Below are 72,089 nucleotides of genomic sequence, written 5' to 3'. Positions count from 1 at the left end.
ATCAATTTCCTCTTGAAGCTTGTCCTTGCCTTTTTGCTTGTAGTCTTGTGGTGGAAGATCATCTTGAGCTTGTGTCCCCTTGAAAGAAGTATCATAATTCTCTTGTTGAGGAACAAACTTTGTCTTGGGGTATTGATCTTCTTCCCACTCAACTCCATTGGCATTGAACTTTCGTTCAAAACCAACACCTTGATTCTTCCGGTGCATTCCTTGCTTTCCTCGAATTGCTTACTCCCGGCAAGGCTTTTGTACACTCCTTTCTCTATAATTCCCTTCAATAAGCTATTTTCTTGCTCAAGTGTAACTTGGCTAAGAGAATCATTAGTGGAATCAAGAGAACTACTAGAAGCAACAATATTGGATTTAGCATGATCATTGTTACTACTAGAGGAAGAATATTTCTTGTTCTTGTTATTAGACTTGACTTGAGGCATGTAAGTGGATAAGAGTAAACGCTTGGCAATGTGAGAAGAACTTTTCTTGCGGAGATCATCATTGATTGCTTTTAAGAACTCATGCTCTTGCTCAAGATTGAGCTTTTCAAAGCATAATTTCTCATGAGCTCTTAAAAGTTCTCGATGATCTTTGAAGATAGTTTCATGAGCTAACTTAAGAGTGTTTAGTTCTTTAGTTAGAGCCTCAATCTTCTCCTTATCATTGTCATTCGTTTTATCTTGATTAGCATGATTAATTGACGTTTCATCATAGTATTCATCACTAGAGTTGTCAACAAGCAAATCATCACCTAACAAGTCATCTTCATCACTATAGAAATCAACATACTCGGGGTGTGTTACCTTAGGACCTTTGGCCATGAAGCATCTTCCAATTCCTTCATTTGGTGAGTCAAATATGTCGTAGGAGTTGGTTGACACAAGTGCTAGACCGGCAACACCTTCATCTTGAGTATCTTCGGAGTCGGAGTGATAACTTCTCTCGGAGTGGCTGTCGGAGTCGGAGCCGGATACCCATTCACCAACATGAGCTTGATGTCTTCGTCTTGTGTAGCTCCTTGATGATTTTTCCTTCCTTTCCGAATCCTTGCTTCTCCGTGAGTATCTTCGTTCATAACGATCATCTCTACTCCTTCTCTCTCTTGGTGGTGATTCTTTGCTTCTTCTTTTTGGAGAATCTTCTCTTCTCTTGTAGGGAGCCTTACACTCATTGGAATAGTGTCCGGGTCTTCCACAACTGTAGCAGTTTCGCTCTCGACTAGAAGATCTTTTGTCATTGTAGGACCTTGACTTGAAGCTTCTATCTTTGCTTCTACTCTTGTAGAACTTGTTGAAGTTTTTCACCATTAAGCTCAAATCTTCATTGAAGTTTTGTTTCTCACTTGATGATGTAGGGGCTTCACATGAGGCTTTATAGGCACCACTTGATTTGTTCTGAAGTTCCTCTTTATCCTTAAGTGACATCTCGTGAGCAACAATTCTTCCAATCACTTCCGTTGGCTTGAGATCTTTGTAATTGGGCATCATTTGGATCAATGTGCACACGGTATCATATTTTCCATCCAAGGCTCTTAGAATCTTCTTGATGATGAATCTATCGGTCATCTCTTCACTTCCTAAGCCGACAATCTCATTTGTGATGAGAGCAAGCCTAGAGTACATTTCAGCGACACCTTCACCATCCTTCATTTTGAACTTTTCAAGTTGACTTTGAAGCACATCCAACTTGGATTCCTTGACGGAGTCGGTACCTTCATGCATATCAATCAAAGTGTCCCAAATTTCCTTTGCATTCTCAAGACGGCTGATTTTGTTGAATTCTTCGGGGCACAATCCGTTGAAGAGAATATCACAAGCTTGAGCATTGTATTGCAACATCTTCAACTCATCCGCGGTAGCTTCATGGTTTGGTTCTTTCCCATCAAAGAAGTCACCTTGTAAACCAACACACACAATAGCCCAAACAGCGGGGTTATGTCCAAGAATATGCATTTTCATTTTATGATTCCAACTAGCAAAATTAGTACCATCAAAGTAAGGACCTCTACGGTGATAATTTCCCTCGCTAGACGCCATACTCTCCTAGGTTGTGAAACCAAGGCTATGACCACCAAAAGCTATGGAGATCAAAGCAAATGGAGACCAAAGCTCTGATACCACTTGTAGGATCGAAAGTATGTCTAGAGGGGGAGTGATTAGACTACTTGACCAAATAAAAACTTAACCTTTTCCCAATTTTAGTTCTTGGCAGATTTTAGCTATTATAGGACAAGTCAAGCAATCATCACACAATTCAAGCAAGCATGCAAAGAGTATATTGGCAGCGGAAAGTAAAGCATGCAACTTGCAAGAATGTAAAGGGAAGGGTTTGGAGAATTCAAACGCAATTGGAGACATGGATGTTTTTCCCATGGTTCGGATAGGTGGTGCTATCCTACATCCATGTTGATGGAGACTTCAACCCACGAAGGGTAACAGTTGCGCGAGTCCACGGAGGGCTCCACCCACAAAGGGTAACGGTTGCGTGAGTCCACGATGGGCTCCACCCACGAAGGGTCCATGAAGAAGCAACCACCCACAAAGGGTCCACGAAGAAGCAACCTTGTCTATCCCACCATGGCCATCGCCCACACAGGACTTGCCTCACTAGCGGTAGATCTTCACGAAGTAGGCGATCTCCTTGCCCTTACAAACTCCTTGGTTCAACTCCACAATCTTGTCGGAGGCTCCCAAGTGACACCTAGCCAATCTAGGAGACACCACTCTCCAAGAAGTAACAAATGGTGTGTAGGTAATGAACTCCTTGCTCTTGTGCTTCAAATGATAGTCTCCCCAACACTCAACTCTCTCTCATAGGATTTGGATTTGGTGGAAAGAAGATTTGAGTGGAAAGCAACTTGGGAAGGCTAGAGATCAAGATTCATATGGTAGGAATGGAATGTCTTGATCTCAACACATGAGTAGGTGGTTCTCTCTCAGAACATATGAGTTGGAATTGTGTATGTGTTCTGATGGCTCTCTCTCCAAATGAAGAGGAGGTGGAGGGGTATATATAGCCTCCACACAAAATCCAACCGTTACACACAGTTTTCCAATCTCGGTGGGACCGAATCAACAAACTCGGTCGGACCGAAAATGTAAACCTAGTGACCGTTAGAGATTTTCGGTGGGACTGACATGCAACTCGGTAGGACCGATATGGTTAGGGTTTGGGCATAACGTAATCTCGGTGAGATCGATTACACAAACTCGGTGGGACCGAATTTGGTAATTAGCTAACCAGAGAGTTGGTCAGGCAAACTCGGTGGGACCGATTTGCTCTTTCGGTGAGACCGAAAAGTTACAAAAAGGAAACACTGAATTTACATTGCAATCTCGGTGGGACCGATTCACTCTTTCGGTGAGACCGAAAAGTTACGAAAGGGAAACAGAGAGTTTGCAATCCCATCTCGGTGAGACCGAGATCCCTATCGGTAAAACCGATTTGCTAGGGTTTGGCAGTGGCTTATGACAAATGAAACTCGGTGGCGCCGGATAGAAAGAATCGGTATGACCGAGTTTGGCTTAGGGTTTAGGTCATATGTGGAAGTGGGAAAGTAGCTGAGGATTTTGGAGCATATCACTAAGCACATGAAGCAAGAGGCTCATTAAGCAACACCTCATCCCTTCTTGATAGTATTGGCTTTTCCTATGGACTCAATGTGATCTTGGATCACTAAAATGTAAAATGAAGAGTCTTGAGCTTTTGAGCTTGAGCCAATCCTTTGTCCTTAGCATTTTGAGGGTTCCACTTTCACATCCATGCCATGCCAATCATTGAGCTTTCCTGAAATAATCATCTTGGAATAGCATTAGCTCAATGAGCTATATGTTGTTATGAATTACCAAAACCACCTCGGGATAGTTGCACTTTCACAGTTTCACCGCAAAACTGGATACCATGCCCATCAATATGATCAGACAAGATCTCTTTAACAATAGCAATATTAGGTTCAACTTTAACTTGCTCAGGAGGTGTATATGTTTTAATACTGCTTTTACGACCTACAGTTGAAGCTTTAGCATGATCCTTTATCCTAACAGGGAAAGGTGGTTTCTCAACATAAGAAGTAGGAACAATAGGATCATTATAAGTGACAGTCATTTCTTCAACTTTAATAGGTGCAACTACTTTTACTTCTATGGGAGGATGATATTTAAACCACTTCTCATTAGGGAGATGAACAGAAGTAGCAAAAGATTCACAGAAAGAAGCTACTATCTCCGAATCAAGTCCATATTTAGTGCTAAAACTTACGGAAAACATCGGTATCCATGAAAGATTTAACACAACCAAACTTAGGTGTCATACCTGACTCCTTACCATTATCGAGGTCCCAATCTTCAGAGTTGCGTTTAATTCTATCCAATAAATCCCAATTGAATTCAATATTCTACATTATAAAAGAGCCAGCACAAGAAGTATCAAGCAGAGGCCGTGGAATTCTTGGCTGGAAAGGGAGCAAATATTAGAGACCTATTTTGCACAACTCCAAAAGTCCTGAAACTCCACGGAATACCTTATAATAAATAATGAAAAATCCTAGCCAAAGATGAAGACCAGGGAGCCCACACCCTTTCCACGAGGGTGGGGGGCGCCCCCCTTAGGGCGCGCCCCTACCTCGTGGGCCCCCTGGTGGCTCTCCGATGACCATCTTCTGCTATATGAAGTCTTTCGTTGAGAAAAAAACGAGAAGCAACCTTTCGGGACGAAACTCCGCCGCCACGAGGCGGAACCTTGGCGGAACCAATCTAGGGCTTCGGCAGAGCTGTTCTGCCAGGGAAACTTCCCTCCCGGAGGGGGAAATCATCGCCATCGTCATCACCAACGCTCCTCTCATCGGGAGAGGGCAATCTCGATCAACATCTTCATCAGCACCATCTCATCTCAAAACCCTAGTTCATCTCTTGTATCCAATTCTTTTCTCCAAGTCCATGATTGGTGCTAGTAGGTTGCTAGTAGTGTTAATTACTCCTTGTAGTTGATGCTAGTTGGTTTAATTGGTGGAAGATCATATGTTCAGATCCTTTATGCATATTATTACCCCTCTGATTATGAACATGAATATGCTTTGTGAGTAGTTACGCTCGTTCTTGAGGACAAGGGAGAAGTCTTGCTATTAGTAGTCATGTGAAGTTGGTATTTGTTCGATATTTTGATGAGATGTATGTTGTCTAGCCTCTAGTGGTGTTATGTGAACGTCGACTACATAACACTTCACCATTATTTGGGCCTAGAGGAAGGCATTGGGAAGTAATAAGTAGATGATGGGTTGCTAGAGTGACAGAAGCTTAAACCCTAGTTTATGCGTTGCTTCGTAAGGGGCTGATTTGGATCCATATGTTTCATGCTATGGTTAGGTTTACCTTAATACTTTTGTTGTAGTTGCGGATGCTTGCAATAGAGGTTAATCATAAGCGGGATGCTTGTTCAAGTAAGAACAGCACCCAAGCACCGGTCCACCCACATGTCAAATTATCAAAGTACCAAACGCGAATCATATGAACGTGATGAAAACTAGCTTGACGATATTCCCATATGTCCTCGGGAGCGCTTTACCTTATATAAGAGTTTGTCCAGGCTTGTCCTTTGCTACAAAAAGGATTGGGCCACCTTGCTGCACTTTATTTACTTTTGTTACTTGTTGCTCGTTACAAATTATCTTATCACAAAACTATTTTTTACCACATTTCAGTACTTGCAGAGAATACCTTGCTGAAAACCGCTTATCATTTCCTTCTGCTCCTCGTTGGGTTCGACACTCTTACTTATCGAAAGGACTACGATAGATCCCCTATACTTGTGGGTCATCAAGACTCTTTTTTGGCGCCGTTGCCGGGGAGTGAAGCGCCTTTGGTAGGTGGAATTTGGTAAGGAAAATTTTATATAGTGTGCTGAAATTTACTGTCACTTGTTACTATGGAAAGTAATCCTCTGAGGGGCTTGTTGTTGGGAAATGTAGTAATTTCAAAAAAAATCCTACGCACACGCAAGATCATGGTGATGCATAGCAACGAGAGGGGAGAGTGTTGTCTATGTACCCTCGTAGACCGATAGCGGAAGCGTTATGACAACGCGGTTGATGTAGTCGTACGTCTTCACGGCCCGACTGATCAAGCACCGAAACTACGGCACCTTCGAGTTTTAGCACACGTTCAGCTCGATGACGATCCCCGGACTCCGATCCAGCAAAGTGTCGGGGAAGAGTTCCGTCAGCACGACGGCGTGGTGACGATCTTGATGTTCTATCGTCGCAGGGCTTTGCCTAAGCACCGCTACAATATTATCGAGGAGTATGGTGGAAGGGGGCACCGCACACAGCTTAGAAAACGATCACGAGGATCAACTTGTGTGTCTAGAGGTGCCCCCTTGCCCCCGTATGTAAAGGAGCAAGGGGGGGTGCGGCCGGCCCTAGGAGGAGACCCTACGGGTTCGAGAACAATGTAGACATGACCGAGACATGTCTCCGGTCAATAACCAATAGCGGAACCTGGATGCTCATATTGGCTCCCACATATTCTACGAAGATCTTTTATCGGTCAGATCGCATAACAACATACTTTGTTCCCTTTGTCATCGGTATGTTACTTGCCCGAGATTCGATCGTCGGTATCTCAATACCTAGTTCAATCTCGTTACCGGCAAGTCTCTTTACTCGTTTTGTAATACATCATCTCGCAACTAACTCATTAGTTGCAATGCTTGCAAGGCTTATGTGATGTGCATTACCGAGAGGGCCCAGAGATACCTCTCCAACAATCGGAGTGACAAATCCTAATCTTGAAATACGCCAACCCAACATGTACCTTTGGAGACACCTGTAGAGCTCCTTTATAATCATCCAGTTACATTGTGACGTTTGGTAGCACACAAAGTGTTCCTCCGGCAAACGGGAGTTGCATAATCTCATAGTCATAGGAACATGTATAAGTCATGAAGAAAGCAATAGCAACATACTAAACGATCGGGTGCTAAGCTAATGGAATGGGTCATGTCAATCACATCATTCTCCTAATGATGTGATCCCGTTAATCAAATGACAACACATGTCTATGGTTAGGAAACATAACCATCTTTGATTAACGAGCTAGTCAAGTAGAGGCACACTAGTGACGTTTAGTTTGTCTATGTATTCACACAAGTATTATGTTTCCGGATAATACAATTCTAGCATGAATAATAAACATTTATCATGATATAAGGAAATAAAATAATAACTTTATTATTGCCTCTAGGGCATATTTCCTTCTGTCTCCCACTTGCACTAGAGTCAATAATCTAGATTACACAGTAATGATTCTAACACCCATGGAGCTTTGGTGCTGATCATGTTTTGCTCGTGGAAGAGGCTTAGTCAACGGGTCTGCTACATTCAGATCCGTATGTATCTTGCAAATCTCTATGTCTCCCACCTGGACTAGATCCCGGATGGAATTGAAGCGTCTCTTGATGTGCTTGGTTCTCTTGTGAAATCTGGATTCCTTTGCCAAGGAAATTGCACCAGTATTGTCACAAAAGATTTTCATTGGACCCGATGCACTAGGTATGACACCTAGATCGGATATGAACTCTTTCATCCAGACTCCTTCGTTTGCTGCTTCCGAAGCAGCTATGTACTCCGCTTCACATTTAGATCTCGCCACAACGCTTTGTTTAGAACTGCACCAACTGACAGCTCCATCATTTAATGTAAACACGTATCCGGTTTGCGATTTAGAATCGTCCGGATCAGTGTCAAAGCTCGCATCAACGTAACCATTTACGATGAGCTCTTTGTCACCTCCATATACGAGAAACATATCCTTAGTCCTTTTCAGGTATTTCAGGATGTTCTTGACCGTTGTCCAGTGATCCACTCCTGTATTACTTTGGTACCTCCCTGCTAGACTTATAGCAAGACACACATTAGGTCTGGTACACATCATTGCATACATGATAGAGCCTATGGCTGAAACATAGGGGACATCTTTCATTTTCTCTCTATCTTCTGCAATGGTCGGGCATTGAGTCTTACTCAATTTCACACCTTGTAACATAGGCAAGAATCCTTTCTTTGCTTGATCCATTTTGAACTTCAAAATTTTGTCAAGGTATGTGCTTTGTGAAAGTCCAATTAAGCGTCTTGATCTATCTCTATAGATCTTAATGCCCAATGTGTAAGCAGCTTCACCGAGGTCTTTCATTGAAAAACTCTTATTCAAGTATCCCTTTATGCTATCCAGAAATTCTATATCATTTCATCTACATACAATATCAGAAATGCTATAGAGCTCCCACTCACTTTCTTGTAAATACAGGCTTCTCCAAAAGTCTGTACAAAACCAAATGCTTTGATCACACTATCAAAGCGTTTATTCCAACTCCAAGAGGCTTGCACCAGTCCATAAATGGATCGCTGGAGCTTGTACACTTTGTTAGCTCCCTTTGGATCGACAAAACCTTCTGGCTGCATCATATACAACTCTTCTTCCAGAAATCCATTCAGGAATGCAGTTTTGACATCCATCTGCCAAATTTCATAATCATAAAATGCGGCAATTGCTAACATGATTCGGACAGACTTAAGCATCGCTACGGGTGAGAAGGTCTCATCGTAGTCAATCCCTTGAACTTGTCGAAAACCTTTTGCGACAAGTCGAGCTTTGTAGACAGTAACATTACCGTCAGCGTCAGTCTTCTTCTTGAAGATCCATTTATTCTCAATTGCTTGCCGATCATTGGGCAAGTCAACCAAAGTCCACACTTTGTTCTCATACATGGATCCCATCTCAGATTTCATGGCTTCAAACCATTTTGCGGAATCTGGGCTCACCATCGCTTCTTCATAGTTCGTAGGTTCATCATGATCTAGTAGCATGACTTCCAGAACAGGATTACCGTACCACTCTGGTGCGGATCTTACTCTGGTTGATCTACGAGGTTCAGTAGTATCTTGTTCTGAAGTTTCATGATCATTATCATTAGCTTCCTCACTAATTGGTGTAGGTGTCACAGAAACCGGTTTCTTTGATGTACTACTTTCCAATAAGGGAGCAGGTACAGTTACCTCATCAAGTTCTACTTTCCTCCCACTCACTTCTTTCGAGAGAAACTCCTTCTCTAGAAAGTTTCCGAATTTAGCAACAAAAGTCTTGCCTTTGGATCTATGATAGAAGGTGTATCCAATAGTTTCCTTTGGATATCCTATGAAGACACATTTCTCCGATTGGGTTCGAGCTTATCAGGTTGAAGCTTTTTCACATAAGCATCGCAGCCCCAAACTTTCAAAAACGACAACTTTGGTTTCTTGCCAAACCACAGTTCATAAGGCATCGTCTCAACGGATTTTGATGGTGCCCTATTTAACGTGAATGCGGCCGTCTCTAAAGCATAACCCCAAAACGATAGCGGTAAATCAGTAAGAGACATCATAGATCGCACCATATCTAGTAAAGTACGATTACGACGTTCGGACACACCATTACGCTATGGTGTTCCGGGTGGCGTGAGTTGCGAAACTATTCCGCATTGTTTCAAATGTACACCAAACTCGTAACTCAAATATTCTCCTCCACGATCAGATCGTAGGAATTTTATTTTCTTGTTACGATGATTTTCAACTTCACTCTGAAATTCTTTGAACTTTTCAAATGTTTTAGACTTATGTTTCATTAAGTAGATATACCCATATCTGCTTAAGTCATCTGTGAAGGTGAGAAAATAACGATATCCGCCACGAGCCTCAACATTCATCGGACCACATACATCTGTATGTATGATTTCCAACAAATATGTTGCTCTCTCCATAGAACCGGAGAACGGTGTTTTGGTCATCTTGCCCATAAGACACGGTTCGCAAGTACCAAGTGATTCATAATCAAGTGGTTCCAAAAGTCCATCAGTATGGAGTTTCTTCATGCGCTTTACACCGATATGACCTAAACGGCAGTGCCACAAATAAGTTGCACTATCATTATCAACTCTACATCTTTTGGCTTCAACATTATGAATATGTGTGTCACTACTATCGAGATTTAATAAGAATAGACCACTCTTCAAGGGTGCATGACCATAAAAGATATTACTCATATAAATAGAACAACCATTATTCTCTGATTTAAATGAATAACCGTCTCGCATCAAACAAGATCCAGATATAATGTTCATGCTCAACGCTGGCACCAAATAACAATTATTTAGGTCTAATACTAATCCCGAAGGTAGATGTAGAGGTAGCGTGCCGACCGCGATCACATCGACTTTGGAACCATTTCCCACGCGCATCGTCACCTCGTCCTTAGCCAATCTTCGCTTAATCCGTAGTCCCTGTTTCGAGTTGCAAATATTAGCAACAAAACCAGTATCAAATACCCAGGTGCTACTGCGAGCATTAGTAAGGTACACATCAATAACATGTATATCATATATACCTTTGTTCACCTTGCCATCCTTCTTATCCGCCAAATACTTGGGGCAGTTCCGCTTCCAGTGACTAGTCTGCTTGCAGTAGAAGCACTCAGTTTCAGGCTTAGGTCCAAATTTGGGTTTCTTCTCCTGAGCAGCAACTTGCTTGCTGTTCTTTTTGAAGTTCCCCTTCTTCTTCCCTTTGCCCCTTTTCTTGAAACTACTGGTTTTGTTGACCATCAACACTTGATGCTCCTTATTGATTTCTACCTCCACAGCTTTTAGCATTGCGAAGAGCTCGAGAATTGTCTTAACCATCCCTTGCATATTATAGTTCATCACGAAGCTCTTGTAGCTAGGTGGAAGTGATTGGAGAATTCTGTCAATGACGCAATCATCTGGAAGATTAAATCCCAATTGAATCAAGTGATTATTATACCCAGACATTTTGAGTATATGCTCACTGACAGAACTTTTCTCCTCCATCTTGCAGCTATAGAACTTATTGGAGACTTCATATCTCTCAATCCGGGCATTTGCTTGAAATATTAACTTCAACTCCTGGAACATCTCATATACTCCATGACGTTCAAAACGTCGTTGAAGTCCCGATTCTAAGCCGTAAAGCATGGCACACAGAACTATCAATTAGTCATCAGCTTTGCTCTGCTAGACGTTCATAACATCTGGTGTTGCTCCAGCAGCAGGCCTGGCACCCAGCGGTGCTTCTAGGACGTAATTCTTCTGTGCAGCAATGAGGATAATCCTCAAGTTACGGACCCAGTCCGTGTAATTGCTACCATCATCTTTCAACTTTGCTTTCTCAAGGAACGCATTAAAATTCAACGGAACAACAGCACGGGCCATCTATCTACAATCAAACATAAACAAGCAAGATACTATCAGGTACTAAGTTCATGATAAATTTAAGTTCAATTAATCATATTACTAAAGAACTCCCACTTAGATAGACATCCCTCTAATCCTCTAAGTGATCACGTGATCCAAATCAACTAAACCATGTCCGATCATCACGTGAGATGGAGTAGTTTCATTGGTGAACATCACTATGTTGACCATATCTACTATATGATTCACGCTCGACCTTTCGGTCTCCGTGTTCCGAGGCCATATCTATATATGCTTGGCTCGTCAAGTATAACCTGAGTATTCCGCGTGTGCAACTGTTTTGCACCCGTTGTATTTGAACATAGAGCCTATCACACCCGATCATCACGTGGTGTCTCAGCACGAAGAGCTTTCGCAACGGTGCATACTCAGGGAGAACACTTATACTTTGATAATTTAGTGAGGGATCATCTTATAATGCTACCGTCAATCAAAGCAAGATAAGATGCATAAAAGATAAACATCACATGCAATCAATATAAGTGATATGATATGGCCATCATCATCTTGTGCTTGTGATCTCCATCTTCGAAGCACCGTCATGATCACCATCGTCACCGGCGCGACACCTTGATCACCATCGTAGCATCATTGTCGTCTCGCCAATCTTATGCTTCCACGAATATCGCTACCGCTTAGTGATAAAGTAAAGCATTACAGTGTAATTGCATTGCATACAATAAAGCGACAACCATATGGCTCCTGCCAGTTGCCGATAACTCGGTTACAAAACATGATCATCTCATACAATAAAATTTAGCATCATGTCTTGACCATATCACATCACAACATGCCCTGCAAAAACAAGTTAGACCTCCTCTACTTTGTTGTTGCAAGTTTTACGTGGCTGCTACGGGCTTAGCAAGAACCGTTCTTACCTACGCATCAAATCCACAACGATAGTTTGTCAAGTTGGTGTTGTTTTAACCTTCGCAAGGACCGGGCGTAGCCACACTTGGTTCAACTAAAGTTGGAGAAACTGACACCCGCCAGCCACCTGTGTGCAAAGCACGTCGGTAGAACCAGTCTCGCGTAAGCGTACACGTAATGTCGGTCCGGGCCGCTTCATCCAACAATACCGCCGAACCAAAGTATGACATGCTGGTAAGAAGTATGACTTATATCGCCCACAACTCACTTGTGTTCTACTCGTGCACAACATCAATACATAAAACCTAGGCTCTGATACCACTGTTGGGAAACGTAGTAATTTCAAAAAAATTCCTACGCACACGCAAGATCATGGTGATGCGTAGCAACGAGAGGGGAGAGTGTTGTCTACGTACCCTCGTAGACCGACAGCAGAAGCATTATGACAACGCGGTTGATGTAGTCGTACGTCTTCACGGACCGACCAATCAAGCACCGAAACTACAGCACCTCCGAGTTTTAGCACACGTTCAGCTCAATGACGATCCCCAGACTCCGATCCAGCAAAGTGTCGGGGAAGAGTTCCGTCAGCACGACGGCGTGGTGACGATCTTGATGTTCTATCGTCGTAGGGCTTCGCCTAAGCACCACTACAATATTATCGAGGAGTATGGTGGAAGGGGGCACCGCACACAGCTAAGAAAACGATCACGAGGATCAACTTGTGTGTCTAGAGGTGCCCCCTTGCCCCCGTATATAAAGGAGCAAGGGGGGTGCCGCTGGCCCTAGGAGGAGGCGTGCCGGAGGAGTCCTACTCCTACTGGGAGTAGGACTCCCCCCCTTTCCCTAGTTGGATTAGGACTTGGGGGGAAGGAGGAGAGGGAAGAAAGGAAAGGGGGGGCGCCGCCCTCCCTCCTTGTCCAATTCGGACTAGGGGGAGGGGCGCGCGGCAGCCCCTAGGCCTCCTCTCCTCTTCCTCCACTAGGCCCATTAAGGCCCATTAGGTTACCGGGGGGTTCCGGTAACCTCCTGGTACTCTGGTAAAATGTTGATTTCACCCGGAACACTTTCGATGTCCAAACATAGGCTTCCAATATATCAATCTTTATGTCTCGACCATTCCGAGACTCCTTGTCATGTCCGTGATCACATCCGGGACTCCGAACAAACTTCGGTACATCAAAATATATAAACTCATAATGAAACTGTCATCGTAACGTTAAGCGTGCGGACCCTACGGGTTTGAGAACAATGTAGACATGACCGAGACATGTCTCCGGTCAATAACCAATAGAGGAACCTGGATGCTCATATTGGCTCCCACATATTCTACGAAGATCTTTTATCGGTCAGACCGCATAACAACATACTTTGTTCCCTTTATCATCGGTATGTTACTTGCCCGAGATTCGATCGTCGGTATCTCAATACCTAGTTCAATCTCGTTACCGGCAAGTCTCTTTACTCGTTTCATAATACATCATCTCGCGACTAACTCATTAGTTGCAATGCTTGCAAGGCTTATGTGATGTGCATTACCGAGAGGGCCCAGAGATACCTCTCTGACAATTGGAGTGACAAATCCTAATCTTGAAATACGCCAACCCAACATGTACCTTTGGAGACACCTGTAGAGCTCCTTTATAATCACCCAGTTATGTTGTGACGTTTAGTAGAACACAAAGTGTTCCTCCGGCAAACGGGAGTTGCATAATCTCATAGTCATAGGAACATGTATAAGTCATGAAGAAAGCAATAGCAACATACTAAACGATCGGGTGCAAAGCTAATGGAATGGGTCATGTCAATCACATCATTCTCCTAATGATGTGATCCCGTTAATCAAATGACAACACATGTCTATGGTTAGGAAACATAACCATCTTTGATTAACGAGCTAGTCAAGTAGAGGCACACTAGTGACGTTTAGTTTGTCTATGTATTCACACAAGTATTATGTTTCCGGATAATACAATTCTAGCATGAATAATAAACATTTATCATGATATAAGGAAATAAAATAATAACTTTATTATTGCCTCTAGGGCATATTTCCTTCACTTGTTCGAGGTATCTTCACCCCGACCAGTAGAGAAAAGAGTTGCTCCTCAACCTACTGAACCTATTGAAAATGAAATTCCTTATGAGTATCCTTCGGGTATGATAGAAAAACTGCTAGCTAATCCTTTTACAGGAGATGGAACAAAGCATCCTGATGAACACCTAATATATGTGGATGAAGTTTGTGGATTATTTAAGCTTGCAGGTATACCCGGTGATGTTGCTAAGAAGAAGGTCTTCCCTTTATCTTTGAAGGGAGACGCATTGACATGGTATAGGCTATGTGATGATACGAGATCATGGAACTATAGAAGATTGAAATTGGAATTTCATCAAAAGTATTACCCTATGCATCTTGTTCATCGTGACCGCAATTATATATATAATTTTTAGCCTCGCGAAGGAGAAAGCATCGCTCAAGCTTGGGGGAGGCTTAAATCAATGTTATATTCATGCCGCAATCATGAGCTCCCAAGAGAAACAATTCTTCAAAAAATTTATGCTCGGCTTTCTAAAAATAATCGCACCATGCTCGATACTTCTTGTGCTGGCTCTTTTATGATGAAGACTATTGGATTTAGATGGGATTTATTGGATGGAATTAAACGCAACTCTGAAGATTGGGATATCAACAAAGGTAAGGAGTTAGGTATGACACCTAAGTTTGATTGTGTTAAATCTTTTATGGATACCGATATTTTCCGTAAGTTTTGCACTAAATATGGACTTGATTCTGAGATAGTAGCTTCTTTCTGTGAATATTTTGCTACTTATGTTGATCTCCCTAAGGAGAAGTGGTTTAAATATCATCCTCCCATAGAAGTAAAAGTAGCTGCACCAATTAAAGTTGAAGAAAAGACTGTCACTTATAATGATCCTATTGTTCCTACTTCTTATGTTGAGAAACCACCTTTCCCTGTTAGGATAAAGGATCATGCTAAAGCTTCAACTGTGGTTCGTAAAAGCAATATTAAAACATATACACCTCCTAGGCAAGTTAAAGTAGAACCTAATATTGCTATTGTTAAAGATCTCTTGTCTGATAATATTGATGGGCATGTTATTCAGTTCTGCGGTGAAACTGCTAGAAATGCTAAACCTTGTGCTAAAGATAAACATAGACATGTGGTAGGCGTGCCTGTTATTTCTGTTAAAATAGGAGAACATTGTTATCATGGCTTATGTGATATGGGTGCTAGTGCTAGTGTTATACCTTATGACTTGTATAAAGAAATCAAGCATGAAATTGCACCTGCTGAGTTAGAAGATATTGATGTCATAATTAAACTTGCTAATAGAGATACTATTTCAGCAGTGGGAATTGTTAGAGATGTTGAAGTCTTGTGCGGGAAAACTAAATATCCTGCTGATTTTCTTGTTCTTAGTTCCCCACAAGATAGCTTTTGTCCCATTATATTTGGTAGACCCTTCTTGAACACTGTTAATGCTAAGATAGACTGCGAAAAGAATGTTGTTACTATTGGCTTGGATGATATGACTCATGAATTTAATTTCCCTAAATTTAGTAAACAACACCGTGAAGAAGAATTGCCTAGTAAGGATGAAATTATTGGTCTTGCTTCTATTGCCGTACCTCCTAGTGATCCTTTAGAATAATATTTGCTAGACCATGAGAATGATATGTTTATGAATGAAAGAAGGGAAATAGATGAAGTATTCTTTAAACAGGGACCTATTCTGAAACACAATTTGCCTGTTGAAATCCTAGGGGATCCCCCTCCACCTAAGGGTGATCCCGTGTTTGAGCTTAAACCGTTGCCTGATAATCTTAAATATGCTTATCTTGATGAAAAGAAGATATATCCTGTTATTATTAGTGCTAACCTTTCAGAGCATGAAGAAGAAATATTATTGAAAACTCTGAAGAAGCACCATGCTGCTATTGGATATACTCTTGATGATCTTAAGGGCATTAGTCCCACTCTATGTCAACATAAAATAAATTTGGAAGCAGATGCCAAACCAGTTCGTGATCCTCAACGACGTCTGAATCCTAAAATAAAAGAAGTGGTAAGAAAAGAAATACTAAAGCTTCTGGAGGCAGGTATAATTTATCCCATTGCTGATAGTCAGTGGGTAAGTCATGTTCATTTGTCCCTAAGAAGGGAGGTATTACTATTGTTCCTAATGATAAAGATGAATTGATTCCACAAAGAATTATTACATGTTATAGGATGGTAATTGATTTCCGCAAATTAAATAAGGATACTAAGAAAGATCATTACCCCTTACCTTGTATCGATCAAATGCTAGAAAGATTATGCAAGCATACACATTACTGCTTGCTAGATGGTTATTCTGGTTTCTCTCAAATACCTATGTCGGCTAAAGATCAATCAAAGACTACTTTTACATGCCCTTTTGGTGCTTTTGCTTATAGACGTATGCCTTTTAGTTTATGTAATGCACCTGCTACCTTTCAAAGATGCATGATGGCTATATTCTATGACTTTTGTGAAAAGATTTGTGAGGTTTTCATGGACGACTTTTCCGTCTATGGATCTTCTTTTGATGATTGCTTGAGCAATCTTGATCGAGTTTTGCAGAGATGTGAAGAAACTAATCTTGTCTTGAATTGGGAAAAGTGCCACTTTATGGTTAATGAAGGTATTGTCTTGGGGCATAAAGTTTCTGAAAGAGGTATTGAAGTTTATAAAGCCAAGGTTGATGCTATTGAAAAGATGCCATGTCCCAAGGACATCAAAGGTATAAGAAGTTTCCTTGGTCATGCCAGATTTTATAGGAGGTTCATTAAGGACTTCTAAAAAATTTATCGGCCTCTGACTAATTTATTACAAAAAGATATACCATTTGTCTTTGATGATGATTGTGTAGAATCATTTGAAATACTTAAGAAAGCATTAGTCTCTGCACCTGTTGTTCAGCCACCTGATTTGAATTTACCCTTTGAAATTATGTGTGATGCTAGTGATTATGCTATAGGTGCTGTTTTAGGGCAAAGAGTTGATGAGAAATTAAATGTTATCCATTATGCTAGTAAGACCCTAGACAATGCTCAAAGAAATTATGCTACTACTGAAAAAGAACTTTTAGCAGTTGTATTTGCTTGTGATAAGTTCAAACCTTATATTGTTGATTCTGAAGTAACTATCCACACTGATCATCCTGCTATTAAATATCTTATGAAGAAGAAAGATGCTAAACCTAGACTTATTAGATGGGTTCTCTTGCTACAAGAATTTGATTTGCATATTGTTGATAGAAAAGGAGCTGAGAACCCCGTTGCAGACAACTTATCTAGGTTAGAGAATGTTCTTGATGACCCACTACCTATTGATGATAGCTTTCCTGATGAACAATTAAATGTCATAAGTACTTCTCGTAGTACCCCTTGGTATGCTCATTATGCTAATTACATAGTTGCTAAATTTAGACCACCTAGCTTCACATACCAACAAAAGAAAAAGTTCTTCTATGATTTGAGACATTACTTTTGGGATGACCCACATCTTTATAAAAGGAGTAGATGGTGTTATTAGACGTTGTGTACCTGAGCATGAACAGGAACAGATCCTACGCAAGTGCCACTCCGAAACTTATGGAGGACACCATGCGGGAGATATAACTTCACATAAGGTATTACAATCCGGTTTTTATTGGCCTACTCTCTTCAAGGATGCCCGTAAGTTTGTCCTATCTTGTGATGAATGTTAAAGAATTGGTAATATTACTAGACGTCAAGAAATGCCTATGAATTATTCACTTGTTATTGAACCGTTTGATGTTTGGGGCTTTGATTATATGGGACCTTTTCCTGCCTCTAATGGATATACACATATTTTAGTTGTTGTTGATTACATTACTAAGTGGGTAGAAGCTATTCCAACTAGTAGTGCTGATCATAACACTTCTATTAAAATGCTTAAAGAAGTTTATTTTCCGAGGTTTGGAGTCCCTAGATATTTAATGACTGATGGTGGTTCACATTTTATTCATGGTGCTTTCCGTAAAATGCTTGCTAAATATGACGTCAATCATAGAATTGCATCTCCGTATCACCCATAGTCTAGTGGTCAAGTAGAATTGAGTAATAGAGAACTCAAATTAATTTTGCAAAAGACTGTCAATAGATCTAGAAAGAATTGGTCCAAGAAACTTGATGATGCATTATGGGCCTATAGAACTGCATATAAAAATCCTATGGGTATGTCTCCGTATAAAATGGTATATGGAAAAGCATGTCACTTACCTCTCGAACTAGAACATAAGGCATATTGGGCTATTAAAGAGCTCAACTATGATTTCAAACTTGCCGGTGAAAAGAGGTTATTTGATATTAGCTCACTTGATGAATGGAGAACCCAAGCTTATGAAAATGCCAAGTTGTTTAAAGAAAAGGTTAAAAGATGGCATGACAAAAGGATACAAAAGCGTGAGTTTAATGTAGGTGATTATGTATTTCTATACAATTCTCGTTTAAGATTTTTTGCAGGAAAATTTCTCTCTAAATGGGAAGGCCCCTATGTTATCGAGGAGGTCTATCGTTCCGGTGCCATAAAAATCAACAACTTCGAAGGCACAAATCCGAAGGTGGTAAACGGTCAGAGAATTAAACATTATATCTCAGGTAATCCCATAAATATTGAAACCATAACCCTGGAGGAATACATAAGGGACACTTTCCAAAACGTTTTAGACTCCGAAAAGGAATAGGTATGTGGTACGGTAAGTAAACCGACTCCAAAACAATTTTTAAGGCAATATTCCATTTTGGAATATTTAGAAAAATAGAAAATTAAGTAGCAGTCCGGGAAGGACACGAGGGCCCTACGAGGGTGGAGGGCGCGCCCCCTACCTCATGAGCACCTCGTGTGCCTTCCGGACTCCGTTTTCTTGCACGATATGTATTTTGGTTGGTAAAAATTCACTATATATTCTCCCGAAGGTTTTGACTCCTATACCACACAAATATCCTCTATTTTTGTTTCGAGCTGTTACTGCTGCAGATTAGAGCAAGATGTCTTCTCAAGAGTCAGTCGGGGAGAGCTGGGTATCTAATCCGGCACCGGAACCAAGGGCAAACAGCGACCCTAACCACTTTGGGCCAGCAACAGAGGAAGAGATGGAGGCTGACTTAATGAGGGTAGATGCCATGGAGGATCAAGAAGTCACCTCTCGCTTCCGAGCTGGGTTCACGATGGGGGAACTACAGAGCACAGCTATTCCAAACTCGGTTATCCCTTCTAATGTTAGATTTCTTTCTTATGAAAATATGAAGAGGAGTGTCACTTGTTCTCCCGCAGCTATGAAACACCCTTGGGTGCAAGGAGCTTTAGCCGACACAGGAAAGCTTCATAAGGAAACAATGGACCTCAAGTAGCAAGTCAACAAGCTCGAGGAGGAGAATCGTATCCTGAGAGGAATCATCGCCAAGAATATTTCACCAACAACAAAGAAGGAGATATAATAACATGGGTATGGGCACTCCCCTTGGCAACCGCCAAGCTTGGGGGAGGTGCCCCGGTATCGTATCACAATCACAAATCCTATCTTTACCGTTTTCCTTAGTTTGATCCTATTAGTAGTATTTTGATCTAGTAGAATAAAGTTTATGGCATGATCTAGTTTTGAGTTTTGCCTTATGATCTCTCTATGTAATCAAGTCCGTGAGCTATATAATAAAGATTAGTGTTGAGTCAAGGGCTTGATTTTCTTGCTATGATCTTGGGTGAATAAAAGAAAAGAGAAAAAGAATAAGAAGAAACAAAAGTTCATATTGATCTTATTGATAGTAATGACTTCACATAGAAAGAGTGTGATGATTAAAAGTTGTTGGGAGTTGGCAGACACAGCTTTGGTCATCATTGCAACTAATAGGAAGTAATAAGGAAAGAGAGGTTTCACATATAAATATACTATTATTGACATATTTTATGATTGGGAGCACTCATCAAAATATGACATGCTAAAGAGTTGATGTTGGACAAGGAAGACAACGTAATGGGTTATGTTTTCTTATATCTGAGATAAAGTATGTTGTCATGGATCATCCAACATGTTGAGCTTGCCTTTCCCCCTCATGCTAGCCAAATTCTCAGCACCAAGTAGAGATACTACTTGTGCTTCCAAATACCCTTAAACCAGTTTTGCCATGAGAGTCCACCATATCTACCTATGGATTGTAAGATCCTTCAAGTAAGTTGTCATTGGTGCAAGCAATAAAAATTGCTCTAAATATGTATGATTAGTGTGGGAGAAATAAGCTTTATATGATCTTGTGATATGGAAGTAATAAAAGCGACGGACTGCATAATAAAGGTTTATATCACAAGGGGCAATATAAAGTGACGTTCTTTCGCATTAAGATTTTGTGCATCCAACCATAAAAGCGCATGGCAACCTCTGCTTCCCTCTGCGAAGGGCCTATCTTTTATTATTATCTTCTACCTTATGCAAGTGTCATGGTGATCTTCACCTCTCCCTTTTTCATTTTATCCTTTGGCAAGCCCAGCATGTTGGAAAGAACCTGATATATATATCTAATTGGATGTAGGGGGGCATGAGTTATTATCGTTGACATTACCTTTGAGGTAAAAGGTTGTGGGGCGAAACTATAAGCCCCTATCTTTCTCTGTGTCCGATTAAAACTCCGTAACCACAAGTATTGCGCGAGTGTTAGCAATTATGAAGGACTAGATGATAGTTGAGTATGTGGACTTGCTTTTTAGCTCTGACATAGACTCTTTCTGATGTTATGATAAATTGCAATTGCTTCAATGACTGAGGTTATAGTTTGTTGGTTCTCAATAAGGTTTCTGATTCATACTTTTGCATTGTGAATAGATCATCACTTGAACATAAGTAATCATATGACAATATCTATGTATGTTGCTGTTATGAGAATAATCATGATGCCCTCATGTCCGTATTTTATTTTTATCGACGCCTCTACCTCTAAACATGGGGGCATATTTATTGTTATCGGCTTTCGCTTGAGGACAAGCGAGGTCTAAGCTTGGGGGAGTTGATACGTCCATTTTGCATCATGCTTTTATATCGATATTTATTGCATTATGGGCTATTATTTCACATTATGACACAATACTTATGGCTATTCTATCTTATTTTATAAGGTTTGCATAAAGGAGGGAGAATGCCGGCAACTGGAATTCTGGGCTGGAAAAGGAGCAAATATTAGAGACCTATTCTGCACAACTCCAAAAGTCCTGAAACTCCACGGAATACCTTATAATAAATAATGAAAAATCCTCGCCAAAGATGAAGACTAGGGGGCCCACACCCTTTCCACGAGGGTGGGGGCGCCCCCTAGGGCGCACCCCCCTACCTCGTGGGCCCCCTGGTGGCTCTCCGATGACCATCTTCTGCTATATGAAGTCTTTCGTTGAGAAAAAAATGAGAAGCAACCTTTCGGGACGAAACTTCGCCGCCATGAGGCGGAACCTTGGCGGAACCAATCTAGGGCTCCAGCAGAGCTGTTCTGCCGGGGAAACTTCCCTCCCAAAGGGGGAAATCATCGCCATTGTCATCACCAACGCTCCTCTCATCGGGAGAGGGCAATCTCCATCAACATCTTCATCAGCACCATCTCATCTCAAAACCCTAGTTCATCTCTTGTATCCAATTCTTGTCTCCAAGTCCGGGATTGGTGCTAGTAGGTTGCTAGTAGTGTTAATTGCTCCTTGTAGTTGATGCTAGTTGGTTTAATTGGTGGAAGATCATATGTTCAGATCCTTTATGCATATTATTACCCCTCCGATTATGAACATGAATATGCTTTGTGAGTAGTTACGTTTGTTCCTGAGGACAAGGGAGAAGTCTTGCTATTAGTAGTCATGTGAATTTGGTATTCGTTCGATATTTTGATGAGATGTATGTTGTCTAGCCTCTAGTGGTGTTATGTGAACGTCGACTACATAACACTTCACCATTATTTGGGCCTGGAGGAAGGCATTGGGAAGTAATAAGTAGATGATGGGTTGCTAGAGTGACAGAAGCTTAAACCCTAGTTTATGCGTTGCTTTGTAAGGGGCTGATTTGGATCCATATGTTTCATGCTATGGTTAGATTTACCTTAATACTTTTTTTGTAGTTGCGGATGCTTGCAATAGAGGTTAATCATAAGTGGGATGCTTGTTCAAGTAAGAATAGCACCCAAGCACCGGTCCACCCACATGTCAAATTCTCAAAGTACCGAACACGAATCATATGAACGTGATGAAAACTAGCTTGACGATATTCCCATGTGTCCTCGGGAGCGCTTTTCCTTATATAAGAGTTTGTCCAAGCTTGTCCTTTGCTACAAAAAGGATTGGGCCACCTTGCTGCACTTTATTTACTTTTGTTACTTGTTGCTCGTTACAAATTATCTTATCACAAAACTATCTGTTACCACTTATTTCAGTACTTGCAGAGAATACCTTGCTGAAAACCGTTTATCATTTCCTTCTGCTCCTCGTTGGGTTCGACACACTTATTTATCGAAAGGACTACGATAGATCCCCTATACTTGTGGGTCATCAATCTCCAAGAAGATCGAGGAGAACTTTGTATTGAGATCCAAATAGAGAGAAGAAGCCATCTAGCTAATAACTATGGGCCCGAAGGTCTGTGGTAAACTACTCACACATCATCGGAGAGGCTATGGTGTTGATGTAGAAGCCCTCCGTGATTGAATCCCCCCTCCGGCAGATCGCTGGAAAAGGCCCCAAGATGGGATCTCATGGGTATAGAAGGTTGCGGCGGTGGAAAAGGTGTTTTGTGGCTCTCCCCGAAGGTTTCAGGGTACGAGAGTATATATAGGTGAAAGAAGTAGGTTCGTGGAGCTGTGAGGGGCCCACGAGGGTGGGGGCGCACCCACCCCCCTGGGGCGCGCCCTCCTACCTCATGGTCACCTCGCTTCTTCCTTGACGTCCACTCTAAGTCTCCTGGATCATGTTTGTTTCAAAAAAGATCCTCACGAAGGTTTCATTCCGTTTGGATTCCATTTGATATTCCTTTTCTGCGAAACACTGAAATAGGCAAAAAAACAGCAATTTGCACAGGGCTTTCGGTTAATAGGTTAGTCCCAAAAATAATATAAAAAGGTATATTAAAGCCCATTAAACATCCAAAACAGATAATATAATAGCATGGAACAATCAAAAATTATAGATACATTGGAGATGTATCAGACGGCCCAAAGAATTGTCATGCAGCTACGTCTCCGGCCCGCCCAGGACGAAAAGCCCATTTTCTGTCATGATTTTTTTGGCATAGAAGTAGGACCCCACCACATCTATGATGATACCAGGTTTTGTCACAATTATCGTCATAGAAGTGTCATAAGTATGACAGAATTTTTTTTCGTTCGGCCCAAAATGTCACGGATGTCTCTTTTTTTTTGTAGTGCTAGCTAGGCACAATGCATAGATCTAAGTGTTGTCATCATTAGTTTGCAACTTTTGTAAGGGCCTTTTCAAACCCAGGAGGCTCTTTACACTTCCCAAGATTTTCAGGAAAAGAGACCATCTCGAGATCCAAAATATCCAAACGCTTATTGCAAAGAGTAATCAAGGTATTCATTTGATTGTGGTTCCCATTGATATGTTTCAGAGGTTCATTGTATTTTTATAACTCAACCAAATGTTTATGAATCACTCAACTTATCCAAAATTTGAGCTCCTTCTTGAGTAAAAGAAATCCCCTTTTTGATAGGCGGAATTCCCAAAATCCCTTTTAGGATCTCATAAGCGGCATTGGCATCAAGCTCAATAAAATTTCCTTTAGCGGCAAAATCCAAAAGTTGTCTATGATGCAAAGCTAGACCTATATAAAAATTCCGAAGCAAAATTTTTGCATCTCCTTTTAGATTGCAAATGCCATAGGATTCCATCAGCCTATCATCTGATGCGCCATCCGGTGCTGCCGACTGATGCTACTGTGCCACCTCCTCCTCCTCCTCGCGCTGCTCGACCCCCTCCTCGCGCTCGCGCTGCATCAGGCGCTCCGCTTCCGCTAGCTTGGCTGCTAGTGCATGGCCCTCCCACTCGTGGAGGTGTTGGTGCTCCTCCTCCATCACGCCCAACCAAACAAGTGGGCACGGCGTTTGTCCGCCGGTACATCTCGAGCATGGGGGTAGTGGCGGTGGTGATGGTGGTAGCGGTGGGTAGACCAGGTTACCGATCGAGGACAACTGGAGTGCCTCCTCGAGGCCAGGTCACCGGGCTAGCTCATCGTGCTCGGCTCCTCGATGGCCCGCCGGGTCGCTTCCTAGAGTGCCACCTAGTACATAGCCCCCTCGTCCTCGTCCTCCTTCACCATCGGCGACAGTGGTGGAGGGAGGGCGTCGATCTGGACACCGTCATAGTGGCGCACTTCGTGCTCTGCAGCGAACTAGACATCCCAGTTCAGGGAGTCCGACACGTAGGCTGGGTCACGATGCCGCACAAGCGTCAGGAGAGCATGACGGTTTAGGAATCATGGCTGCATGTGTGCACTCAAACTGCGGCACGACTGGCACCGGAATCGGGGTGGGGGTCGAGGTGCCAGACGCGAGGGCTGTTGATGTCCAGCCATAATAGCGAGATGCGGTACTCCCAATGGTACTACGGCTGGTGCACCGAGATATACAGTCGGTTGCATGGGTGCTATCCCCCATGACGCCAACCTGAAGTTGGTCGGACGACACGACGAACCGTCCTTGTGGTCATGCTTTATCGCGCTTGCGGCCGAAGAAGCCCATCGCGACGATAGTGGTTAGGGCTTGTGTCAAGCGGCGTGAGAGCAAGCATGGCCAGATGCAGACTGGTGTGGGGATGGAGAAGTGGGTGAGGTGGCACCCTGTATACTTGCCATTTAAAAAGACGAGGCCTAGATGTTTCCTGTGATCGATGAGCGAGCCCGGACGAATGCGTGGAGTTTACTATGACTAGGGCGGGTAGTTGGTCGGCCGACACGTGGGCCTGAGGCGGACACAGAGGGGACACGTGTCGCGTTCGTCTCATGTCTGCGTGGACGCAAAGCAGGCGTAAATTCGAACCGGAAATACGTCCAGAAGAACACTAAGGGGACCACATTTGGGGATGCGTCGGTGCATTGGACCATTGTTTCTGTTTGTTTCGGTCAAATGGACATGTGGATCAAATGCGTCAGCATCAGCAAGTTTGCCTTACAGCCTTGGAACCGAACAAAGCCTTAGAGCATCTACACCCGGGCGCCCCAAACTTCCCTCATACGCCCGGATGAACGACCCAATCACTAACCGGTAAAAAACATGACCCAGATGGGCGCCTCGAATCGGCCTCAAACCTCTAGGTTGTCTGGCGCCCCTCATATCCAACCCAAATGTAGGGCGAATATGGGACGGCCCAGGCATGCTCGGGCGCGTCCGACACGTCAGCCTGGTCCACCCCGACCCCATCCATCCTCACAAAACCCCCAATTCGGAACCCTTGCTCACTTCACTCTCCTCTATCGCCCCGTATCTTCTTCTCCCCTCTTTTGATTTCTTCAATTTTGATCCACTCTGACGGCTCCGACGACCATGTTGAGCGCTGACAGTCGCTCTGACTTCGACCTCGACGTCGACGAGGAGCTGGCCCTCCGCATTGCCCTCGAGAGGTCCAAGGTGGACATCAGGCAGTTCCGGATCTGCCACCCCGCCTCTCCCCCACCGACGCAGTGCGAACGCCGGAGCTGGCCCCTCCCGCCCCCCGCGCACACCAAAATCGGAGGCGCGCTCTGCCCACTGCGAGAGGTAGCGGGCTAGGGAGAGGGAAGCAACAGAGCAGTCCATGCGCCGCGGCCGCGGGTTGCCGGTGGAGCTCGACGAGGATGAGCGGCTCCTCGCTTGGGTTTATCGCTGTTCACTTACGATGGCGGAGATGGACGCTCGATAGCTCCGTCGAAAGAACACCAAGGCGCTTCGGCTTGCCATTGAGCAGTGGGAGCGCATGGCGGCGAAGGCGACTCGGGTGGCAAAGCTGAAGCGGTAGAAGGACAGGGCCATCCCATGGCTGAAAGGGCTCATCCTCCTCTTCGACTCCTTGCCCGACGACGAAGACGCCTCCCCCGTCGACTTAGACGATCCACCACCAGTCGCGGACGCCTACAACTGCACCAACACCCGTAAGGGCAAAGGGCCGGCAAGAAAGTGGCGAAGATCCTCCATCCCCACCTTTAATTTCAAGTTTTTATAATGTAGTTTAAACTTGTTCACGGTTTATGTGGATTATGTGAACTTTGACAATCTTTTGGACATTCGTGGGTGATCTTTCTAACCGGTAAAAAACATGACCCAGATGGGCGCCTCAAATCGGCCTCAAACCTCTAGGTTGTCTGGCGCCCCTCATATCCAACCCAAATGTAGGGCGAATATGGGACGGCCCAGGCATGCTCGGGCGCGTCCGGCACGTCAGCCTGGTCCACCCCGACCCCATCCATCCTCACAAAACCCCCAATTCGGAACCCTTGCTCACTTCACTCTCCTCTATCGCCCCGTATCTTCTTCTCCCCTCTTTTGATTTCTTCAATTTTGATCCACTCCGACGGCTCCGACGACCATGTTGAGCGTTGACAGTCGCTCTGACTTCGACCTCGACGTCGACGAGGAGCTGGCCCTCCGCATTGCCCTCGAGAGGTCCAAGGTGGACATCAGGCAGTTCCGGATCTGCCACCCCGCCTCTCCCCCACCGACGCAGTGCGAACGCCGGAGCTGGCCCCTCCCGCCCCCCGCGCACACCAAAATCGGAGGCGCGCTCTGCCCACTGCGAGAGGTAGCGGGCTAGGGAGAGGGAAGCAACAGAGCAGTCCATGCGCCGCGGCCGCGGGTTGCCGGTGGAGCTCGACGAGGATGAGCGGCTCCTCGCTTGGGTTTATCGCTGTTCACTTACGATGGCGGAGATGGACGCTCGACAGCTCCGTCGAAAGAACACCAAGGCGCTTCGGCTTGCCATTGAGCAGTGGGAGCGCATGGCGGCGAAGGCGACTCGGGTGGCAAAGCTGAAGCGGTAGAAGGACAGGGCCATCCCATGGCTGAAAGGGCTCATCCTCCTCTTCGACTCCTTGCCCGACGACGAAGACGCCTCCCCCGTCGACTTAGACGATCCACCACCAGTCGCGGACGCCTACAACTGCACCAACACCCGTAAGGGCAAAGGGCCGGCAAGAAAGTGGCGAAGATCCTCCATCCCCACCTTTAATTTCAAGTTTTTATAATGTAGTTAAACTTGTTCACGGTTTATGTGGATTATGTGAACTTTGACAATCTTTTGGACATTCGTGGGTGATCTTTTGATGATCGGAATGTGCATTTTTATGCCTGATTCTATGTCCATTTTATGATCTATGTAGCTTCATTTACGTTGCATGATTTAGTATAGATAAAGTGTATCAGATATGAGATAGATGGATGTGGACGACGCGATTTAAGGACCGACTGGTCAGTGCTCGCGGGCGCGTCTGTGTGGGTTTGAAGGACGGATTTGGTGATCACGCATAGATGATCTTAGGCCAACTCCAACGCACGACCCCAAACAAACGTCCATTTGGGTAGGGAAATGGGGCGGCGTCCGGCCGTTTTCATGGATGCGTTGGCTGTGCGCCCAATGCGCGGGCACATCTGGCCCGCCACGGTTGGTTAGTGCCCGTATGTATACATTTTCTTGGCTCCATTTCTTTTATTATTTCATCAACGACATTTTGATACATTGGAGTACATTCACCAATTCTTGACTATAATAGTAAAACCAAAGAAAACAAGAACTACAATTAGACATTCTAAAAGATATCTAACTTCCATAACTGCTCCCATAAGTTGGATTAGTGTCTTCTTGATGCCTTCATTGTTGATCTGCAACTTCTCGATCTTGCATACGTCTTTCTTCTTCGATTCTAAAAAAGTAGACGTTGCTTGGCATCTAGCCTCATCTCTAGCCATTATTCTCACAATGAGTGCGTGAAACATCTATCAAATTTGGTCCTAGCAATATATCAATGTATTCTTCTTTCCAATACCAAACTTGCATCCATCCCACACACAAATCTGAGTATAAGCAAAGAGCTATCGAAAATGTGCCGAATCCGAGAGCACAATCGAAAGAAAACAAGCACGTACCCCATCGTTTTTGTACTTGATGAACACACATCCGGAATGTTCCGGCATTGTAGATATGCGGCGAATGACCTGTCACGGGCAGTCGTCGCACTTTAGGAGCTGCAAACGGTGAGCCGACGAGCCGATGGGCCCGCACCGAGCCCGGACGACGGTCGGGTGTGTCTGGCGGCGAACCGACGACGAGATAGATTTGAGTGGCTAGAAGCGGAGTCAATACCTTCATGCGGTGTGGAGGCGTTGTCGGGGCCGTGCAGTTCTGTACCCAGACAATCCATGGCAAGGTGCAGCCTCCTACGGCTGGATGCGCTCAAATCCGGTGGCCGGATGTGCTCTCCTCAAATCCGACGGACAGGCTGGATAGTGAGGTGGCCAAGAAAATGGCGGCCGGAGGGTGCGGGGGGTTGCCGGGCTGGACATCAAGGTGGCCAAGAAAATGACAATGACTATGGCGGAGTTAGGGGGCGGGGACTGGAAGGAGAAGGGGAATAGAGAAAAGGCCATCTGTGTCGCCGACTGGCGGACCAGAAGAGGACAAGGGCATGCGTCCCTTTATCCCCGCGTGCCCGTTTCAACGCAAACACGACCTAAATTTGATGTGGGAATGAGGTCGAAAGTGAACGAAAAATGAATGTTTGTATATTTGCTTCACGTGTTGAGTTGCGTTTTGTGTCTGTTTATCTTCAAACGAATGCGGCTGAAGCATTTGGGTCCTTGGAATTGACCTTAGCGTGTCCCGCCGAGGGAATCGTGGCCGATGGCGAGCCATCCGCGCGCACACTGCTCAGCTCGAAGGGAAGGACTGTGACGTCAGCAGTCCATCGGGCCTCGCGCTCAGTAAGGACACCTATGAGAGACCAAGCCAATCCTCGGGGAAACCTCAGCTCCGTGCTCGCCCACTCCTTCCGTGAGGACCATTATACACACACGCTCCCATCCGAACCCTAGCCTTAGCTAACCCGGCGCTTGCCATGCTCTCCACAGCACCAGCCGCGTATTCCACCTCCTTCGCCGCCTTTCCCACCCTCGCGCGGCGCCGGCACCGGCACCGCCGCGTTCTGCTACCGTTCGCCGCGGCGACGGACGGGGCGGAGCGGTTCGCCGCGAGCAGCTCCATTGCGGATTACCTCCGGTACCGCCGCCCGATGTCCGGGGACCTCTCGGTGGGAGGGGGTGGCGGCAAGCTGCAGACGGCCGTGGTGCGGTACGAGAAGCGGTTTCCATGGTCGCTCATCCACCCTTTTCTCCGTGTAAGTCCAGCATGGTGGATGTCTTCTCTTCTGCTGCGTGCTGCTTGCTTTAGATTTGATTGTTGTAGAATCTAATATTTGTTTCGAATTTCTCTAGAACTGTTTAAATTTGACTATTATTTTCATGATAGCTAGGCGTGTAATTTATGGCTAGAAGCCGTGGATTATGTTAATGGTTCAAACAGTTTGGCAACGGGTAAAACTTTCTTCGGATTCGTGAGTTGGAAGTGTGTTACACTATTGTTTGCAGGCACATCTTATAAAACGTAAATGATTGATGGAATCGCACATTTATTGAATTCATGCTCCAGCCAACTCATCCAAAAGTCTGAACTGATGGAGGGAGATGGGCAATATATTTCAACACTCCCCCTCACGTCTAGGCTATTTTAGTCCTTAGACGTGGGATCGATGTAGGTCGTAGAATCGTTTTATTTAATACTGCGTTGGCAGGGTCTTGAACTCAAGACCTCTTGGCTCGGATACCATATAAAACGTAAAGGATTGATGGAATCGCACATCGCCCTGTAGGGGTGCGTTGATCTCATATATATAACAAAGGACAGTACAAGTATATACCACCGTGTACTATTTGGATTCTAACACATCTGTATACTGCAATTCAACAACAATGACGATTTCAACTCGCCGAAGTTTGCCGGCTAACTTATACTACCTCCATTCTAGAAGGAGTATATGACTAGCCTACCAAAACGTCATATATTTTACTCCCTCCGTTCTAAAATAGATGACCCAACTTTGTACTAAAGTTAGTATAAAGTTGAGTCATCTATTTTGGAACGGAGGGAGTAGAATGGAGCCAGTATTCTTTCTGGACCCTGATAAGTGTCACACGTGTGGCACGAACACATGGCAACTCCGAACGTTTTTATGGCAAGTTTAGTGACGCGAAGATGACAACTTTATTTGTCAAGCATGGCAACTTTCTTTTCGGATGGCAAGTTTCGTTTTTTTGTTTTTTTTTGTTTTTGGATGATAAATTTAGTTGTAAAAAATGCCAGGGCCGGAGTGCTTCATGCCACATGTGTGGCACTTATCATTTGGGTTCTTTTTTCTTGAGCGAAGACAATGGAGGGAGATCGCCCACTTAAATTCCATTACTAGAAAGGCTGGAAACACATGCAATTACATATACACACACAGCCGCGGTGGGACACACTTATGCGCACACACAGTGTCCCTCGGTGGGGAGGTACAACAAGCGCGCCACAACATGAGCGGTGTAACACACTCAAACAAGGGTGGCACACCAGAGGTTGATGGGGGAAGGATCAACACGACGGGGGCAACAAACTGTACCTAGGTTGAGGTGATCAATGATCATGTGCCGAAGATCCTCATTTGATGACCGCATCTTGTCGAACATCATGCGGTTCCTGTTCATCTAAATACACTGCAAGATTGCAGCCATGGTCCCCCCCCCCCACACACACACGACCGTTGGCAAGATGAGGAAGCCTGCTAGGCATCCTCAATGGGCTAATGCCCCGAGATACTTAGACTACCGGCAGAGCGAAACCAAATGTCTCGAATTTGTGGGCAGTCGAAGAAAAGGTGACTGGGCGTTTCACAGGTGCAGTGAAAGAATCTACTATTGACCTAACCCTAACTACTGAAACGTAGATAAAAGTAAACGACAACATTCTTCTCTGCTTTATTGAGAGGGGTCGGCCCCTTTATATAATAAACAAGACTTGACCAACAAGCCAACACATCTATTCAAACTCTAACACAATCTCTAAACTAATCGGACTCTTTCCTAACAAAGATGCTTAATCAACTAGGACTCTAATCAAGGGATAAGACTCCATGTTTGATGGGCTGGTCCACATAACATCTCTCCCATGAAAAACAACTTGCGGACAAGCTGCATGTTGTCAATTGCCTCCCAGGGGCCCTTGGTTGCTAGCATATGTGGAGCTATCTTGGTCAATAGTCATCAACCTTGATGAAGAAGAGCCACGCACATTGGTGACCCCGAACATAAATCTCGTCGCAGTTGAAGCAAATGCCTTGGAGATGACGTTTTGCTAACTCGGCTAGAGTGAGGTGCCGAACCTGCCGTGGTGGGGTCACTTTGGAGTGGATGATGGCAGAACATGTGCTAGTGGCGCTGGCGGGGAAGGTATTTTAGCTACGTTGACCGCAAGAAGATCAGAGGGTAACAAGGGCCCTATTGGACTAGAAGGTTGGTGTGGTGACGTTATTGGTGGGAAATGCTGCTGCTCATAGGCCTTGGAGAAGGAGATGGCAGTTTGGAGGTCACATGGCTGCTGAAGCTCGACGTTAACACGAAGACCATTGGGCAGCCCTAGCCCTGCTGTGTATAGAAACAATTGTTGGGATGGTGTTAACGACTCATTGTTGTGGCACATGAGTGCTAGAAACCTGCTGGTGTAGTCGGCAATCGAGGAAGTGAACAACAGGCGTGCCAATTCGCCCAAAGGATTGGCACGGAGTGACGGCTAAAATTGAACATGGCAAGCTTCCTTGAACTGCTCCCATGTCGGCATGCCGAAATCGCGCTCGAGCTTTAAGTACTAGAAGTGAGTATCATTGGTGAGGTGGTATGTTGCAGTGCGGACCTTGTCCGCGCATGGAGGAAAAACTGCTCGCATCTATGGAGCCAACCAAGAGGATCGACCGAACCATCGTAAGTCGGGAAGTCGAGCTTGTGCAAGCGAGGCACGCCTGAACCAAAAACTGAGCTGAGGTGATTGTTAGGGGGGGGTTGGGGGGTTGGGAGGGAGGTGATGGGCGGGGTGGATCTATAGATTGGTTGTGTAGGGGCGCGGCCATAGCGGCGTATGAAATCGGTTGCCAGGTGGAGACATGGAGGCGGCGACGAAAATCTGTTCCTGCTGCTAATGGTAGGGTTGTTGATGCGGATGGTAGGTTGCTGCTGCTAATGGTAGGGCTGCTGCTGGTAGTGGATGGCAAAATTGGGGTGGGTTTTGGGCTGTAGGGTGAGGGTAGGTGGTTGTGGCGAGTAAGGACATGGCTGGAGGTGGAAAAGGGTACTGGCGGCTGATGGTGGTTGGCAGCAAAAGTGGGCAAACTGCTCGACGGGTGGAGGTCCGGTGGCGGCGGTGACAGTGGTGATCCCCCCGCTAGAAACGGTACACGAGAGGCACCAGCCCGGCGAGGAGCACCTGGTCCTCCGCTTGTTGGCGTGCAAAGGCCTCCAATTGCTTTGTGATGATCTTCATCTGCTCCACAGTCTCGATCTTTGTCCACCATCGTAGATGGATTTCATACCAAATTGGAAGAATTTACTGCTGACCTAACCCTAATTATTGAGAAGTAGATAAAAGTAAATGACCATATTCTTTGCTTTATTGAGAGGGGTCGACCCCTTTATATAATAGACAAGACTTGACCAACAAGTCGATAAATCTATCCAAACTCTAATATAATCTCTAAACTCACTAGACTCTTTCCTAACAAGGATCCTTAACCAACTAGTACTCTAGTACTCTAATTAAGGGATAAGACTCCGCATTTGATGGGCTGGTCCACATAACATGCCGGAGCAGAAAGGACATTTGGGGTGGTCGAGGCAGCCAATGCGGTGAAGGAGAGCCCGAGTTCTTGTCTTGCGGCAGTGGAGGATCCACAAGAAGGCCTTGACCTTCAAAGGCACGAAATGCTCCCAGTTGAGATCGTGGAGGGGCAGTCCACATCTTGAAGTTCGATTAATTTTCTAGACTAATAGTGCATATTTTACACTGAAAGTGAACACTTTGCCATCGCCCAAGCAAGCTTGCGCACGTCTGGACCGCTTCCCAAAGAGAACGCATCCGTGAATAGGCCGAACTCAGCTTTTGCTCTCAAGCTTTTCCGGCCACATGCCGGTATCTCAATGGTGTTGAGGCGGAGGGAGTTAGGGATGCAAGCGCCCAGGTTTGGATTAAAGGAGTACATTGCGAGGAGTGCAGCTGCGTGGGGGCCTAGCGTAGTGTAGTTATCGTACCAGATAGAGGTGCTCAATCCGTCTCGCACAAACACCGCAATGATGGATCGGTATAGCGAGATTAGCGTGGCAAAACATTTCGAGGAGGGGGACGCCAGGCAGATGAGTAACCAAAGTACCTTCTCCGGACCCATGTCGTCTATGGACTTTGCACCCTGGTGAAGAGCCCATGAATAGGCCGAAGGAGAACCCCCCAAACATTTTGCTTGTCGTTCCAAAACATAGGGTGGCAGGGACGGTCCATTTGCTAATGAACCCTTTGCAGAAAGGGACTGCCATCGGTCGGCATGGAGAACATCATAGTTGTAGTAAGAATGAGCCTGCCCTCAAGCGAGGCTAGGCGCGTACGCCAGCTGGGAATGCGTCTCTCAATCTTGAATGCTAGAAGCCAAGGGTGCAGGCAGGCTATTTCGGGTCAGAAAGTGGGAGCCCAAGGTACATCCATGAGCAGTTGCAAGATCAGCCACACGCTCCAGCAACACCGACACCGACAGGGACGAAAGTGCTCTTGTAGTAATTGATCTCCAAACCAATAGCATTGATAAAATTTTCAAGATCAACCTCAGCTTCAAGATGTGTTCCATATCCTTTTCACTAGAATGAGCGTCGTCCGCATATTGAGTGACAGGGAAGGAAGGTTGTCCACAAGAGGGTGTCGTAGCCTTTACGGGGATGTATCCCACGCGATCTCCTCAGATGGGATCAATGATGATCAGTGGTTAGGGGACAACAGATCCCCTTGCCGAAGGCCATTCTTACATTCGATCCATCTTCCAAGGACACCATCTAGGAGCACCACCATCTTCCCAGTGGCAAGGATAGAGTGAATCTACTCGCACCATCTATCCCTGAAACCGTGTGCTCGGTGGACGCCGTCCAACGCAGACCAGCTGACAGAATCAAACACCTTCTTGAAGTGCAATTTAAGAGCAATTGTGGCGGCGATGCGCAAAGTGACAACTTTGGTCAAGATCCATGGCATAGAGAGAGTTGCCAGTGATACACCTCACACTGATGAAACCTGTTTGCTTGAAAGGAACCAGGAGCTCAATGAAATGCTAGAGACGACACACCAAGATCCTAGTTACAACTTTCATGACGCAGATGGCGGTCCAATAATAGGCTAGGTGTTTAGTCATCTCGTCCTTTTTGTGCCGGTTGTGGCAACTTCTACCTTTTTTAACTTTTTTAGCTCAGACCGAGCTTGTACTAGACCGCAGAACCTTTCGGGTACTTGGCTTAATAATAGGGTTGCATGCATAATTCTGATGCAATGACCTGGGGGTGATCCTCTTCTAAAAAATGGCGCAGTTCTAGAGCGAGATAGGTCCGAAGCTGTCCTCCAGGAGCACCGACACAGGTTTCGGCAGAAGCGCAATGAAAACTTGGTTGATACCCGCAAGATGTGCATGTCCATGGTAGAATTCCTCAAGGAAGTTCAATTGATCATCTTTCACCAGGTCCCGGAAGAGCTTGAAGAAGCATGGACCAAAGCCGCCCGGGCTTGGGTTGTTGTCTGAGCGCATCCGGAAGACCGTGGACCTGAGCTCCTCCATGGCGAAAGGGCACTTAAGCTCAGGCAGCCCAAGGACACGTGGCAACACTAACTACAGAGGAACCACCCATGAAGATGAGGTAGTCGTCCCCAACAAGTTTGAGAAGACACCACTGATGGCGCCTTCTTTGACAACATGATTAAAGTAGGGGACGCCTTGGTCTGGATAACCTGAATCTTGTTACGTCAGAGACGGGCAGTGGTATTTGCATGGAAAAAGACAGTATGTTGTCACCCAACTTGAACAGTTTGAAGATGTAGAACTGCCACTAGTATGCATCCAACCTCTTGAGTTCAATGGAGAGCTGTTTTTTAACATCGTGGAGTGACTCTGGGGTGGTGAGCAAGTGAAATTTCTCCACCAGATCAATCACCTCAATGAAAGCCCGACAGTTTGGCGCCAATTCTGGGGGCTGGTAAAGTGCGCAGGACCATCGTTTAGACCCATCCCGGGCCCACTTGAGTGTACGTGACAGACGGCGGGCAGGGCAGCTTCCGTGACGTGGTTTTGTGTCCTGGCCCAAACCGCTTGGATCAACAAGTGGTATTCCTTGGACGCAGCCCACCATCGTTCAAAACAAAAAACCTGGCCGACCGGCGTGTGCGAGACCGCTTCAATCACCAAAGGAACAAGATTGTCGGGCGGTGGCGCGCGCCGCCGATTGCAGAGTTGAGTTGAAGAGAAGCCAAACCGTTTGGATCAACAAGTGGTATTCCTTGGACGCGGCCCACCATCGTTCAAAACAAAAAACCTAGCTGGCCGGCGTGCGCGAGACCGCTTCAATCACCAAAGGAACATGATCGAGTTGAAGAGAAGGTGACTCCAAGGCAGGTTGATATATATGCAGCCTGAGGCACACAAAGGTGGGGTCATCTCGACAGTTGGACCAAGTGTACCGCCTGTCGCGAGTGGTAGCTCATGGAGGGTGAGGCCGTCGACCACAAGGTTGAAGGCGGCCGCCGCGGCATAGTCGCGCCGGGGCGAGTTCTTGTCGTAGAGGAACCATGTTGAAAGCCTCCACGAAGATCCATGGAAGGGCGCACATGCTTGCAACCACATGCAGCTCTGCCACTAAATCCAAGCGAAGCTTAGGAGTGGAAGGGGTATAGATGTTCGTCACGACGGAGGCGGCGTCCGTAGCAAACTCGGAGAAGGACGTGATCGTGTAGGCAAGCACCTCGTCACGGACAAACTCGAAGAAAGCACAAATACTATTGCGTTTTCACTAATATCGTGCATGTACCATGTATTTATTATGCCGTCCTTGTGAACAATGATGAGATGAAATGGAAATAAGGTCTGTTCGTATATCATGTATACAGTCCGATATCATGTATTGAATAATAGTCTGCAAGTCTTTATTAGCTTTTGCTGATCTCTGATATAGTCTGTGTACTTTTATTTGTTGCAGGTTGATTTGGTTTCTACTGTACACATTGCTGACAAAGAGTATGTTCTATGGGCCCCTTTTCATGTTTAAACATTAGATTCTGCTGGCATTAACAGCTCTATGAATCGACAAACATGTCTATCACTAACATCGTTTCCTCATCACAAGATCCTTGCACTTATTGTCTGTTGGCACATTCTGTAATTGATAGAAGTTGCCAACTAAGTGAACTATCTAAGACATATTATTTCTGTTCAGATATTTTGATAAACTCCAACAAGCACTTGCAGACTATGATTGTGTTCTGTATGAAATGGTGATAAGTCGGGATAATTTAAATAACCAGCAGGACCCAACGTTTGCGAAGAAGCTGAGATCTTCGCGCAAAGGTTTCAGTATTCTTGGTTTCATACAGAAACAAATGGCTCGTATCCTTTCATTGGATTACCAACTAGATTGCCTTGATTATGGCGATGAGAAATGGCAACATGCTGACCTTGACTATGAGACATTCAAGCTGCTTCAGGTAATAAATTTAGTTACACTAGCACAGTGGCCCGCGCACATGCGCTGGCAACACCTTGATCATGAAACATTGACTTCCATTATCATGATTCAAATAGTCATATTGAATATGTGAGACATATGTATTTAGTAGATCATAATAGTCCTGCCAATAAGTTCGACTAAAAACACTTTTTTCACTCTCTCGAAAATACAAAAGCCTTTGCATTTCACTGCATTGATAGAGAGAAGTGTTGAGTATCATTGTTATTATGGAAACATAGGATGGCGTAGGATTTATTCCACCTTGCCTTGTACTCCAAAACGACCTTGTACTCCTATATATATGCCCATGAGGCTCAAGCAATATCAATGAACTATTCCACCAATTTCCTCTCTCCCTTCTAACATGCTATCAGTTTCCGGGTTCTAAACCCTAGTCGCCGCCGCTTCCGCACCCGCGCGCCGCCCCCGGGGCGGTCGGCCTCCATGACCGCCGCCGGGGGCCGCGCCGCCCGTGCCTAGGGTTCGTCCGCCGGTCGTGTTGACCGGCTGCCTAGAGTCTTTCTCCCGAGCCCTTGCTTCGGGTTTTTTCACTCTCTCGCCGGTCGTTTTGAATGGCGTTTTTTTCTTTTTGGTTTTTCGATCTATACTTGATCGGTTTGTGTCGCCCGCCGCCGCCATCGACCCCCGTGCGCCTCTACTCCGACATCGGCGCGACCGGCCGGCCTCGCGCGACAGGCGGCCCCTAACGGCCGTCGTTCGCGCGCCTGCCCGCCCGTCGCCCCAACCCGGCGACCTCGCGCGACAGGCGGCCCCTCACGGCCGTCGTCCTGCGTCGGCCCGCTCGTCGATCTACGCCAGCCATCACCGCCCTATCACGTGTTCAGCGCGCCCCTTCGCCGATCGAGCAACAGGCTGCCGCAGCGCCGCCCCGTCGGGCCGCAGCGCCGCCGCCCCCGTGGTTCTCCCCGTGGCTGCACCAATCCGCGTCGCCACTGCGTCGCCCCTTCTGGCCATAGTGCCGCGGCAAGTGATCTCCGCCGCCGCCCTGAGGCCGTTCCCGTGGTTGCACCACCTTGCGCGCTGCCGCGGCGTCGCCCCTTCAGGCCGTAGTGCTGCGGCCCGCGGTCAACCGCCGCACCGAGGCCGTCCGCTCCAGGCCGTCCCCGAGGCTGCACCGACCCTCGCGCTGCTGCTACCTCGCCCCGTCGGGCCGTAGCGAGCGTGGCACGCGATCCCTGCAACCGCCCTGAGGTCTTCCCCGCCGTCGCCCCGACCTGCCCGCCGCCGTTGCGTCGCCCCTTAGGGCCGTAACGCTGCGGCACACGGTCCACCGCTGTCCACGCGCGTTGACTTCCACGTGATATGCGCCGCGCCGCCTCCCTTGGCGCGGGAACTTCACCGACCACGCCGGTCTTCGTCACGCTGTCGGGTTCATTATCGCCTACTTCGAGCACCGCCGCCACGCTCCTTCTCTAGCCGCCGCCGCCTCCTTAGGCCGCCGTCGCCGCTGCTCTTCTTCCGCGGCTCCACGGCGACTACCTCAACACCGGCAACCCCCGACTCGACACCGACCATGGCGTTCTTCGCCCGGCTACCTCAACTACGGGTACACCACCTACGCTCTCGGCACCCGAAGTACAACAAGATGCCCCTAGACGCTAGTCGTGCGCCCCTCTGGAATCATAGCTGCAAGCTCTCTTGCGCCTGCCAAAGTCCACGGCCTAGCCTCCCACTTAATTGTGTCGAAGAGGCGGTCCAAATTGAGCCACGCTTTGTCGAAGATGATGCTCTATAATGCACGAAGCCACAAGCTGGCGAGGTTGGAGCCAACTAAAAACACTACGACTTGATTTATCTTGAGAATATATAAAACTAATAATGGAGCAACAAACTAATTTTATTATATTGGGTAAATGAGAAGTTAAAGATACATAAAGCGTTTATTATATTGACAAAACAAATAAATCAAACAACACATATGTTTTCAACTTAAAATCTAAAGCAGGATGCATGTAATCTGTTCAACCAAAATCTTATATGTATTCCTCCATGCATCATCTAGCGAGTAAGCTGCACATCAGCATAAATATGAATTCTCTTAGCCATAGTATCAATTTTGCTTGCTCTTTGTTGCTAGAAAGCATATGCTTTGCCTGTTCTACATCAACACAACTAAGTGCATCCTTTCATCCTACATACTATCATATTTTCCATTATACTGAACTGAGCCATATTATGATGATAATCCAAACATCAGTACATTGTTTTTCTGGATAGTTAAAGAGAAATATTTAAATATCAGAAGATCTTGGTCGTGATTGACTAATTCTTTTTAATATTGTTCATACAATTGCCAAACAACGAAATTTCACCATTTTAGCAATGGTGGAACAAAAGAACCAATGCCTCTAGGGTTCATAAAGCATCAAAGTGTTGAGCACATAAGGGCGCTCTTTCCAATTCAAATGTATTGGGGCTTTCTCTCAATTCCTGAACTGCATATGTGAGATTAGACAATTATCTCAACTCCAAGTGTTCATTATGTTGACAAATTCGGTAAAGGGGTTATCTATTCATATATTCCCACATTTCTAATCCGCTGAATAAACATTAAGCCATCTTCATCTCCAAGTCACTCCATATATAACCTACAAACAAAAAATGCAGTAACATATTATATGTTCCCACTCTGTGTATGCTCCGGGCCTAGTTTACCAAGAGGATTGAAAATTTCGAATCGATTTTGGACTAGAACTGGCCGATCTTTTCCCACTTGTAATGAAGAGGTAGAGCTCATGTTAGTTGCTCAAGGAAGTAGTTCAATTATATATTTTACTCAATCATGTAATATCACGATGATACACTCAAGAACATCACCTGTCCGTGCTTCTGCGCTGCTAGTAGTGAGGCATAATAAATAAATATTATTGCACACATGTATTAATGGAAGACACTGTGGGAGTTAGAAATAAGTGGAAAACTTAGGGTCATGAGTTCTGTTTGTTATTATCAAAGGGGTTATCTATTCATAAATTTCCACATTTCTAATCTGTTGAATCAACATTAAGGCGTCTTCATCTCCAAGTCACTCCATACAAAACCTACAAACAGAAAATGCAGTAACATATCATTAAAGTTTCACACCTTCCAACGGAGCAATCTAGGCTTAGTAGTGAGTAATTTTAGGTGACCAAGATTTAAAGAAGGCAACTGAGCATTAGCAAAAGTGTTATTAAGAACATGTACATTTGCTACTGCAGAAATTACTCGTTTGTGCATCTTCACCCTTGCTAACCGTAGGTACGGTAGCTAACTTTGGATTAGATTACCATTAGTTATGCCTCTTATGTCCGATAGTGAACAGTGATTTTCTGTCGTAATTAAATTAACACAGTGAACTTTCTTGCACCATACCAGTGCTTACAGTTTTAGACCTATCTAGCCATCCATAATCATGTTAGCAATCTTCACTTCGTGCGTCATGCCTATTCTTAATAATGTGCATGGTTGTAGGTCACTTCCTTGCCTGCCATGTTTTGATGTTGCATAACCCTTTTATTATTGGATTAAATTTTAGTTAAAGCTTTAATTTGGAAAGTCAAATGATCCTTATATTACTGAACATATTTTAAGAACTAACTCACGTTGGTGGTGTTACTACAAAGTTGAGAACTACTATAATATTGCTCGCTTTGTTCAGAAATATAGAATAAATTCACTGTTTGAGTTCAAGCTGTAACTGCAATTTTTTTGCGCTCCGATCCATATTAATTGTCGCTGATTTAGTATGGATTGTAGGGAGTAACATCTTTAATACTCCCTCCGTCCCACAATATAAGATCGTTTTTCACGCTAACATAGCTTGTGGGACGGAGGGAGTAGTTAAGAAATCAGAACCATATGGAAGTTTTTTTAATACAAATTGAATACAAAACCAACTGTGTGTAACACAATTAACATACTAGTGGATTAATATTAGTCTAGGCTTGAATTTGGATAATCAAATACATATCATTAAGGCCTTGTTCAGTTAGCTCCTCCACCGCCGGGATTGGAGCCCAATCCCCGCTAAACCCCGTGGTTTCGGCCTGACCGGGATTCGACCTCGGCCTGCCTTATAAGCGTATTCGATTAAACCCGGCCGAGGCTAGACCCCCGCCCAAATCACGTGGAACTACCCGGGATATAATCCTCGCCCCTCTACCCGTGGAACCAATCCCTCCCGGTGGACGAAACGGTACGCGAGAAGAAACAAAATCGAGCCCTCTCTCCCCGAGTCCCCAAGCTCTCTCTCTCTCTCTAGCGATTCTGCGGCGATGGCGGCGCAGCCATTAGGAGGCGGCGATGGCGGCATACTTCCCCACCTCTCCCTTCTCTCCCACCCGGTAAGCCTCTTCTCCTTCCCCTCTCCTCCTCTTCTTTCCCATCTCCTCCTGATTCTGACCTGATGTTGACCAAGGGCAACGATTCATATACATGGATCAGAAAGAGAGTAACCGAACAGGTTATGGTCGCAAGGATTCATGCGGATGAGGAATAGCAAGGGTTGGGTGACAAGTAGGGGTTCACCCAATCTCTAGGAGGTTAGAAACCACTCGTGGAATCTAACCACGACAACCGAACAAGGCCTAAGGTAATATATATTGTGATCCGTATTACATAATGCTCCGTTAGGATGTACGTATTGAGAGCCAACGAATTGCATTGGGTCCAATATCAAATTGGCCTTGTTTTGGAAATAGGCCACAATACCAAATCTATTGTTTGGTTGCGAATGAAACTGCTTGTTGGAATCCAACAAAGTAGGCAATGCCAATTTCATGTTTGGATGTTATGTTGATGAATTGACCTAGACACATCCATCCTTCCACCGCCACCCATGACCGGCTCCCTCTGCCTCATTCCTTCCCGCTGGTCCACCACCGTGTGGCATCCCCACTCCGGCCTGGCTGTTGGCGGCCTCTCACTCAGCCGGGTAACTTCCCGGAATATCACCAGATGGTTGGCGTCCACATGCATCAGATGTGCAAGACCAAGAGCGCTATGGCCACCACGGCGCCATCCATGGCCTGCTCCTCCGTCAAGGACTCGCTCCTGGACTTGCCCCTCCTCACCTTTGCCGAGTTCGTCACCGCCAGCGCCAACTTCTCCACTGCGCACCGCCTAGCACCGTCCTCCAACTCCTTCCTTGCGTGCTCCGCAGCCACCTGGCCGCCATCTTCTGCCGCACGCTGCGGCACGACCCGGTCGAGGTCTCACCATGCTCGGCCACTGCCACCAAGCGCCTCTAAGGCACCACAGCTTCCCCCGGCGGCTCCCTCTTCCTTTCCTACGAGCTTGTCCCGAGCGCGGCTCTACGGCGCCAACAACCCCTCCATCACGCCGCTCGCCTCCTAGCAAGCGTGGCTCCACCTCGCCGCCGTTCCCTGACTCCCTGGCGTTGCTCCACCAAGGGCACGGGATCTGGAGATGCAGGGGCAGTGGTGGCCAGCGGGGGAGGAGGAGCAACCGTGGTAATAGGAGCAAGGGTGTCCCGGGCTCTCCATTAGATGGTAGCTATTGATTTTGGTAGTCAGACTTTGATGATTGGACTACAGCGCGCGACGACGTTGCGCCTTAGCAATCTCTAAGCCAACTCCGAGATGTTATTGGCCACACCGGAGCATGATCAACCTGACCACAAAGGTCTAATTCCTGCAAGCAATGAGAACAAAGAAGAACCAAGATTTACAATCTGGATGTTGCAAATAAAAGATAAATGATAAATGATGAAAGTTGGGGTTTCATAAGCGGTCTTGGCCTGGTCCTTGGACATAAACGAAGTATGCGAAGTTGCAGCCATGGCTATTTTTTAGCTAAACAAAACCCGAGTCTAAACGACCCCCTAAGGGCTGCATTTATAGAGGGAGGGCAATTTCGCCAAACCAAAACCCAGAAGAGCTAAAACGGTATCGACGCTGGCAACAAGTCAACAGACCAGGACCGAAGTTTATTTGATCAACGCAGCTACACTCAAAAGCACACAAAAAGAGACACCAGCTAAACCACAGCAGCCTGTTCACTGGTGATCGTCATCAGCACCGCCATCTTGGACTTCATCATCCTCAGAAGTACATTTAGCATATAATAGTAGATTTTGTCTTTCCACTGCTTGCAGTTTTCCATGTAAAACTTCTCAAGAGGATAAGTTTCAAGGTGAAATTGTGTTATTAGTGTTGGAGGTTGATGGGTGTAGCTTCTTGATTTGCAGAATTTGCAGATTTCATAGCAAACAGCTTCTTATGCTCATTTGTGCATTGCTCTTTCTGTCGTGGCCTCCAAAAAATTGTGGACTAAATGTATTCTGCCTTTTATGCTTTTCAGACTGAAAGAGGTGAAAGCTTTCTCACATTTGCAGTGGACATGACCCTGAAATCAACTAAAGCATTGGTACAACCAACTTCTCCAGCTGGTCTTGATTTCTGGAGATCCAAGTTGCTATGGGCCTCGCGTGTTCTACCAATGCCACTTATTGGACTATTTGTTATCACCGGGCTTTGTTTGCCAGTGGATAAGCAAGATGGATATCCTGAGCTGGAAGCATTATCCAAACTAGATTTAGGAGCTGCTCTTAAGATTTTTCTGGCTAAGCAATTGACCTCTGAGTGAGTACATTCAAACCAGTAGTGCTAGTTATGGTTCTTTATTTACTAATTCTTCTTTTTCTCGTATGCAGTTTCAATGCTATGACTGCACCTGCTGAGGATAAGTCAGTTATAATTGGGGAAAGGAACAGAGTTGCAACTGAGAAGATAAAGGGTGCGATAAACCGAGGGTACAAGAGAATAGCGGTTCTGTACGGAGGTGGGCATATGCCAGACCTTGGAAGACGTCTTCGAGAAGAGCTAGATATGGTCCCATCCAATGTGCAATGGGTCACAGCATGGTCAATAAGAAGCCGGGAGCTAGATAAAAAATCGCTTCCATTTTTGAAGACGATGGCTGAGGTTTCAGGGTGGCCTTTGAATAGATATGAAACACTTGCTTTGCTAATCTTTTCTTCAGTTCTTGCAGTGGATCTATGGTTTTGGGAGTTTCTCGTGGAAAGCAGTCTGAATTGGGCATCTTTGGCTGGTTCCTGGATTGATCAATTTAGTGCTCCATTTTGACAAAGAGTTTGTCTGAAAAGAAGGGGGGGGTGGAAAGCGACGGTCCAAATAAAAAACAAAACCATTTACTGTTGCAGTTAGTTTCAGATATTAGTTGGAGTGCTGTCTATGCAAACTTGTAGATAACAATTTATTGAATCAACTTGGAATGAGATTAGTGAGAAAGTTGAAGCCAGTGGGTCTTAGGCTGTGCTTAGTTGGACTTTTGCAGCCTTTTTTTTGCTTTTCAATGCTATAATAAGCTAACCAAAGAGAGAAAATGAGAAGCAAAGAATGTAAAGGTTGTATCTTCTCCGTAGTGCAATTCTTGCAGTTGGTGCATTACACATGCATACCCTATCCCTATGGACATCTCTGAAAGACTGAGCCGACATATCATTTTAAAATTTACGAAATCACCGTAGCCACCTCGTCGTTGATGGGAACGTCTTCTCCCACTAAATGTGCATCATCGGAAATTCTGAAATAAATTCAGGAATAAATGCGAGCATAAGACTTGAACCCTGGTGGGCTGGTGATACTACAGTCCCTCTAACCATCCAACCACAGGTTAGTTCGCGCTGTCCTTGAAAATTGCAATGTATTTACCCACCACTACGAATCCCAAGTCATACCCGTTCATTCTACTTTTCTCCTAGTATCAGAGGAAATGAACGACACCACAGATACAACTCGCCACCCGCTCAACCTGCGCAACTCCTAGCCGCTCGGCAACCAGGGTTTGGCCGCCGCCTCCTGCCTTCGCGGCTTGCTCCGGCGACCCTCCATGTTTGGCCAGGTATAGTCTTCCTTCCAACCTCTACCTACCCCCATCCCGTGGCGGGTGGTCTGGTCGGTCCGGCGCCGCCGCATCGGCTTTTCTCCTCCCCATTCCTCCTCTAAGAAGAATGAAGAGGAATAAAATTGATGATATATTGCTCGAGCCCCATGGTCTATTCTGCTAATATTCCTTTCAACTTCCGAACTACACGCTCAATGCAAGTGCACGGCATTGTTGAAGCAAAAACATTGCAGTACTGAGACTAGTGAACTTCTCGTCGTAAAAAAAAATGGCACACACCTTTTCGGTACTGTTTTTCGTTATATTTGTGTTAGAATATTATGTACGCAAGAGGTTACGTGGACTTGGAGTTGTAATTGGGTTGGTTAGGTACGAGTAGTGTAGGAGTCGGACACGTTGTATCCTAGGCCTCTTATATATCGAGGGCACCACACGTTGAAACCTATGATGACTTGATAGCAACAGGTACGCGGGGGAGCCGACGGCTTGTGCCGGCGCCCGGGTGGCCGGTGTTGCGGTATCTTATGGAGGAGCGTCCGTAGTCATGCCCCGGGGATGTAGCCATATCGGCGAACCTTGTTAACAAATACCATGATAGAGGCGAGGGGCCCGATCTTTCGATGAGATGATAACTATCGACTTGGTGGAGACGACTTTGACGACCCGACTACAAACATGCATGACATTGCGCCTTAGCAATCGCTAAACCAATCTCCCGAGGTTACTGACGATGCTGGAAGCATGATCAGCCTGACCACGAAGGTCTATTCCTGCATGCAATCGAAGAACAAGCAAGAATATGATAATGCAATCTGAATATTACGAATATAGATGAAGTATTAATAAATATGGGGATTCGAAAGCGGTCTTGGTCTGTGTCGTGGTTCTAACTCTGACAGTGATGTAGGGGGGTGAGTATGGAGAGGCTAGATCCTAGCTATTGGGAAGTTGTTACACGCGAGGTTTACGAGTTCAGGCCCTTCTCGGAGGAAATAATAACCCTACGTCTCGGAGCCCGGAGGCGGTCGACTGGATTATGCGTGTATGGATTACAGGGGTGCCAACCCTTCCTACTGAGGAGGGGGGTGGCTTATATAGAGTTCGCCGACCCCCTCCTGCCCTCAGTAATGCAGGGTTTTAAAGTACATTCAAGATGGGGCGTTACTGGTAACGCCTCTAATAAAGTGCTGTAATGACCATGAAGACTACTTAACAGCTGACCGTTTGCCTACGGAGTGACTGTAGATCTCCTGGCAGTCGAGTGAATAGCTTCATGGTCGAGTGGTAGCTTCTTGGTCGAGTGTCTTGAACCCGTCGAGTGAAGTACCTTCAAGTCGATTGATGGGTGATTTCTCCCAGGGGTGTCCTAGAGTAGGACTCTTAGGTCAGGTCCGTGTCCCTACCCTAGGTACATGTCTTCATCATTAGCCCCCGAATGGATCGAGGTTAGAGTGGGGAAAGAGTTGGAGATCTTTCCGACTGGTTCTTCGGGCTATGTGAGCGCCTTGTTTCGGGACAATCGTCACGGATGACGTTGCCAACCTTTCTCAGTTGCCTTGATCCATTCTAGGCCTTCCGTCGAGTGAATTACTTTGTTTGTGCCATACCGAGTGCCGGCGCGATCGGGGTCTTCTGTTTTTAGCAAGTTGTTCTGCGGCCCGCGGATGTCGCGGGATTTGGATTTTGGGAAGCGCGCGGGACGGGAGCAGCCGCAGTAATCGGAAGCGATAAAGCGGAAGTTCCTCGATCTCCGCGTCGCCTTTTTCGCCACGTACTGCGCGCGCGTCTGTTGCGGGATTTGACTGGATGGCCTGGGCCTACCGGTCAGCCACTCGGGAGCGGCCCCTTATAAGTTGCCGGCTCGGGGTTTCCAAGCCGTGCGCTCTCTTCTCCTTCCTTCTTCCTCTCTCCCTTTGCCAGTCTCCCTGCTACCTCCGCTCTCACCCTAGCGCCGCGAGCCCGTGCGAGATCTCCCCGGCGACGATGGTGAAGGGCAAGACCACCGCTTTGGAGCGCGCGAAGAAGGCGGCGGTGGCGGGGAAAGGGAAGAGATCTGCTCGGGGCGGATCCTCCTCCAGGATCGCTCTGCCCAAAGGTTGGATCCAGGGCGACTGGATGCCCTCAGTGCTCCGGCAAGACGATCTTGACGACATGGTCGAGGGGGGGCCATTCCCCACGAAGCTGCGCGTCTTCCGGAGGGAGAGATCGAACCTCAACCCCGTGACGGTGAGTGCGTGCTCCTAGCCACCCACATCGACCGAGGGTTTTCTCTGCCGCCCCATCCTTTCTTCCGGAGTTTCTTGAATTTCTTCGGAGCGCAGCTCCATCACTTTACCCCCAACTCCATAGTCTATCTTGCCGCGTTCATTTCCATGTGCGAGGCCTTCCTGGGTTGCCGTCCGCATTGGGGGCTTTTCAAGCATATTTTCACTTGCCGCTCTCAGTCGGTTAAAAAGGCCAAGTCGAGTGATGAAAAGACGCAAGTGATCCAGCTGTGCGGGGGCCTGGCGATCCAGACGAGGGGGAAGAGTTGTTTTCCCTCTATCACCTTCCCGGAGTCGGTCCGCGGCTGGCAGTCGACCTGGTTCTACTGCCAGGACCAGGCGACCCCGGGACAGTCGACTGGTCTTCTCCTTTTTCCCTCGACCGAGCCGAGAAGCCTGTCTCTCTGAAAGTCGCGCCGGAGGAAAGGGCCCAGGTCAAGGTGTTGGCGGGTCGAGTGGTTGAACTTGTCCGTGAGGGGGTGACTGGGATGGACTTGTTAGAGGTCTTCCCCCAGAGGCGCATTCAAGCGCTCCAGGCGCGAGACCACCCGATGTGGCTGTATTCTGGCCTTGACGACACCACTCGGATCCACCCGGAGGAGGTCACCGATGAGATGCTGGCGGGGTGGCTGTCAAGTATCACGGGGAACAAAGACAACCCCCGAGGAGCCAGAAGGGTGATTCCACTCGACAACTCATATGAAGTGGATCAGGTATGTCTTTGTGTCGGATATCTGGCCTTCTGTATTAGTCTTCTTTGTATAAGTCGACTGACTTTCGTCCTGTCCGTTGTCCTCCAGGCTACCACTGAGATGTACTCGACGCCCAGCGGGGCACAAGGGTCGACCGAGGAAGGTGAGGGGAGCGGAGGCGAGAGCGGGGACGACCAGGTCGAGTGGGAGTCCGACGGCGAGGGAGAGGAGGGCGACGACATCTTCTCCAGTGAGGAGGAGGAGGAGGCTGAACTCTCCCGCCCGGAGGGACGGTCCAAGCTCGCCCACGATCCAGCGCAGGAACGCGGCAAGGCGGCCGCTCCCGTTGGGCAGTCGTCGAAACGCCCTCGGACTTCTTCTCCTCCGCCGACCGGGAAGGCTCCCAAGCACCCACGAACGGCGCCATCTAAGCCGCCCAAGGACTTGCCCAAAATGAAGATAGCTGTTCCCACCATTTCGGGGTAACAACAATACTTGTTTTCCTTTGTCGACTGTGGACGGATCCTTGGTCGATTCACTGGGCCAACTGACTAACTTTCGAGATTTGCAGTGGTGCAACTTCTGAGGTCTCCGCCAGGAACGAGGACCAAGAGATGGAGGACGCTGTCACCTCCAACCCTGGTACGATCACTGCCGACCTGCTTACGAGTCGACTGAAGAAGGTGTTGGTCGATTGAATGTTTTCCTTGCAGCTCCTCCTCATGTTATCGACCTCCCGGACGACGACGACAACACACCACTGAGGGTGAAGAGGAAGAAGAAGGTGTTGGCTGGCAAGGCTCTGCAATCCACTCCCGCGCCTGAGGCTGCGGCTCGGGATGATGGCGAACCCACTCGGGCTTCCGTGACTTTCGCTGTTCCTTTGACGAGCGTACAACCTTCAACTTCGACTGCAGATCCGTCTTCGCTTTTTGCTGCGTACCCCGTCCCTGAGGACCAAGCGGCTGCTGCGAAGGAGGTTGTACGCCAAGCTGGAGTCATGATGGAACAGGTGAGAGTGGCTCGGGAGGCTTGCCAGGCGGCTTATGACGCAAGCTCGGCTCTTCAGAGCAATGTCCAGGTCAGTCGACTTCAACACTTGGTCTGTTTTGATATGTCCTTTGAAGAATCTCTTTTCCAAAGGTCTTTAAGTTTGTACACCTGGTGGGTGTGTTTGCCAATTCTTGGACGAGTGGGGGCACGCTAAGTGCACCCACTGGGTATAGTCCCCGAGACTACGGTCGACTGCTGGCAGTCGACTGTAGTCTTTTTAAATTGAGTCGTAGTTGAGTTTCTTCGCTCTGTCTGATCGGGTCGTGCCGAATGGAACCTCGTCGACTGCGGGCAGTCAACGTCTTTTCTCTCTTTTTTTTACTGTGGGGGCACGCTAAGTGCACCCACTGGGTGTAGTCCCCGAGACTACTGTCGAATGTTTTGCTTCGGCTGTAGTCTTAGAAACTCTGTTATTGTCTCTTAACTGCTCGGAAGCAGCTTGTCTTGGACTCGACTTCAGGGAACGGTCGAGTGGGTTAGGAACCGGTGGGGGCACGCTAAGTGCACCCACTGGGTGTAGTCCCCGAGACTATGGTGGACTGCTGGCAGTCGACCGTAGTCTTAGTATTTACTGCCTTTGTTGCTTTTTCCTTTTTTTACTGAAATTGTAACTCCTCCTCTTTGACTTCAGAAATCTTGTGATCTTGGAACCCGCTTGGCTGACTTGGAGAAGCAGCAAATTCAAATGAACCTTGATCTGGAGCTGGCCAGGACAGAGCTGCAGAATGTCAGAGACGGCGCCGCAGGTAAGACACCTTTGTCGACTGGTTGGTTTTTAGGCTTGAGAATCTTTTCGCTTTCTCCGACTCAATCGTCATTTTTTGCAGAAAAACTGAAAGAAGCTCTGGCAAAGAAGGACCAGGACTTGGCTGCCGCCCGTAAGGAGGCTGATGACAAGACCGCTCTGGCCGCGCAGAAGCTGGCTTCGGTCGACCAATTGGAAGGGGAGAACACCAAGTTGAAGACCGCTCTGAAGGAAGCCAACAGGGAGTGTTCGCGTTGGAAGAAGGAGCACCTCACCCTGAGCGAGAAGCTGGAAGGCCTCGCTCGCGGGAGAAACGACCTAGAGAGCTACTTGGGGAGCCTCGCCAAGAAGTTGTACCTTAAGCTTGAAGGTGCGCATTCAGTTCCGACTGGTTTTTGAGTCGACTCATTCTATGAAAATTGTCTTATCCTTGAATCTTGTATGCAGAGCTTTGCCAGAATTTTGAAGAGGAGACCAGTCGAGTGGAAGGATCTGGAGTCTCATGTTGACAGCGTCGTGGATTACTTAGCTCGACTGAAGGTTGCCATGACGCGGATCGACTCGACACTTTGGCCGGAATCTACGCTCCAGAACGATCTCGAGTCTCTGATGACTCGACTCAATGGAATCTCTGACCGAGTGCAGGAGTGGAAGAAGTCTTCAGCTCGGTGTGGCGCTGACATGGCTCTGTCCCTGGTCCGCGTCCATTGTAAGGAGGTGCGGGAGGAGAAGCTGGCCGCCATCCAAGTTGCCAACACGAGGAAGCACAACTTCCAGGACTTCATGGAGACATTTATTGCTGCTGCTACCCGCATCGCAGATGGGATCGACTTGGATGAGTTCGTGGCCCCTGCCAGTCCTCCTCCTCCTGAGGAATGAAAAAACTTGCCTCGGAATGCCGAGTGTATTTTCTAAACCGTTAAACTCTGCCTTAAATTTGCCTTGGAATGCCGAGTGGAAGTGTAACAGTTAAACTCTGCCGAGCCGGGGGCTCGAGTACTTTGACCTGAGGTTTCTAGGACCTTTTAGGCTTTATCCGTAATTGATTTGTCGTTGAATCTCTTTGTGGATGACCCGTCGAGTGGGATTTGATCTTCACTCGAAGTAACTTTGTGTCTGTGGTGCAGCTCCGAAGGAGAAGGTGGCAGTCGACCTGCCCCTCGTCGCCCTTGGGACATGAGAAATGTTTTCACACTTAGGCGAGCGCTGGGCTGCAGCTAAGTCTCCGAGCGGGAGGTTTGCTCTCGCTCGGTAGGATTTTAAACTTAGGCGAGTGCTGACTGTAGCTAAGTCTCTTCGTAGGAGAACTTAGGCGAGTGCTGGACTGCAGCTAAGCCTCCGAGTGGGAGGTTTGCTCTCCACTCGGTAGGATTTTTCAAACTTAGGCGAGTGCTGACCGCAGCTAAGTCTCTTCGTAGGAGAGCTTAGGCGAGTGCTGGACTGCAGCTAAGCCCCCGAGTGGGAGGATCGCTCTTCACTCGGTAGGATTTTTCAAACTTAGGCGAGTGCTGACTGCAGCTAAGTCTCTTCGTAGGAGAACTTAGGCGAGTGCTGGACTGCAGCTAAGCCCCCGAGTGGGAGGTTTGCTCTCCACTCGGTAGGATTTTTCAAACTTAGGCGAGTGCTGACTACAGCTAAGTCCCTTCGTAGGAGGCCTTAGGCGAGTGCTGGACTGCAGCTAAGCCCCCGAGTGGGAGGATCGCTCTTCACTCGGTAGGATTTTTCAAACTTAGGCGAGTGCTGACTGCAGCTAAGTCTCTTCGTAGGAGAACTTAGGCGAGTGCTGGACTGCAGCTAAGCCCCCGAGTGGGAGGTTTGCTCTCCACTCGGTAGGATTTTTCAAACTTAGGCGAGCGCCGGACTGCAGCTAAGTCTCTTAATGAGAGAACTTAGGCGGGTGCTGGACTGCAGCTAAGCCCCCGAGTGGGAGGATCGCTCTCCACTCGGTAGGATTTTTTTGAAACTTAGGCGAGTGCCGGACTGCAGCTAAGTCTCTAAACGAGAGAACTTAGGCGAGTGCTGGACTGCAGCTAAGCCCCCGAGTGGGAGGATCGCTCTCCACTCGGTAGGATTTTTTGAAACTTAGGCAAGTGCCGGACTGCAGCTAAGTCTCTAAATGAGAGGACTTAGGCGAGTGCTGGACTGCAGCTAAGCCCCCGAGTGGGAGGATCGCTCTCCACTCGGTAGGATTTTTTGAACTTAGGCGAGACGGATTCGCAGCTAAGTCACCCACTGGGGGATTTCGTATGTAAACAAAAGTGACAACAATTAATGGAACACTCTTGCCTTTGATAAAAACGAACTGCGGGAATTTTTCTTATTACATCTCGTCCAAGATTGAGCTCAAGTGTAAAAGGGGCGGAGTAGTTCCGCATTCCAAGCTCGAGGCTCGTCGATCTGGCGATCAACATTGAAGAGGTGATACGCTCCATTGTGGAGGACTCTGGTGATGATGAAGGGGCCTTCCCAAGTAGGAGAAAGCTTGTGTGGTTTCTGTTGATCCACTCGGAGGACCAAATCTCCTTCTTGGAAGGCTCGACTCTTCACATGCCGGGCATGGAATCGACGCAAGTCTTGCTGATAAATGGTCGATCTGATCATGGCCATCTCTCTTTCTTCTTCCAGGAGGTCTACTGCATCTTGCCAAGCCTGTTCTGCTTCATCTTCGGTGTAAAGCTCGACTCGGGGAGCGTTGTGAAGGAGATCACTTGGCAGAACGGCTTCGGCTCCATAAACAAGAAAGAATGGGGTTCTTCCAGTCGACCGGTTAGGGGTGGTCCTTAATCCCCAGAGAACTGACGGAAGTTCGTCGACCCAGGCACCTGCTGCGTGCTTGAGATCACGCATTAGCCGAGGCTTTAGTCCTTTGAGGATCAGACCATTTGCTCTTTCAGCTTGTCCATTCGACTGGGGATGGGAGACTGACGCATAGTCGACACGAGTGCCTTGAGAGGCGCAAAAGGCTCTGAACTGGTCTGAATCGAAGTTTGACCCATTGTCAGTGATGATGCTGTGAGGGACTCCATATCTGAATGTTAGTCCTCTGACGAAACTAATAGCAGTGCCAGCATCGAGGTTCTTTATGGGTTTAGCTTCAATCCACTTGGTAAACTTGTCGACTGCCACAAGCACATGGGTGAAACCGCTCCTGCCTGTTCTCAGAGGACCGACCATGTCCAGTCCCCATACAGCGAAGGGCCAGACGAGTGGAATGGTCTTCAGGGCTGATGCGGGCTTGTGGGACATGTTGGAGTAGAACTGACACCCCTCACACTTGTCAACTATCTCCTTTGCCATTTCATTTGCTCTTGGCCAGTAAAATCCCGCCCGGTATGCTTTGGCCACAACGGTTCGGGAGGACGCATGGTGACCGCAGGTCCACGAATGGATCTGATCAAGGATCATCTGACCTTCTTCCGGAGTTATGCACTTCTGACCGATTCCAGTCGCGCTTTCTCTATACAACTGCCCCTTTATGACTGTGAAGGCCTTGGATCGGCGGACGATCTGTCGAGCCTCTTCCTCGTCCTCTGGGAGCTCTTTCCTTAGGATATACGCGATGTATGGTATCGTCCAGTCGGGAGTGATGGCCAAGACTTCCATGATCAGGTCGACCACAGCAGGAACTTCGACTTCAGTCGGATCTGTGGCACTTTTCGGTTGTGGGGCTTCTTCTGTGAAAGGATCCTCCTGGACTGACGGCGAGCGGATGTGCTCCAAAAACACATTGCTGGGAATGGCTTCTCTCTTGGAGCCTATCTTTGCTAGATCATCGGCTGCTTGATTTTTGAGTCGGGGGATGTGATGAAGCTCTAACCCCTCGAATTTCTTTTCTAGCTTTCTCACTGCATTGCAATAACCAGTCATAGCTGGACTTCTGACGTCCCACTCCTTCATCACCTGATTAACCACCAAATCTGAGTCGCCATAGACCATGAGGCGACGGACGCCGAGTGAAATGGCCATGCGCAACCCATACAAAAGTGCTTCATACTCTGCTTCATTGTTGGAGGAATCGAAGTGAATCTGGAGAACATATCTGAGCTTATCTCCTCGGGGGGAGACTAGAACTACCCCAGCACCGGAACCATTCAGCATCTTAGATCCGTCGAAAAACATGGTCTAGTGCTCCGAGTGAACTTGAGTCGGAAGTTGCTGTTCAATCCACTCGGCGATGAAATCTGCGATTGCTTGGGACTTGATAGCCTTCTTTGCTTCAAACTTGATATCTAAGGGAAGGAGTTCAATCGCCCACTTGGCCACTCGACCAGTTGCATCTCTGTTATGCAGAATCTCTGACAGTGGGGCGTCGCTGACGACTGTAATGGAATGGTCAGAGAAGTAGTGTGCAACCTTCTTCGTGGTCATGTAAATCCCATATACAAGCTTCTGGTAGTGAGGGTATCTTTGTTTTGAAGGGGTCAAAACTTCAGACAGATAATAGACTGGGCGCTGAACTCTGAAGGCCTTTCCTTCTTCTTCCCGCTCGACCGTGAGTACTGTACTGACAACTTGTCCCGTGGCCGCAATGTACAGCAGCAGAGGCTCTTTGCTGATTGGGGCAGCAAGCACCGGCTGGGTGGAGAGCAGAGCTTTGAGTTCTGCAAACGCTGCTTCAGCTTCCGGAGTCCACTCGAACTTGTCAGACTTCTTCATCAGTCGGTAGAGAGGCAACGCCTTTTCACCGAGACGAGAAATGAATCGACTTAAAGCGGCCAAGCAGCCTGTAAGCTTTTGGACATCGTGCACGCGTACATGGCGCTTCATCCGGAGTATGGTGCCAATTTTCTCAGGATTGGCGTCGATCCCTCGTTCGGAAACGAGAAAACCGAGTAGCTTTCCGCCTGGAACTCCGAATGTGCACTTTGATGGATTGAGCTTGATATCATACCTCCTGAGGTTGGCAAAGGTTTCGGCAAGGTCAGCTCGTAGGTCGGAACCTTTGCGTGACTTGACCACAGTATCATCCATGTATGCCTCCACATTCCGACTGATTTGAGTGAGTAAACACTTCTGAATCATTCTCATGAATGTGGCTCCGGCGTTTTTGAGGCCGAACGGCATAGTGACATAACGAAGCATCCGAATGGGGTGATGAAAGCTGTTTTGATTTCGTCGGGTCCATACAGACGGATCTGATGGTACCCGGAATAAGCATCTAGAAAAGACAATCTCTCGCACCCCGCAGTCGAGTCGACTATTTGGTCGATGCGAGGGAGAGGAAAATGATCTTTTGGGCAGGCCCGATTGATATGTTTGAAATCAATGCACATGCGAAGAGACTTGTCCTTCTTGGGGACCATGACGACATTGGCGAGCCACTCGGAGTGGTAAATTTCTCAGATGAACTCTGCTGCTAAGAGCCGAGCCACCTCCTCGCCAATGGCTTGCTTCTTCTGGACGGCAGACCGTCAAAGATGTTCCTTCACAGGCTTGAATTTTGGGTCGACCCGTAGACGGTGCTCAGCCAGCCCCCTAGGAACTCCAGGCATGTCGGAGGGTTTCCATGCGAAGATGTCCCAGTTCTCACGGAGGAGCTGGATGAGCGCTTCCTCCTGTTTGGAGTCAAGCGTCGTTGAGATGTGAGTCGGGGCAGCATCGGGGTCGGTCGGGTGAATGTCGACTGTCTTTGTTTCACCGGACGACTGAAAAGCTGATTCTGAAGCAGGCTTCTTGGCTCGTAGCAATTCGCTTGGGTCGGCAGTCTTTTGGTACTCTTGCAGCTCGACCACTGCCATCTGAGCATCTGCAATCTTTGAGCCCTTCTGAAAGCACTCTTCCGCCTTCTTCCGATTGCCTGTGACAGTGATCACACCTTTGGGGCCAGGCATCTTCAGTTTGAGGTACACGTAACATGGTCGGGCCATGAAGCGTGCGTAAGCTGGCCTGCCCAAAATGGCGTGATAAGCACTTTGGAAGTCCACGACCTCGAATGTCAACTTTTCCTTGCGGTAATTCTTTGAATCACCGAAAACCACATCTAGAGCGATCTGGCCGAGTGATTGGGCTTTCTTCCAGGAATGACTCCATGGAAACTCATGTTACTGGTGCTGAGTCTGGACATCGGAATGCCCATTCCTTTCAATGTTTCAGCATACAGTATGTTCAGGCCACTGCCTCCATCCATCAGGACTTTAGTCAGTCGAGTGCCTTCAACAATTGGGTCGACCACCAAAGCTTGCCTCCCAGGGGTGGCAATGTGCGTCGGGTGATCAGACTGGTCGAATGTGATGGCAGTCTGGGACCACTTCAGGTAACTGGGTGTTGCCGGGGCAACCATGTTCACCTCTCGGTTAATGACTTTCAGTCGACTTTTGCTTTCGACATCGGCAAAAATCATCAGGGTGGAATTGACTTGGGGGTATCCATCGTCGCTGTCTTCCTTGTCCTTGACCCTGTCCGACTCTTTTTCCTTATCCTTGGACTGCTTCCCTTGGAACTGCTGGATCAGGAGTCGGCACTGTCGAGTGGTATGCTTCGGGTAAATAAAATTACCCTCTTCATCCTTCTTGGTGTGGATGTGACATGGCAGATCCAAAACATCATTTTCGTCTTGATCCTTGACTTTTTTGGGCTTCCAGGTGCCCTTGGGTTTTCCCTTGAAGTTTCCCTGGGCTACGGCCAGGGCCTCCCCAGGAGCGGCTGGCTCGGCCTTCCGCTTCTGCTTCCGACTGGAATTGCCTGCAGTTTCCTGGGCGACTGCTTTCTGCTTGCCACTCCGGAGTCGATCTTCGTCTTCTCCGTTAGCATACTTGGTGGCAATCTCCATCATCCGATTCAGAGACATTTCTCCAGTTCGACCGAACTTCAGATTCAACTCTCTGTATTTAACACCTTCCTTGAAGGCACAAACTGCTTGATGGTCCGGCACGTTTTCAACCGAGTGATGCAGCGTGATCCACCTCTGGATGTATTACCTCAGAGTTTCATTCGGCTTCTGCACGCAAGACCGCAGCTCGCTTAGGCCCGCGGGTCGCTTGCATGTTCCTTCAAAGGTTGTGATAAACACTCGGGAGAGGTCCTCCCAAGTGTAAATGCTGTTGGGTGCTAACTGATTTAGCCATGCTCTGGCCGAGCCCTCTAACATGAGAGGCAAATGCTTCATGGCCACCTCGTCATTGCCACCGCCAATCTGTACAGCCACTCGGTAATCTTCGAGCCAGGTGTCAGGCTTAGATTCACCGGTGAACTTGCCGATTCCAGTCGCCAACCTGAAATTGGGAGGTATCACTGCGGCTCTGATGGCTCGACTGAAACACTCTGGTCCTGAAGCACGTACTCTGCTGCTGGAAGGCGCATCTCTGTTGTGGCCTTCTCGATGAGCTCTGTTCCTGTCAACCAAACCTTGAACGAGAATGGATCTCGCATCAAAGCCTGGGTCTCTGGGGTCGACTGGAATCCTCTGCCCAACACTATGAGGGCGCCTGCCATCTTGTCGTCGAGGCGCATATGACCCACTCCTCGGGGGAGGGGTTGGCACTTGGCGTCGATCATCATGGTCGAATCGGTGATCATACTGCTCATTCCTCCTGTACTGATCATGTTGGCCACCACGTCCCTCACGCCTCGGGGGCGATCTCGGGCTGTGAGCTGACTCGACTGTATCTGTTGCGACAGACCGACTGTGGATCCTATTTCACGATTGTGAGACAGCGAAATTCTGGTCTCCCGCCGCCCGGAGCAATGCTCTGATCTGTAACAAGCCCCTGCCCGCCTCCGACTGGGAGGGCTGAATTGATTCTGCAATACGGGCCGCAGCAGCCAAATTCTGAACTGGGGTTTGGTATACCTGCGTCGGCGGGAAGAGCTGGCGTCGACTAGACTCGGGAGCCCGCCGACGCGCTTGCTCGTCGAGTGCTCGCTGAAGATTCTCCAATCGAGTGCGCTCGGCCAAGTTGGCCAAACGTGCATCCTCCAAGGCCCGGGCCTCGGGGGTCTCTCCGATGATAGGAGTGCGGAGCGCGTCCATGTTCCGGCGGCGAAGCTCCTCTCGCTGCAACGACGTGAGAGGTTCGGGGAGATACTCGTCGTGGGGATGCGACGGATCGCCCCCACCCGCGCCTCCATCAGTGCGAGGGAAACCAGGGGGACTGTGTGTTCCATCGACCGCCAGAACCTCAGCCGCTGGATCGCTGCTGTCGCACTCGGATGCGGTCTCCACGGAGCCAGTCGACAGATCGAACATGCCGTAGAGGGATTCGACGGGCTCGATGGCCGCGACTTGCGGGGCTGCCGATTAGCGGGCCACGGCATGCCTCACCCACCGCTGAAGTCTTGACCGACCGGAGCGCTTGCGCTGGTGGGAGACAGGGCGGGGAGACGATACGGGGGCTGACCCATATTGGGTCGACGGTTGCCGCAGGAGGACGCCACGAACGCATGCGCGGAAATGTGTCGCACCGCGGGCGGGGAGCGCGTTGATGTCGAGCGGTGCCTCCTGGAGCCAGGCGGAGTCGTCGACGATGAAGGTGAGCGCGCCGAGACGGATCTCGCGGTCCTCCACCAAAACTCCGCAAGAAAACATGATCAAAGGGATCGAGAAAAATCACAACTTCTCCAACTAAGCGCTAAGATTCCCGCCCCACGGTGGGCGCCAACTGTCGTGGTTCTAACTCTGACAGTGATGTAGGGGGGTGAGTATGGAGAGGCTAGATCCTAGCTATTGGGAAGTTGTTACACGCGAGGTTTACGAGTTCAGGCCCTTCTCGGAGGAAGTAATAGCCCTACGTCTCGGAGCCCGGAGGCGGTCGACTGGATTATGCGTGTATGGATTACAGGGGTGCCAACCCTTCCTACTGAGGAGGGGGGTGGCTTATATAGAGTTCGCCGACCCCCTCCTGCCCTCAGTAATGCAGGGTTTTAAAGTACATTCAAGATGGGGCGTTACTGGTAACGCCTCTAATAAAGTGCTGTAATGACCATGAAGACTACTTAACAGCTGACCGTTTGCCTACGGAGTGACTGTTGATCTCCTGGCAGTCGAGTGAATAGCTTCATGGTCGAGTGGTAGCTTCTTGGTCGAGTGTCTTGAACCCGTCGAGTGAAGTACCTTCAAGTCGATTGATGGGTGATTTCTCCCAGGAGTGTCCTAGAGTAGGACTCTTAGGTCAGGTCCGTGTCCCTACCCTAGGTACATGTCTTCATCAGTCTGGTCGTTGGACACAAACGAAGTACACAAAGTTGCAATGGTTATAACTAAACAAATCCCTAGGAAAAAGCTACTAGATGGATCTAAGCAAGGGGTAGCGGCCAAGGAGGTGGGAGGACGTCCCAAGGCAGACTAAAACTAACCCTAGGTTGTACAAGGCTCATGGGCCCAAGAGGAGGTGATGCAACACCTTTGGACTTGTACATTGACTCGGATTCTGCTACAGCGCAGATTGTTTCATCGATAACTCAACGCTCTGGGCGAATTTGAAGGTGAATCCAATTGGGTTGGAAAGAGCACGAAATCTACTTTCCAACAAAAAAGAATCACCCAATTCAGAGTCAGTATAAAAGGGTTCTTAGTGTTTTGAGTCAGGTATGTCTGTGTAGTCCGAATCTGAATTCAGAACGTGAGAGACTTCGGCTCTATCTTCTCTTGGCTCAAAAGTGATGTGAGAGGACTTTTTGAACAACACCTGAACTTCTCTTTTCCCCTTATCTTCATATGTTGATTGTACAAATGTCCAATACACCTGCAATTAGACATGACATAAAAGTTTGTGAAGTATTTTTTGTCCTGGATGACATAAATAAATCATTGCATAGTTTGCATTAGAAATCACCTCACAAATATATATGTATGCAATATTTTTGTTCGTATCCAAGGTAGTCATGTCCTCATCATCCTCCCCTTCTTGAAAACAAAGCCGTCCTCGGCGTTGCTTAATCTGAAATATGGCTAACAAAAGAGACAAGGTGTACATGTTGTATATGTATATGTCATCCATTTTTACTTCCCTTGGTCTTTGCACATATGACACATGTATACATGAGTAACTTTCATAGTTCATAAAATCTGAAGCCAAAATATTATCACAAGAAGTAGAAGGAATGGAAATATTACAACTCAGTTTGCACATATAAGTGAAACTCTTATTCATTTCAAAAGGTTGAAAATGTTCATCATTAAACCATCCCAACATTGGTGAATAAACCTTACTAGCATCAAATTTACATGCTACAACATGCTTAAATAAGAAAACATGCAATAAGTCATTGGTCACAGAATCATCACCAAGATTAGAGGTCATATAAAAATAATTAATATTGGTTCTTTTGCATCAACAGTTAATTCAATGGGTGCACTAAAAATGTTGGTATTTCAGTTGTTTGATCACATGACACATTCATGACAGTAACACGATTCTCTAAAATAGGTGGTGTGCTCAAATCAACAGGTAACTCAACACATGATGCATTCAAGTTAACTAGGCATGCATCATTCTCATGTGAAGTTATATCATCAATGCCTTTACTGTTACCTTGTCGCGAAGACGTAGCTGATGTAGGTATGGACGATGACAATGTACCATAATCTTGAGATGACGTCGCACTCTCAATCTGAGGTGTGGCTGCTCTGATACCACTTGATAGAGGCGAGGGGCCTGATCTTTCGATGAGATGATAACTATCAATTTGATGGAGACGACTTTGACGATCCGACTAAAAACGTGCACGACATTGCGCCTTAGCAATCGCTAAACCAATCTCCCGAGGTTACTGCCGATGCTGGAAGCACGATCAACCTGACCACGAAGGTCTATTCCTGCATGCAATCGAAGAACAAGCAAGAATATGATAATGCAATCTGAATGTTGCGAATATAGATAAAGTATTGATAAATGTGGGGATCCGAAAGCGGTCTTGGTCTAGTCGTTGGACACAAACAAAATACATGAAGTTGCAATGGATAACTTTTAACTAAACTAATCTCCAGGAAAAAGCTACTAGATGGATCTACTTATATAGGAGCAAGGGGTGGCGGCCAAGGAGGTGGGAGGACGTCCCAAGGCAGCCTAAAACTAACCCTAGGTCGTACAAGGCTCATGGGCCCAAGAGGAGGTGATGCAACACCTTTGGACTTGTAGTTTGACTTGGATTCTGCTGCAGCATCAGATTGTTTAGTCAATAACTCAACGCGCCGGACGAATTTGAAGGTGAATCCAATTGGGTTGGAAAGAGCACGAAATCTGCTTGCCAACAAAAAATGAATCACCCAATTCGGAGTCCGTATGAAAGAGTTCTTGTCGTTTTGAGTTAGGTATGTCTGTGTAGTCCGAATCTGAATCCAAAACGTGAGAGATTTGGGCTCTATCTTCTCTTGGATCAAAAGTGACGGGAGAGGACTTTTTGAATAGCATCTAATCTTCTCTTTTCCCCTTATCTTCATATTTGGATTGTACAAATGTCCAATACACCTGCAATTAGACATGACATAAAAATTTGTGAAGTATTTTTGTCCTGGATGACATAAACAAAATATTGCATAGTTTGCATTAGAAATTACCTCACAAATATACATGTATGCAATATTTTTGGTCGTATCCAAGGTAGTCATGTCCTCATGATATCGTGCCTCGATGTGTCGTCTATGATCTTGCATTAGCGTTTTATTCTAACAAGTGGTATCATGAGCAAGGTTCTGAGAAGGCTATGCGGAAGATCATCCGGACGTATGAGGATCATGCTCGACGGGTGCCATGGAACGTCCGATGGTGCAAGGTGGAGCATAGCGGCGATCTTTTCAGAGGCAAATGGAATCGAGAAGGTCAAGCCTTGGTTGCGGCGCTGCGTACCGAGACGACACTCGGAGCCATGGAGGACGCGTGTGGTATTCGGTCTCGGCAGCAGCACAACGCACAAGGAAAAGGCAGGTTATGGTGGTTACGCGCGACAGGGCAGGTGACTGAATTGCTGGCGAAGAACCAAGATCAGAGGCGATTTTCTCGTCGGAGATACAATAGCGGCAGAATTTTTCCAAGGGACACGAACCGAGGAAAGGAAGATCAGGTTTCGGTTAGTGTTGCACGAGATGACCGTTTGGAGCCTCGGAGATGACGTGTGGCAATCGGTCTCGGCAGCTGCGCGACATGCAAGGCAAAGGAAAAGGTCAAGGCAGTAGGTTTCCTCGTACGCGGTGCAACACACAAGGAAAGAAAAATTGTATTGTGGCAGGAGTCCAAGGGATTAACATACACGCGGTTAGTTGATCTAGTATGTGCATGCGTGTGCATGTTTGGTCTAGGGGACAAGTCTGCTACTGGTTATGGTTGAAAAAGAAAAGAGATGTGTGCATGCATGAAACTTGGGACCGTGCGTGACTTAGTTTGGTAAATGCATAGCAAACTGAAGGAAATATGCCCTAGAGGCAATAATAAAGTTGTTATTTATATTTCCTTATATCATGATAAATGTTTATTATTCATGCTAGAATTGTGTTAACCGGAAACTTGACACATGTGTGGATACATAGACAAAACACAGTGTCCCTAGTACGCCTCTACTAGACTAGCTCGTTAATCAAAGATGGTTCAGTTTCCTAACCATAGACATGTGTTGTCATTTGATGAATGGGATCACATCATTAGGAGAATGATGTGATGGACAAGACCCATCCGTTAGCTTAGCATAATGATCGTTAAGTTTTATTGCTATTGTTTTCTTCATGACTTATACATATTCCTTTGACTATGAGATTATGCAACTCCCGAATACCGGAGGAATACCTTGTGTGCTATCAAATGTCACAACGTAATTGGGTGATTATAAAGATGCCCTACAGGTTTCTCCGAAGGTGTTTGTTGGGTTAGCATAGATCGAGAATAGGATTTGTCACTTCGAGTATCGGAGAGGTATCTCTGGGCCTTCTTGGTAATGCACATCATGATAAGCCTTGCAAGCAATGTGACTAATGAGTTAGTTGCAGGATGATGCATTACAGAATGAGTAAAGAGATTTTCCGGTAACGATATTGAACTAGGTATAAAGATACCGACGATCGAATCTCGGGCAAGTAACATACCGATGACAAAGGGAATGACGTATGTTGTCATTATGGTTTGACCGATATAGATCTTTGTAGAATATGTAGGAACCAATATGAGCATCCAGGTTCCTCTGTTGGTTACTTATCGGAGAGGTGTCTCGGTCATGTCTACATAGTTCTCGAACCCGTAGGGTCCGCACGCTTAACGTTCGATGACGATTTGTATTATGAGTTATGTGATTTGGTGACCGAATGTTGTTCAGAGTCCCGGATGAGATCATGGACATAATGAGGAGTCTCAAAATGGTCAAGAGGTAAAGATTGATATATTGGATGATAGTATTCGGACACCGGAAGTGTTTCGGATTGTATCAGGTACATATCGGAGTACCGGGGGGTTACCGGGACCCCCCTGGGAAGATATGGGCCATATGGGCCCTAGGATGGAGGCAAGCCAGCCCACAAGGGGTGCCCCCCAAGGGAGGAGTCCGAATTGGACAAGGGGAGGGGGCGGCGCCCCCTTTCCTTCTCCCTCTCTCTCTCTCCTTCCCCCTTTCCCACTCCGATAAAAGGAAAGGGGAGCCGAATCCTACTAGGATCCCAAGTGGGACTCCTCCCACTTGGGGCGCACCTAGGGCCGGGCTCCTCCCCTCTCCCTCCTTTATATACGAGGGTGGGGGTGCCTCTAAACACACATCAATTGTTCCAAGCCGTGTGCGGCGCCCCCTCCACAGTTTACTCCTCCGGTCATATTCACGTAGTGCTTAGGCGAAGCCCTGCGCGGATCACTTCACCATCATCGTCACCACGCCGTCGTGCTGACGGAACTCTCCCTCGACACTTTGCTGGATCAAGAGTTCGAGGGACGTCATCGAGCTAAACGTGTGCAGAACTCGGAGGTGCCGTACGTTCGGTACTTGATCGGTTGAATCGAGAAGACGTTCGACTACATCAACCACGTTAAGCTAACGCTTCCGCTTTCGGTCTACGAGGGTACGTGGACACACTCTCCCCCTCTCGTTGCTATGCATGTCCTAGATAGATCTTGCGTGAGCATAGGAATTTTTTTGAAATTGCATGCTGCGTTCCCCAACAGTGGCATCCGAGCCAAGTCTATGCGTAGATGATATGCATGAGTAGAACACAAAGAGTTGTGGGCGGTGATAGTCATACTGCTTACCACCAACGCCTTATTTTGATTCGGCGGTATTTTTGGATGAAGCGGCCCGGACCAACCTTACATGACCACGTTCATGAGACCGGTTCCACCGACAGACATGCAACTTGTTTTGCATAAAGGTGGCTGGCAGGTGTCTATTTCTCCAACTTTAGTTGAATCAAATTTGACTACGGCTGGTCCTTGTTGAAGGTTAAAACAACAAACTTGACGAAACACCGTTGTGGTTTTGATGTGTAGGAAAGAACGATTCTTACTAGAAGCCCGTAGCAGCCACGTAAAACTTGCAACAACAAATTAGAGGACATCTAACTTGTTTTTGCAGGGCATGTTGTGATGTGATATGGTCAAGACATGATGAGATACACATTATTGTATGAGATGATCATGTTTTGTAAAAGTTATCGGCAACTGGCAGGAGCCTTATGGTTGTCGCTTTATTGTATGAAATACAATCGCCATGTAATTTCTTTACTTTATCACTATGTGTTAGCGATAGTTGTAGAAACAATAGTTGGAGAGACGACAACGACGCTACGATGGAGATCAAGGTGTCAAGCCGGTGACAATGGAAATCATGACGGTGCTCTGGAGATGGAGATCAAAGGAATAAGATGATGATGGGCATATCATGTCACATATTTTGATTGCATGTGATGTTTATCTTTTATGCAACTTATTTTGCTTAGTACGGCGGTAGCATTATAAGATGACCCCTCACTAAAATTTCAAGGTATAAGTGTTCTCCCTGAGTATGCACCGTTGCGACAGTTCGTCGTGCCGAGACACCCCGTGATGATCGGGTGTGATAAGCTCTACGTTCACATACAACGGGTGCAAGACAGTTTTGCACGTGCGGAATACTTGTGTTAAACTTGACGAGCCTAGCATGTACAGACATGGCCTCGGAACACTGGAGACCAAAAGGTCGAACGTGAATCATATAGTAGATATGATCAACATAGAGATGTTCCCCATTGAAAACTACTCCATCTCACGTGATGATCGGGCATGGTTTAGTTGATATTGATCACGTCATCATTTAGATGACTCGAGGGATGTCTATCTAAGTGGGAGTTCTTAAGTAATATGATTAATTGAACTTAATTTATCATGAACTTAGTCCTGATAGTTTTTGCATATCTATGTTGTAGATCAATGGCCCGTGCTACCGTTCCCTTGAATTTTAATGCATTCCTAGAGAAAGCTAAGTTGAAAGATGATGTTAGCAACTACATGGACTGGTTACGTAACTTGAGGATTATCCTCATTGCTGTATAGAAGAATTATGTCCTTGATGCATCGCTAGGTGACAAGCCCCCTCCCGCTAATGTAGACGCTTTGAACGTCTCGCAGACATGGTCTGATGACTACTCTATAGTTCAGTGTGCCACGCTCTACGCTTAGAATCGGGACTTCAAAGACGTTTTGAACGTCATGGACCATATGAGATGTTCCAGGAGTTGAAATTAATATTTCAAGCAAAAGCCCAAGTTGAGAGATATGAAGTCTCCAACAAGTTCAATAGCTGCAAGATTGAAGAGAACAGTTCTGTCAGTGAACACATACTCGGAATGTCTGGGTACCATAACCACTTGACTCAGGTGGGAATCTTCTGGATGATAGTGTTATTGACAGCGTTTTTCAATCACTGCCACCAAGCTACAAAGGCTTCGTGATGAACTACAATATGCAAGGGATGGATAAGACAATTCCCAAGCTCATCGCTATGCTCAAAGCCGCGGAGGTAGAAATCAAGAAAGGGCATCAAGTGTTGATGGTTAACAAGACCACTAGTTTCAAGAAAAAGGGCAAAGGAAAGAAGGGGAACTTCAAGAAGAATGGCAAGCAAGTTTTCACTCCCGGGAAGAAGCCCAAGTTTGGACCCAAGCCTGAAACTAAGTGCTTCTACTGCAAAGGGACTGGTCACTGGAAGCGGAACTACCCCAAGTATTTGGCGGATAAGAAGGATGACAAAGTGAACAAAGGTATATTTGATATACATGTTATTGATGTGTACCTTATTAATGCTCGTAGTAGCATCTGGGTATTTGATACTGGTTCTGTTGCTCATATTTGCAACTCGAAACAAGGGCTATAGATTAAACGAAGATTGGCTAAAGACGAGGTGACGATGCGCGTCCAAAATGGTTCCAAGGTCGAGGTGATCAAAGCATATGGTTTTATACACACTTTTGGAGAAGCCTGTATTTATAAGAAAGTGAGTGGGAACTCTGTAGCATTTCTAATATTATATGTGGATGACATATTGTTGATTGGAAATGATATAGAATTTCTGGATAACATAAAAGGATACTTGAATAAGAGTTTTTCAATGAAAGACCTCGGTGAAGCTGCTTATATATTGGGCGTCAAGATCTATAGAGATGGATCAAGACACTTAATTGGACTTTCACAAAGCACACACCTTGATAAAGTTTAGAAGAAGTTCAAAATGGATCAGTCAAAGAAAGGGTTTTTGCCTGTGTTACAAGGTGTGAAATTGAGTCAGACTCAATGCGTGATTACTGTAGAAGATATAGAGAAAATGAAAGTCCTTCCCTATGCCTCAGCCATAGGTTCTATCATGTATGCAATGCTGTGTACCAGGCCTGATGTGTGCCTTGCTATAAGTCTAGCAGGGAGGTACCAAAGTAATCCAGGAGTGGATCACTGGACAACGGTCAAGAACATCCTAAAATACCCGAAAAGGACTAAGGATATGTTTCTCATTTATGGAGGTGACAAAGAGCTTGTCGTAAATGGTTACATCGATGCTAGCTTTGACACTGATCCGGATGACTCTAAGTCATAAACCAGATACGTATTTATATTGAGTTGTGGAGCTGTCCGTTGGTGTAGTTCCAAGCAAAGTGACATGGCGGGATCTACGTGTGAAGCGGAGTACATAGCTGCTTCGAAAGCAGCAAATGAAGGAGTTTGGATGAAGGAGTTCATATCCGATCTAGGTGTAATACTTAGTGCATTGGGTCCAATGAAAATCTTTTGTGATAATACTAGAGCAATTGCCTTGGCGAAGGAATCCAGATTTCACAAGAGAACCAAACACATCCAGAGACGCTTCAACTCCATCCATGATCAAGTCAAGGAGGGAGCCATAGAGATTTGCAAAATACATACGGATCTGAATGTGGCAGACCCGTTGACTAAGCCTCTTCCACGAGCAAAACATGATCAGCACCAATACTCCATGGGTGTTAGAATCATTACAATGTAATCTAGATTATTGACTCTAGTGCAAGTGGGAGACTGAAGGAAATATGCCCTAGAGGCAATAGTAAAGTTGTTATTTATATTTCCTTATATCATGATAAATGTTTATTATTCATGCTAGAGTTGTATTAACCGGAAACTTTATACATGTGTGGATACACAGACAAAACATAGTGTCCCTAGTATGCCTCTACTAGACTAGCTCGTTAATCAAATATGGTTCGGTTTCCTAACCATAGAATGGGTTGTCATTTGATGAACGGGATCACATCATTAGGAGAATGATGTGATGGACAAGACCCATCCGTTAGCTTAGCATAATGATTGTTAAGTTTTATTGCTATTGCTTTCTTCATGACTTATACATATTCCTTTGACTATGAGATTATGAAACTCCCGAATACTGGAGGAATACCTTGTGTGCTATCAAACGTCACAACGTAACTGGGTGATTATAAAGATGCTGTACAAGTATCCCCGAAGGTGTTTGTTGGGTTGGCATAGATCGAGATTAGGATTTGTCACTCCGAGTATCGGAGAGGTATCTCTGGGCCCTCTCGGTAATGCACATCATGATAAGCCTTGCAAGCAATGTGACTAATAAGTTAGTTGCGGGATGATGCATTACGGAACGAGTAAAGAGACTTTCCGGTAACGAGATTGAACTACGTATAAAGATGGCGACGATCGAATCTCGGGCGAGTAACATACCGATGACATAGGGAATGACGTATGTTGTCATTACGGTTTGACCGATATAGATCTTGGTAGAATATGTAGGAACCAATATGAGCATCCAGGTTCCACTGTTGTTTATTGACCAGAGAGGTGTCTCTGTCATGTCTACATAGTTCTCGAACCCGTAGGGTCCGCACGCTTAACGTTCGATGACGATTTGTATTATGAGTTATGTGATTTGGTGATAGAATGTTGTTCGGACTCCCGGATGAGATCACAGACACGACGAGGAGTCTCGAAATGGTCGAGAGGTAAAGATTTATATATTGGATGATAGTACTTGGACACCGGAAGTGTTTCAGATTGTATCGGGTACATATCGGAGTACCGGGGGGGGGGGGTTACCGGAAACCCCCGGGGGAAGATATGGGCCATAGGAGGGAGGCAAGCCAGCCCACAAGGGGTGGTGCCCCCCCAAGGGAGGAGTCTGAATTGGACAAGGGGAGGGGGCAGTGAGGGAGTCCTGGATTAGGGGGTCCTCGGACAGCCGGACTATATCCTTCGGCCGGACTGTTGGATTATGAAGATACAAGATTGAAGACTTCGTCCCATGTCCAGGTGGGACTCTCCTTTGCGTGGAAGATAAGCTTGGCAATTCGGACATGTAGATCTCCTCCCTTGTAACTGACTCTGTGTAACCCTAGCCCCCTCCGGTGTCTATATAAACCGGAGGGTTTAGTCCGTAGGACAACATCAATCATAATCATACGCTAGCTTCTAGGGTTTAGCCTCTACGATCTCGTGGTAGATCAATTCTTGTAATACTCATATCATCAAGATCAATCAAGCATGAAGTAGGGTATTACCTCCATCGAGAGGGCCCGAACCTGGGTAAACATTGTGTCCCCCGCCTCCTGTTACCATCCGCCTTAGACACACAGTTCGGAACCCCCTACCCGAGATCCGCCAGTTTTGACACCGACATTGGTGCTTTCATTGAGAGTTCCACTGTTCCGCCACGATAAGGCTTGATGGCTCGTCTTGTTGTCAAGGGCAACATTACCTCGAGGGGAGCCCTGGCTGTAGGCCAAACTCTCCGACTAGGCAGCTTCGTCATGACTGCCCGTTCGGCCATCGCGCCGAGATGACTTCTCAGGTCATCAAAAACAGCCTCCACGTCAGCTCGGGATTCGCCGAGCAGATGGATCCAATAGAGCTCTCTTCCCTGAACAAGCTCTTGGATCACATCGCCACCCTGGGAGTCGCAACGGACTATGATCGGATTGGGCTTAAACCCGACCAAAGGGAGATTAACTCTCCGCCGGTCACCCATCAGATAGCGGTGGTGGAGGAGCAACGTAGCAATTCTTCCTCTATTCTGAGGACAAACTATGTCCGAATTCCCGAGCTCTCCGAGCTGGATACCCGTCCACGGGAGGACATGACCCAAGCCTCGAACCTAGAATCAGACGGCGGGCCAGAACTATTGGGCAACATCCCGGAGTCCGAACTGCCAAGCTCGGAAACTCCTCCGCCCCTAGGTCTCAGATCGGGTCAGGGTTTGGACCTAAATCTACCCACCCACCCAGACTCAAGTGATGTTTCCCACATTAGACAAGAGCCCCAAGAGACCGTACATCACTATTGGGCCAGATTCTTCCTTGTAATGAGCAAGGTCAAGGACTGTCGCGAGGAAGACGCAATTTCATTCTTTTGCAAAAATTGCACGGACAAGGGAATCCTCAACGCCATAAGTCGCCGTGACATAGCACACTTTGCTGACTTAGCGGCCATAGTACATAAGTACTGTGCGATGGAAAGCGCCTGGAAAACCCAAACCAAATTCTGGGACCCTCCGGCTCTCACTAAACCCCCCGTCCGAACTAAAAGGGTGTACTCTCGTAAGTCACCCGATCCAATTACAAAGAAACAAAAGCCCACTACAGGGCGTAGAACTGTATTGGAGGGATGGCTCAGTGGGCCATGCAAAATTCACAGTACAACGGATACCATGCCAACACACAGCCTTAGAGCATGTTGGATACTCCGGCAGGTGACCAAGAGCGGCGAGGATATCCTCATCAATACAACAGAGTACCATCCCGCGGAAAATAACAATACAATATTGACAGTCTTCGAGACCTTCGCCTCAAATAATAGGCGCAAGCGAACACTCCGCAACCTTGCCGAAGTCTGCCACGTTGCAACAATAAATCCATGGAACAACACGGCCATAACCTTCAATGCCAGTGACGAACCTCAATTCCGAACAGCCCAAGCACCAGCCGCTTTGGTCCTTAGTCCAATTGTGGACGGCTTTCGGCTTACTAAAGTGCTCATGGACGGTGGCAGCAGATTAAACCTCATCTACGAGGAAACTCTTAGCAAAATGGAAATAGACAAGAGCCACATTGAGCAAAGCAGCATGACCTTCAGAGGAATCATCCCTGGTCGAGAGGCACGATGTGCGGGAAAAATCACACTAGATGTGGTATTCGGCACGCCGGAGAATTATAGGTCCGAAGAAATCACATTCCAAGTGGCCCCGTTTAGTAGCGGATACCACGCCCTTTTAGGGCGGGAGGCATTCACGACCTTCCAAGCTATACCCCATTACGGGTACATGAAGCTCAAAATGCCCGGGCCCAATGGAATCATCACTCTGGCTAGTGATCCGGACGTAGCACTCCGTGCCGAAAATAAAACCGCCGCACTAGCCCTCGAGGCGTTATCCGAAGCCCCTGTGGCCGAAGAACTAACTGCGCTGCGCTCCATGGTGGATAGGGACGACATGATACTCGACAAAAGACCCAAGTCCACCTCTTTTAAACCAGCGAACGAAATAGTCAAATTCCAGGTCCACCCAATGGACCCTACAAAAACAGCATCCATCGGGGCACAACTGAACCCCACAACAGACGCCGCACTGCGGGAGTTCTTGCGCGAGAATTGGGACATCTTCGCCTGGCATCCTTCAGACATGCCAGGAATCCCACGCAGGCTGGCCGGGCATAGCCTTAACATTCTAAAGGGGTTCAAGCCGGTCAAGCAGACTCTTCGGCGTTTCTCTGAGCCTAAGAGACAAGCCATGAGAGAAGATCTAGCCAAGTTACTCAAGGCCGAATTCATTAGAGAAATAAAACATTCGGGCTAGCTAGCAAACCTGGTGATGGTACCAAAGAAGGACAAATCCTGGCGCCTATGTGTCGATTTCAAGGACCTTAATAAGGCTTTCCCAAAGGATCCCTTCCCCCTCCCCCGCATCGATCAAATTATCGACGCTACCGTAGGACACGACTCATTGTGCTTCCTCGACGCATACTCCGGATACAATCAAATTAAGATGGCTGAGCCCGATCAAGCCGCAACGACATTCATCACTCCATACGGCCCCTTCTGTTTTAACACCATGCCTTTAGGGCTCAAAAACGCCGGTGCAACCTATCAACGCATGATTTAGACATGCCTAGAAACACAAATCGGCAAAACAATGGATGCATATGTAGACGATGTGGTCATTAAAACGAGACACGTCGAATCCTTAATAGACGATTTGATGCTCACGTTCGACAATCTCTGAACATATGACATCAAGCTCAATCCGGAAAAATGCGTTTTCGGCGTGAGATTTGTCATAGTTGGCTATCCCAACAGACCTCAAGAAAATCTAGAAGTTAACTGGATGCGTGGCTGCCTTAAGCCACTTTATCTCCCGATTAGGAGAAAAGGCACTACCTCTTTATCACCTTCTTCGACGCACCGAACACTTCGAGTGGACGGATGCGGGCACGTCCGGATTGGAAGAAATAAAGGCCGTATTGGCCACCAACCCAATCTTGGCCGCGCCCAATGTCGGCGAACCAATGTTGTTATATATAACGGCAACACACCAAGTTGTAAGCGCAGTGCTCGTCGTCGAACGAGAGACGGACGGGCATAAGTTCCCGCTTCAAAAGCCGGTATACTACGTATCCACTGTCCTCACTCCATGCAAATCACGGTACACACATTATCAAAAGATAGCATACGCGGTCTTCATGGCATCCCGGAAACTACGACACTACTTTCAAGAGTGTTCAATTACGGTGGCCTCCGAAGTACCACTCAACGACATAATAAATAACTGCGAAGCCACGGGCCGGATTGCCAAATGGGCTATCGAGCTCCTCCCGTTTGACATAACATATAAACCATGGCGAGCCATTAAGTCGCAAGTTCTGGCTGATTTCGTTGCCGAATGGACGGAAGCTGAACTCCCTAAAGAGTACGGTGCATACTCCAATTGGATCATGCACTTTCACGGCTCTAAAATGCTGGATGGTCTGGGGGCAGGCG

The 72,089-nt window shown here is 46.8% G+C and overlaps 1 protein-coding gene across 1 annotated transcript; it reads left to right on the top strand.

Annotated features, from left to right (window-relative positions):
- The first annotated feature begins 29,161 nt into the window (after positions 1-29,161).
- On the top strand, positions 29,162-44,161 carry LOC125520797. The gene is made up of 5 exons (XM_048685819.1): positions 29,162-29,559; positions 36,521-36,558; positions 36,758-37,025; positions 43,373-43,653; positions 43,725-44,161. The coding sequence occupies exons 1-5, from the start codon at positions 29,281-29,283 to the stop codon at positions 44,155-44,157; spliced, it is 1,299 nt and encodes a 432-aa protein (XP_048541776.1). The 5' UTR covers positions 29,162-29,280; the 3' UTR covers positions 44,158-44,161.
- Positions 44,162-72,089: the final 27,928 nt, after the last annotated feature.

The sequence above is a fragment of the Triticum urartu genome, chromosome 7 (assembly GCF_003073215.2).
Source record: "Triticum urartu cultivar G1812 chromosome 7, Tu2.1, whole genome shotgun sequence".
In the NCBI taxonomy this organism is placed as follows: Eukaryota; Viridiplantae; Streptophyta; class Magnoliopsida; order Poales; family Poaceae; genus Triticum; species Triticum urartu.
The sequence above is the reverse complement of the archived record's forward strand: the minus strand, read 5'-3'. Positions and strand labels throughout refer to the sequence as shown.

Bases quoted from the DNA above. Each gene is read 5' to 3' on its own strand.
- LOC125520797 (XM_048685819.1), top strand. From the start codon at position 29,281: ATGCTCTCCACAGCACCAGCCGCGTATTCCACCTCCTTCGCCGCCTTT. The intron at 29,560-36,520 runs GTAAGTCCAGCA...TATTTGTTGCAG, and splicing joins TCATCCACCCTTTTCTCCGT to GTTGATTTGGTTTCTACTGT. The intron at 43,654-43,724 runs GTGAGTACATTC...TCTCGTATGCAG, and splicing joins GCTAAGCAATTGACCTCTGA to TTTCAATGCTATGACTGCAC.